The 71,043-nt window shown below is 36.7% G+C and overlaps 6 protein-coding genes, 1 long non-coding RNA gene and 1 pseudogene across 10 annotated transcripts in view; 6 read left to right on the plus strand and 2 right to left on the minus strand.

The window, feature by feature from the left end:
- Positions 1–532: 532 nt before the first annotated feature.
- On the minus strand, positions 533–992 carry LOC121236892. Its single transcript, XR_005934829.1, has 2 exons — positions 957–992; positions 533–865 (listed from the first exon to the last, which is right to left on the minus strand). It is a non-coding gene; the product is annotated as an uncharacterized LOC121236892 (long non-coding RNA).
- Positions 993–2,401: 1,409 nt separating this feature from the next.
- On the minus strand, positions 2,402–6,845 carry LOC121236883 (phosphopantetheine adenylyltransferase). The gene is made up of 6 exons (XM_041133385.1): positions 6,632–6,845; positions 5,462–5,533; positions 3,952–4,011; positions 3,463–3,557; positions 2,871–2,940; positions 2,402–2,746 (listed from the first exon to the last, which is right to left on the minus strand). Exons 1-6 carry the CDS (start codon positions 6,749–6,751, stop codon positions 2,639–2,641), a joined length of 525 nt encoding a protein of 174 aa, XP_040989319.1. The 5' UTR covers positions 6,752–6,845; the 3' UTR covers positions 2,402–2,638.
- Positions 6,846–15,085: 8,240 nt separating this feature from the next.
- Positions 15,086–19,644, plus strand: LOC121236845 (pheophytinase, chloroplastic). 2 transcript variants are annotated; one of them, XM_041133326.1, is made up of 7 exons: positions 15,086–15,381; positions 15,465–15,566; positions 15,679–15,817; positions 16,165–16,335; positions 17,144–17,384; positions 18,628–18,719; positions 19,143–19,644. In XM_041133326.1, the coding sequence occupies exons 1-7, from the start codon at positions 15,282–15,284 to the stop codon at positions 19,414–19,416; spliced, it is 1,119 nt and encodes a 372-aa protein (XP_040989260.1). In that variant the 5' UTR covers positions 15,086–15,281; the 3' UTR covers positions 19,417–19,644. The 2 variants fall into 2 exon arrangements, with proteins under 2 accessions (XP_040989260.1, XP_040989266.1); XM_041133332.1 differs by having other exon boundaries at positions 15,088–15,246.
- A 6,660-nt stretch (positions 19,645–26,304) lies between these two features.
- Positions 26,305–38,150, plus strand: LOC121236865 (eugenol synthase 2-like). Of its 2 annotated transcripts, none has more exons than XM_041133353.1 (5): positions 26,305–26,564; positions 26,634–26,768; positions 27,000–27,237; positions 27,352–27,555; positions 27,837–28,206. In XM_041133353.1, exons 1-5 carry the CDS (start codon positions 26,382–26,384, stop codon positions 28,001–28,003), a joined length of 927 nt encoding a protein of 308 aa, XP_040989287.1. In that variant the 5' UTR covers positions 26,305–26,381; the 3' UTR covers positions 28,004–28,206. The 2 variants fall into 2 exon arrangements, with proteins under 2 accessions (XP_040989287.1, XP_040989295.1); XM_041133361.1 differs by lacking the exon at positions 27,837–28,206 and adding an exon at positions 37,781–38,150 and having other exon boundaries at positions 26,367–26,564.
- Positions 35,918–37,431, plus strand: LOC121252707 (isoflavone reductase homolog A622-like). Its single transcript, XM_041152481.1, has 5 exons — positions 35,918–36,323; positions 36,403–36,536; positions 36,651–36,889; positions 37,046–37,249; positions 37,391–37,431. Exons 1-5 carry the CDS (start codon positions 36,141–36,143, stop codon positions 37,429–37,431), a joined length of 801 nt encoding a protein of 266 aa, XP_041008415.1. The 5' UTR covers positions 35,918–36,140.
- Positions 38,151–38,664: 514 nt separating the features above from the next.
- LOC121236875 lies at positions 38,665–40,539 on the plus strand (annotated as a pseudogene).
- A 13,550-nt stretch (positions 40,540–54,089) lies between these two features.
- On the plus strand, positions 54,090–56,085 carry LOC121236857 (eugenol synthase 2-like). The gene is made up of 5 exons (XM_041133342.1): positions 54,090–54,392; positions 54,472–54,606; positions 54,720–54,957; positions 55,075–55,278; positions 55,679–56,085. Exons 1-5 carry the CDS (start codon positions 54,210–54,212, stop codon positions 55,843–55,845), a joined length of 927 nt encoding a protein of 308 aa, XP_040989276.1. The 5' UTR covers positions 54,090–54,209; the 3' UTR covers positions 55,846–56,085.
- A 13,174-nt stretch (positions 56,086–69,259) lies between these two features.
- LOC121253430 (auxilin-like protein 1) overlaps positions 69,260–71,043 on the plus strand; it is an 8,147-nt gene continuing 6,363 nt past the window's right edge. Inside the window, exons 1-2 of one of the 2 annotated variants that reach the window (XM_041153447.1) lie at positions 69,260–69,286; positions 70,218–70,717. In XM_041153447.1, coding sequence (XP_041009381.1) covers positions 70,320–70,717 — 398 coding nt within the window. In that variant the 5' untranslated portion in view covers positions 69,260–69,286; positions 70,218–70,319. Of the gene's footprint in view, positions 69,287–70,189; positions 70,718–71,043 lie in introns of those variants that run through there. The other variant, XM_041153442.1, reaches the window with a different exon arrangement.

Raw genomic sequence — 71,043 nt, forward strand, 5'->3', positions numbered from 1 at the left:
CTAAGTACCGGTTGTTTGTTTGTGGTCATTAGGGATTACTATACTGCAATTATTTCAAATGGGCAGATAGTGGTGAAGACAGAGAAAAATAACTTGCCAAGATAGAACCCGAATTGTTAGGATGGAGAAGGAGCTTCGAAAAAGAGAGGAACAACTTCTGAAGAGGGAGTTCAAGGTCCATAGCAACCAACTCGCTATTCAACGGCAAGAAGCAGATATCCTAGCAAAACGCACACTACTTCGTGTATTGGATTATTTCTATAATAATTTCATTGTATTTCATACGGTCATAGTGAAGCCCCATTACGGAAGGGAATTTTGTATATCGTACTTTTGTGACCTTTGTTGTGTATAACCTCAACCAACTAGTTGTGAACTTTCTTGTAAGTGACTTTGTCTTTGTGTGCATCAGTACTCTTAGTATTTATAAATGGGAGATTCAACTGCAAAAAGAGACCGATCATGGCAAATGGCATGGCAAAAAGAGACCATCATGTAATTACATTGCAAATTCCTCCACTCATTTTATATGATCAGAATTTTATTCAAGTACCTGATTTAAGTTTAACAAAATATAGTTTAGGCTGTCCAAGCATCGCCTTATTCCAATGCATATAAATAACATACTCCCTACTTCACAAGTAATTAACACTTACAACTCAACATACAACCATGGAATGAAATACACCAGTTCAGTTTCCAAACTAAAACATAAACAATGCATTGTACATCTCTAACTTGAGTGTAAACAAATACACCAACAAAAGATAAAATCATCATTTGAAAGTATTTCCATAAATCTTCAAGCCTGCAAGTGTCCAAAGTGTTGTCCAATCCCATTTTGTACAAATATACATCATTATTTCTGCAGAAAAAACAAAGAAACATATGTGAGGGACTTAATTAATTCTCCATTAAAGTTCCACTAAGAAAAATAAAACATGTCCTGCCAATACCTGTAACTTCATACTTGTGTTGAGCATACTCTTTCCCTTTCCCCATCTAAAGAATAAATTTTGGAAGCGGCGAAGAGAAAAAAACTATTGATATATAAAAGAGAGGAAGAATATATAATTGACTCAACACAAACAGTAGAAAATTAAATTGATCTCGTATGACATCGAGAACAGTAGAAAATTAATTGCCTGGTAGGACATCGTATAATGCATCAACTCATGAGTAACTTGATCTCTGGATATGACTTTCAATAAAATTACATATAAACAAGATATTAGAGAACATACACATTTAAAACATGGACAATTCAGTAAGAGCCATGGAAAACTAAAATTTGTAGAATGCATACAAAAATTTCCTACAATCTCAAATTATTTTTTTTATCCTTACTGCTTTGGTTCAAATTTTCTGCAGTAATGTTTGTTCAATAGCTTTCTTTCATGTTTCCTCTTGGCTTTATTTTACTTTAATGGAATTATTTATGCAATATCAGGTATGCGATGTACCCCGTCTCTGATAATGTCGTTGAAATCATTTTCCAAGTGTTTGAAACAAACAGTGATGGAAGTTTAAGCTACGATGAGTTTGTAAGAGTTTTATACAATAGCAAAGGACTAACCTTGATAGAGATTTAGGAACTTCTGAACAATCACCGATCCAACAAATCCCAACGGTTTCGCCACAAATTGCAGGTCACTCTACTCATGTTTCAGCATTATGGGTCGCACGCGGAGGAGACCGGCTGAAGGGGAGATGAAGGGATTTGGGATACTAAAATGGGATTTAGGGGAGTGGGGACAGACGAAGGGGATGTGAAGCGATGACCTTCTTCTTCTATTCTCTATTTTATTTTCTTCTTTTTTTCTTTTTTTAAAGAGATTTGTTAGGTACAAGCGGTTTGATGCGACCAAACCACCAACACTCACATAATTTTGTTTATTACAAAAATAAATAAAAGAATATTTTACATTTAACATTGGTGCACAATTTGGTATACAAAATCGTTTACAAAAAAAATGTCTTACATTTTTAAATGTTTTACATTTAAATAGCTCTGACGGCAGTAGTCGACCACAACTTCGTCCACCAACTCGTTTGTACCTAGACGAATTGCAGCTCATCAAATTCCAAAGATCGTCTCTCGCTCTCCTCCCTATGTCTGAGTTTACATGATATGATACGACTTTTGGTGAGTAATTTGTTACCTATATAATTCTCAAAGCATTTTTATTTTCCTATGAAGCCACGCCACCATATCTCGAATTAATTTGATCATTTAATATATATATGTACATATTTTTTTTTTGACTTGCAAGCATTTTATTATTGACAAAAGACCAATGGTTTTCTATTATTATTAAACCATTGTTCGTGTTCCAACAACCAACTAATTAATTTATAAGACATCTCAGCCGCCCGCAGGCTACATTGGAAAAATGCTGTCTTTGCTTTTAAAGCGGCGTGTAAAATTTTTTAATGAAATCCCTGTACATTTGGCAAGTCTACAGTATATTCAAGTTTTCTCGAAATGCTGTGATCATATACCAACTGCCAACATTATTACCGGTACTCTAATAAAAAAGAAACACGTTTAGCTGTTGTTTCCTGGACTTCTCCGACCCAGGTTTCCTCTATGTTATTGAACTCAACCAGTCACAAGCAGATTCTTCATGTCCCTAATTTACTCCGCCTGTTGTTTCTTGGCCTTCTCAGACTCAAGCTTCCTTAATGTTGTTGAACTAATTTTCTCTCCACTAGATTCTTCAGAAACCAGATCTACAACTTCAATCTGCAATAGATTTTATGATGCTAAGGCCTCTGTTTTATGACAGTTTTATCGAACAATATAGATTGATGACATATCGTTTTCAGAATTTTCTACAGGAATCAACACTGAAACTGGAAACTCAAACCTTTAGTTGTGATAGGCCTCTGTCAGCTCTCTTTCTATTAACCGAAAGTCCACCTGGTAATGTTTCCTTGCTGCCAGAAAACCAAAAGTAATCAAGAATTATCTGCTACAACTTTAATAGAAGATTAGAAGATTATTGAAACCCAGGTAGATCGATGTAACACTGACTGTTTCTTTTATTCTTCCTTTCCCACAATTGATGAATATCACAAAGGTCTCTAGAACAATGGACCAAAGAAATTTTCCCCACCAGAGATTTTGTAATCGTCCAAAGAGGCAATCATCTAGAACAAGGAAAGTGAGACTTAAGCAGCCCATTTGACAACCATATTCAACCGAAGCAATCAATTTTCTTTTTTAATTATTTTTTCAAAATCTAGATTTAACTTGGATGAAATGACAGAATTCCAAATTTTGTAAAGAAAAATAATCTGTGTCGATTTGGGCAAATATGGTTGTCAGATGAGGTGCTTCCAAACCTTTAGTTGTGATAGCCTTCAGATGGTTTTTCAAATAAAATATTAAGCTAAGGCCTTATTTTAGAACAATAGATGCAATATATATATATATATATATATTCATAAATAACAAACCTGACAACAATAGCCTCCAATTTTTCATCTACAATTGAAGGGCCATATGGGTCAGTGATAGGCTCAACTTGAACTACCAGCTCCGGCTTAATAGACTGCACACATATATGCATGAAAATGAGAATTGAAACTATCATTGTAAAAGAAAATTACATAATTATCCTGTTAGAAACGTTATGGGAAATTTTATGATACTTTGTGTTTGGGGTGGTGGGCCCAATGGCCCATCCAATCACAGGGCTATTTTCAGTTCAATTACTTCCATCAGAATAAAATTCAAGACCCATCTTTCCCTTTTATCCCCTTAATGACTAGCTAATACAGACATCCAGCTTTCAGACACTTGCCAGGTAGCCATCATGCTATGATTTATACAGGAGAACATGGTAACAGTTGAGGGAAACATGAACCTATTCAGTCCACCATCTTAGCTACAATATATATACATTCCTATATAGCCCATACGAACATGCATATTGTATTAAATACCTTTATAAATTTTTTGACATTATGGATCCTTTCCTCGATGGACTGTATTAAATCTGAGAACTGCAAAACAGGGAAGTAAGATAATAAATCATATCATCTCTACTGTTCAGATGAAATGTCAGAGCGGAAAATATGGGCAAAGGTTGTCATCAACAAAGTCTATACTACAAAGTCGTTCCAAACAAGCAAATACTAGCTGCATGCTTCTTGAAAACAATAAATGCAATTTGCCATAAGAGAGGCCAGCTAATCTTCTGGGGTATACTCAGACACGCAACCTAACACCTATTTCTTTTTTTTGATGAATAAGAAAATTTTATTGTGACAAGTAACAAGGCAAAGCCAAGTACACAGGAAGTAACCTAACACCTATTTCTACACTTATATCTAGAAGAAAAGGAAAAAAAAAATGTGATGTAAAATTCAGGTAGACCTTGTGACATGTGCCTAATATCCTATTCTTTCAGAATGGCTATTGCAAGGAAAACAACTTTTGTTCCTGTGGATTGTGAGCTCACACTAATAGAGGCAGCTAATTACCACATATGGTTTTGAATACCAGTTTTGAATAACAAGTAGCTTAGACTTTGTAATACCTTGAACATGAATCGCTAGCAGATATTTTTAACACGAAAAAAATCACAGAATTTTTTTATAAGTAAAAAATCTTTGATTTGATTTGTGGTATAAATTTTCTGTTGGTTAATAAATAAAATAGAAAAAGGGATATTCATCCAATAAATAAATAAATATTATAACAAAAAGAAGTATTAAAAAGGTTAGAAATTGCAAATCTAGTTGACCCTTAAATATTCATTTCCAACAGAAAGCCTAGTCACCATGATAAAATTCAAGGGTGCATGCTGCCTGTTACCCTTTCTTTCTTTTGGGACATCACATGATTCCTAAGTGTCACCAAGACACAAAACATGAGCTACCAAAAAATCATCAATTACCGTGAATGGGCATCTTTATAATCTTCAAAAACTATCAAATACTTTGGAAGCTATATTTCCACATCTCACAATAAAGGTAACGACAGCATGCATGAGATCTACATTATTTGAGAGATGAAAGCATTGCTCATGACATAGTGAGCTCAAATAGATTTACAAACTCTATGCAAATCTCAAAAAGCTGCTTATGGTACAATTGTTAAATGCAAATGAATGGGCACCTTTCAAATCCTTAAGAAATATCAAGTACTTGGAAGCAATATTTCCTCATCTCCCAATAACGGTGAAAGCATTGCTCATGACGGAGTGAACTCAAATAGATTTACAAACTCTATGCAAATTTTACAAAGAATGTAGCTGGTTGAGGTAAAATTGCTAAATGCAACATGAACCAGAACTCAAACTGCCCCAGTAAACCAGTTACCTTGCTAGGTTAGCATAAATAACCATTTAGGCAATCCATAAAATACACACAGACACAAAGAAAAAAGGCAGTTCGTACAAGCATATTAATGCACAACTCCAATAGAAGCATTAAAGCAAAATAAAATTACCTGTTTGTTAGACAACATAGGCCCATCACAAACTCCAACCACTATTCGTTCCCTTGCCAGCTCTGCCGCTGCCTAATTTACAAATTTCATCCTCTTCAACATCATCAAATGCAAAATAACAACATAGTTAAATTACTCTTATCACCTTAACTAACCCCCAATTTAAAATGTCCCCAACCATGGATTTGCTTAATTGAGTCCAATTGAAAGAATGGTAGCAAGGCACTTTGACAGTGTGATTCAACGGAAAAATATAAAAATTTGACCAACAATGCTATTTGTGTCTACTAGTGCCTAAGCAACTGAAACTCATATCCAACCTTTAAAATGTCCAAATTACCCTCACAAAATAGAAAAACTTCGTTCCATCTCCACGGATTAGAAACCAGAAAGTGGTCCAGACATCTCTTCAAGGAATAATTAGGTATTGGTTGTACACTAGTGTGGTGCTAAATGAATACTATACCATACAAGATGGATGTAATTCATAATGCTGATTGCGGAAGCAATTAATGATTAGCAACGTCAGGAACTCAATGCAGATTCACATAGGCAATTCGTCGCAATGCTTCTCGCAGACGTTCAGAATTTGATAATTACCCAGAAACCAATATAAAATTTTAGACTAAAAAAACAAACAAACAAACAACAAATTTCGCAAAAAAAGAAAAAGAAAAATTGAAGTATTTTACTTTAAATAACTATTGATGTTAACTCCCTACCAATAAAAATTTGATAATAATAGCAAAAATAAGAACCGCCTGGTCTGTTTGAGAATAAATGTCCCTGAGGTGTTCGATTAAGTGCCGCCGCGAGAGATTGCACAAGAGAAGGGGGGTTGGGGGGGAAGAAGAATAGCTAGGCCTAGGCGGAGAGAAGCGTACGGTATAGGAAGAGAAGCAGCGGGTTTTTGGGGAATTAGATGGCAGGTTGCACTCGAATATGTAGGATCTTTTCCGACACACTATAGCGGACGGGGGTGGGGTTTGACCCACGAGTGTTGTCACCGGCATGCGACGTGGGCAATGGATTTCTTGTTAATCGAGCAACGTCGGAGGAAGGTACGTTGCTATATAGTTTTTGAAAAGGTACATATAACACAAACAAAATAGCGTAACAGACAAAACATGAATTAATCGACGATGGTAACTATAGAGAGAGATTTGGGACCTTGAGAAAGAGACGGTGGCCTTCATGTAAACGGTCAAAGGTACCGCCCAGAACCAAAGCTGCATATGAATTCGCCGGAGAAAGCTCAGACTTCGCCACCGGCTCCTGTGGAAACGACATTGCTTTAACAGCTCTCTCTTCGGCTCAGGCAGCAGGCCTAAAAAAGCTCGAAGCTGTTGTCGTTTGCGGGTCCGGCCCATGGAAACCTAACTACTTTCGAGGAATATTAATAATTTATTACATATTTTTTGAGCATTTGTTTGGTGCGACGGATATGTTAAGATTCAAAGAATCTGGACATTTTGAATCAATTTTATAATTTTTTAGTTAAAAAAATATATTTTTTTTAAATTTGGGTCATAAAAAATTATACTCATCATCTGTAAATCACACACTATATATAATTTTTTATCTTTTTATTTTTTTTCTCTTACTAAGCATGTGGTGTAGAGATAATAAGTAGAAAAATTCAATTAGTTTAAAATAAATAAAATAAATAATGTGTGGTGTGTGGAACGATGAATAAAAAAATTTGACTTGATTAATACATCTTAAAAGGTTTGAGGTTCTATAAATTTTTTACTCAATGAAATAAATAAGTGAATTTTACCCAAAAAATAAAACTTATTTAGATTAACTACTTTAATATTAGAGGTCTTAGAGCTAAGAGAAATGTTTGGTACACAAAATGATATATTAGTAACGAGAAGAGAATATGAGAGGAAAGGAGAGGAGACTCAAGAGAGAACAGGGCCACCGTTGCGCTAGAGAGAGGGAGAAAGAGAGACAACGACATGAGAAAGAAAACAGACTAAGAGAGGAGAGAGAATGGGGAAAAGAAAGAAAAGTGAGAGGACGGTTAGGTGTACAAACCTAACCATAAAATGATATCAGACGACGCCATTTTATTAAAAAAAGTTGTTTTTTAATATATATTTGTATATATATATATATGGGCTGGGACGGGTATACGGGATAAATTTCGAGTAGGCTTGGCCCAACCCGAGCCCCACCCCGACCAGGTGGATGCCGGACGGGGTGAGGTGGGAGTGGCAGCGCCACCCAGACCTACACAAAAGGATCGTATAAAAAATAAATTTATAAATTAATGTGGTACGTCAAATTGTATAATTTTTTTATTATAAATTAAATATGATGAATTATATCAAATAATTTCAGTTAATGATATATATATATATATATATATATTTTAATTTAGCACTTCTCTAAGGCTAACTTGATATGTTTGTACCTTCCCAACTTTATATTCTAAAATTTGGAGATAAACTTTAAAAAAATCAAAGAACAAAAAGGGTAATGTGAATCATAACTTTTTATTATGTCATCATATACATTCACAATAAAGATCCAATTAATAGGATCTAAGTCTAAAAATGATAGAATTATAGCTGGTAGATATTAAATAGAGGATAGAACAAAACTTAGTAATAAAAGGAGGTCGCAATTTTTAATTTTCGCAACAATTGTATATGACAATCAACAAACTCAAAATTAAGTACTTTAATTAATTTTCCGGTTAGAAAACTAACAAGAAGACTGTCACGTGGCACTTGTCAGCCAATCAAAGACTAATTATACTATGCGATAGGGGTGATACCCGCCCCGTAGGGGGCGGGGCCACCCCTCCCCCGCCTCCTGCCCCCGCATATGCAGGGGTGGGGAATTTCTCCCAGGACCCCGCCCCCGCATGGCGGGGGCGGGGTCCCCCGTCCGTTGGGCGGGGGTGCGGGGGTGGACCCCCACCCATCCGCACCCCATACTGGGCCTTTGGCCCAGTACATTTTTCTGGGCCCCAAATGGCCCAGAATCGATTTTTGGGCCCAGAATTCGTTTTTGGGCCATTTGAGCCCATTATTTAGATTAAAAAGTATATAGATTTAAAAACAGGAAATATATATATATATATATATATATATATATATATAGAATCATAGATTGAGCTATTACGTTATTAACTAATTAAGTAGTAATCATCACTAAGGCAGTAAGGCACTATGCTAAAATATTTTGTTTACAATTATACAAATTAAGAGAACTAATAAACTATTACACTATTACAAACTCCTCTAAAAGAAATAAATATTATAAATTGTACAATTAACTATTGTAGCAACATTACAATTAATTATAAATTAACAAAATCATAATTTTTCAATTTGATCAATTTGATTTTGGGGTGGAGTCGTAGCGGTGAGTTCACTGAGTGGTGAGTTATGTCAATTGCTGTGAGACTGAAAATCAAGATCATAAAAGTCAATAAGTTATAAAACCTGAAATATTAATAAGTTAAAAATAAAACAAATTAGAATTAAAAAGTTATAAAGATGAAACAAAATTTTAAATGCAAAAAACAATTATGGAAGAAATTGTGCAAACCATGACAATGGTGGGTCCAATACAAAGTCATACTGCATCGGAGATAGCCGTAGACGTCGTCTCATGTATCACTATAAGTATTAAATTTGAAATCAAATTAATGAATACCAATTAAATGAAAATAAATAAATTAAAATAAGAAATTAGAAAATGAAATTAAAATAAATACCAGATCCAAACTGATCATCACTATCCTCCTCGACGTCGGCCTTCTCATACTCAAGAACATCTGGAACATGAATTGGAGTTCCCTTGATCCAATTCTGCGTGCAAATCAAAGCCTCCACAGTGGCAGGAGCTAATGAACTCTGAAATAAATCTAATACACGTCCTCACGTGCTAAAGGCCGACTCTGAGGCTACTGTGCTAACAGGGATGGCCAAAAGTGTGCGGGCTATCTCTCCAAGGATGGGATACTTCACGGCATTCACCTTCCACCAACTTAATATATCAAAATCTCGTGAAAATGGTAGAATCTCTGCTCCTAAGTATCTGTCTATCTCTGGCTGAGCCTCTACAGAACTCCGAAGGAAGGGGGTCTGCTCATACCTCTCACCCCACTCCAATCTACGTCTCTTCCCAACCTCGACTTCAGGAAACTGTGAGCCTGAGGCTGAGGGGGTAGGTGTAGGTGCCGCAATATTACCACCCCGCAGGGTGGAAAACTCATCAAATAATCTAGTAAGGGTTTCCCGAACCCTTGCTGCAATAAACTCTGCCCATACTTGCCCGTACGCAAGGCCCAATCCAAATATCATGCCATTCAACTTATACCTCGGGTCAAAGACGACAGCTACATATAACAAAATATTAGCCTTCGTTAAATCTCCCCAATACTTGTCGTACTTTGTCCTCATAATTAATGACATCTCCCGCATCCTAATGTGACCACCCGCGACCATGTCATCTAATTCTTCTTTTACCCTACATATTTGTTGACATACAACATTGGATGTAGGGTACAAAGTTCCAGATAGCCTCATGGTGACATCGTAAAAAAGTCTCAAAAACTCTACAAAATTAGTTACAATTTCCCAATCATCCTCTACGGGTTTCCCCAATCCCCTGTGATCATCAAAATATTTAACATATTGGATGTCTTCGTCACCCAATAATGTAAATACCAGCTTATATTCTTGGGCAGCCTCCAACATCAGAAATGTTGAGTTCCATCGTGTAGGCATATCAGTACAAAGGCCCCTCTTAGATGTTAGGCCCGTAAATCTCGCAGCAACCTTGAATTTGTCCAACCTCGAAGGAGAAGATCTCACCCATCTCACAGCAGTCCTAACCCGAGCAATCGAGTCATGAAGATCTCTCAAACCATCAGTGACAATCAGATTCAGAATATGTGCCGCACATCTCACATGCAGACACTCACCACCCATGAGTGTCTTATTTGCCTCTCTAAGATAGGTCTTTAGATGTCCCAATGCAACATCGTTAGACGAGGCATTATCTACTGTGACTGTAACCACTCGGGTCAACCCTCACTCCTTTATTGCGGCCTCCAAGGTCTTTCCAATTGTCTCACCCTTATGATCGGTGATTTTACAAAATTTTATAATTTTCTTTTGCAATGTCCAATGACAATCAATAAAATGCACAGTCAAAGACATATAATTAAAATTTTGGATCGATGTCCAAGTGTCAGTGGTGAGACAAACAAATTGATCCGCCAATTGATCCCTCAACTTCTCCTTTTCAATGTAATAATGTTTTTTACATCCTTTGCCACCGTGTGGCGAGAAGGAATATTAAACATTGGTTCCAAGTAGCGAGAATACGCTTGGAACCCTTTCCCATCAACAATTTGAAAAGATAGCTCGTCCATTATGACCATACGAGCTAGGTGTATTCTACACTCATTGAGATCATCTTAGTATACCCCTTCAAAGTTGCACCCCCACTAGTCTCATCCGCCATTTTTTTAAGTCCAATTTCTAGCCTAGATTGGCTTTTGTCTTGTAATGATCTTAATATTGGACTTTTTTTGCATTACTCTTCTAAGTGCACATTTAATTGTGAGGTGCCATGTTTCCTATAGTGACATCCATAAATTTTCCCACAATAGTTACACTTGGCTTGGGGGTTACTTGAGTCACCACCCTCTAGTTTGGTGAAATGACTCCAAACTATTGAAGCAGGTTTCTTACTGGGCTTGGGGGCGGGGCAAGGTGCCGTAGGGCTAGGGGTAGGGGTTTGAGTAGGAGGGGTAGGTGTAGGTGTAGGTGTAGGGGTAGGGGTAGGGGTGCCCTCGGCCTGGAAAGGAGAGCTCGCACTAGAATCTGCTGGCATATCCATGAACTCAAGCAAACAACAAATCTGAAATTATAGAAAACATAGCAAATATATAATGAACATAAAAAAAAAAGTAGAATAAAAAATTAGACCATATAATTCATCAAACAATTGTAAAAAATTTAAAGTCATAAATTTTAGGCATTAAAAAGACACATTAATTATTCAAGTTATAAAAAGACTTGTAGTGGTTTTAGTTATTTTTTATTGTACTATTTTAATTATTTCCCTGAACTTAAAACAGACAAATTTGAACCAACATATTAAGAAAAATGATCACATCCGAGCATATTAAATTAAATAAAGAAATTAAATACAATACAATAAAAATGAAACGTCTAGAAATCAACTCAAAACAAGGGATGAGATGTTGATATGAATGGATAATAATGATTATGGTCGCTTTACAAAAGGATGGATGTCCATATCGATAATGGGCATGCACCATAATTATTGTGTTAGTATGAATGTTTCAAATTTGTTGAGGGTTTTGTCTTGTTACCCTAAATGCTTTCTTTTTACTAAAACAACATGTTTATGCAAATTCTCTTTTGTGTTCAAATGAATTTGACATTCATAATATATATATATATATATATATATATATTTATAACTTGAAAGACTATAAGGCATAAGCATAGCAACTATATAAATTATAATGAACATAAAAAAAAAAGTAGAATAAAAAAAAGTACCACTTGACATTCATAATTTCATATATATATATATAAATATATATATTTCATCTTAATTCATTATATTGAATTTCGAAATACCCTAGTGCATTCTTTTTTTTTTTTTGTTCAATTTGGTAGGGAACATCAAATTCTGTTTTTAAACCCCTAAATTAATTTTTTAAACCCCTAGTGCATAGCAATTTTAAAGATTAAACCCCTAAATTAATTTAGGGTATTTCGAAACCCTAAATTAATTTAGGGGTTTCAAAGATTAAAACCCCTAAATTAATTTAGGGTTTCGGATTGGAGCCCTAAATTAATTTAGGGCTCCAATCCGAATTAATTAAACACAATAATATTGAAATTCAGTGATTTACACACATTATATAATGCAAACAAAAAAAAAAACAATTCACAGCACACAATTCACGGGTCACGGGAGTCATTCAAAATTTCAAAGATCAAACCACATGCACAATCTAAACTCCACAGCACACAATTCACAAAATCCCATCCTCCATCTCCTATAAACTCCATCCTTCCTCCAATCTCCATTAAATATGTAAATCACAAAAAAATTAAAGCGTCGAATTTGGGTTTCTTACCTTCGGAGATGAAGAGAGAGGAACCGGGTGCGAGTCTGAGTAGTGCGACGGGATAGCGATGCAGATAGACGGACCGGGCGGCGACTCACGGCTGCGAGAAGTAACTCAGAGAGAGAGAGAGGCGAGAACGAGAGTGAGAAGAACTGAAGAAGAAATCGGGGCAGAGGTGAGAAGGGGGGGCTGGGTTTCAGTTTTAAGTCTGGGAATTTTAAACCCAGGCATGAAACGACGTCGTTTCATGCCTGGGGTTTTTTTTTTTTTAAATATATATGTAAATAACGTATATAATATAATTATATATAATTATAATTATATATATATATATATATCCGGGGCGGGGGTCACCCCAGCCTGCCCCCACCCCCGGATGTTGCCCCAGATGCAAGCGGGTGGCCCCGCCGCCCGTATCTGACGGGCGGGGTGATCCGCCCCGCCTAACGGAGGCGGGGCGCCCCTGCTGCCCACCCCTATTAGTATGCGACAATCAGTTGTGGAAGGCCGTACGTTGCTTGAGGATTTAAAATTTGGGTAGTGATAGACTTACAATTCATTTACTACCTATTTACTACTTATAATGTATCTATTTTTTTATCATTTTATTTTAAGTATTTTTTTAACATATTTAATCATTAAAAAAATTAAAAAATATATAATTTTATCAATAGTCACTTCCCTAATCATTAAGTAAAATAAAAAATTTTTAAAAAAATTAAATATTAAAATTAGGGTGCGGCTACTATGCCGTCCCATTTTGACTGCTGGGCGGTAAAATCTTTTTTATTTTCTCTTTTCATCTTTTTTTAACATATTTAAATACGTTTAAAAAATAAAAAAATACACTAATACATTTAAAATCATTTTCTTAATCACTAAGTAAAAAAAAAAAGAATTTTGACCAGTGATCAAATGGAGATGTCAAGTTGAAAAGACAAAGTAGATTTTCTCTTAAAATTTGCTCTAACAGCTAGGAATAAAAAAAAAATTATGGTTGAATCAAATTCTACAGTGGTGGTGGGATGGTTTCTTACCGGTATTTGTAATTTTTGGTATATGCGGAATTTTTGGGAAGAAGTTAAAGCCTTGTTTCAGTCTATTCATTACAGTATCTGTCATATTTAAAAAGAAACGAATATGATAGCTGATTTTTTAGTCAAGAAGGGAGCTAAAAGTAATATTAGGACGTTTACTGGATCAAAAATTGAACTCAGGAGGCTTCATAGACTTTTGCCCGCTGATAGTTAGGGACTTCATTATTTACATAGATAATTTATTGCTTATTTGTTTGGTTGAAAATGGTAGTTCCTACGCCTTAGTGAGGGTGATTTAATAAAATAAAATAAAAAGCATAAATATAGATAAAAGTCACTGTTGGAAACAACCATTTTGCATACATGATGTGACATCATATAGATCATATATCTCTCAAGTTTAAAAAAAAGAAGTAGAGAATTAGAAGCAGTCATGTAGTGAATGTAAAGTGTGCACTGCTGTAATGACTTTTCTCTAACATTACTTTAAAAAAAAAAAAAAATGCTATGCAACAATCCCCACGTTAGTTTTCTAATAATTGCGAGTTTGTTGAATCCTAGTTATCCATATTGTAAAAGTTGAAACTTGTGATCTTTTCTGAGCAGCAAAATTAAAATTTTATATAGTTTGCCACATATAAAAGTTATAAAAAAAAAATTATTTTTTTGGATATTTTCTGTAATCCTGCAAGCTTAATGCATAGTTATGTACATAAACAACTAAAATAAAATCATGTTGATTTCACTTAAAAATAAAATATCAGTCTAATGAAAATCGTTCTTAAACCAAATCATCCTTGAGAAAACTAACATTGAATGCTTTAAAACATGTTGCAAGGAAAAATATATATATAAAAAAAAAATGGTATCTAACTATCATACCTTCTCATAAACTAATCTTATAGATAACCAACGTTTATAAATAATCTTAAATTATATAAATTTAATCAGAAAATTAAATAGTCGGATGCCACTGCTATAATCGAAGCAAAAAAAACCCAAAAATAAAAATTAATTTACTTAAAGCAAATTCCTTTAAGAAGTAAACCCACTCTAAAATCTTGATTCATATATAGTTAAAGTGTACACTTTAGTAACTAGCTAGGATCAAAGGATTTTTTGCATCCCTTGTTTTTATACAAGTTCAACCTGGCTATAATTGTTTGTAAAGGTAACAACATATATTTATACTGTTAATAAAAGGATCTTAGTACATGGTTAGTGAAAATCTTGACGATTCTTGAGAATTTTCAGTCAGTCTTCACAGATGTGGCTATTTTTTAATAAAATTAAAAAATTTTGCTTATTTAAATTGGACAAAAAGATTAAGATAAAAGGGTTTGTTATCCAAAAATTCCTAAATCAAAATTAAAAACAATTCATATTGGATTTGAGAAAAAAAAAAAACAAAAAAAAAGTAGAAAAAAACATAAACCAATCCCAGATTGGCTTGGACTGCAGTCGGCCACAACGCCCAAAGGCCGAACGTCCGCTAGCCACAAAAATGGCGGGCTGAGAGCGTATCTCCATTCCAAGAATCATTAATCTCTGTACACTTCTCTGCTAAGTTTCAACCATCTTCCATTCATTTCCAGGGTTTACCAGAGGTTTCTCCACTATTATTCTAGTCTTTAAAGCTTCAATGTCTTCTACTTCCCATGCTCTATGCCCTTCCCTCAGAACACGACTGTTCAACCCCTTCCCCAACAGATTAATCGCCCCCGCCCCAATATATCAGCACCGTAAGCCCACTACTCTCTCTGTCTCTTTTACTTCTTCAATTCACTAACTAAAAACTTGTTTGATTACCTTCCTGTATTTCAAGGAAGCAAATGTGAGCTGAACAGGAGGGGCTTCGCTTTCAAAGGAATTGTGGCTTCGGGAGTTTCGGTCATGGGCTCGTCTTTGATAACCGAACCCGTTCAAGGTATTTTTTTTTTTTTTTCCCTTTTGTTTTTTTCATATAGATTTGATTTGAAAATTCTGGGTGCTAGGGTGCTTAATTAGATGGGACATCTTTAAGTCGAATTTCTGTACAGGGGTTGAGAGATTGCCATTCAAGCCAGAAGGGTACAATTTTTGGACGTGGCGGGGTCACAGAATACATTATGTGGTGCAAGGAGAAGGGTCTCCGGTTGTTCTTATTCATGGGTTTGGTGCTTCTGCATTTCACTGGAGGTGTGTTCTCTGTACGCTCACATTTCCACATTTCATTGTTTCAATTGTACTGATGCTTTGAATAGGCATGTCATTGCATACATCTCTTTCGACTCTGCTTTGGAATATACATATACATGTGTCTGTGCGTGCGCCCATGTTTGTAAGGTGGAAGATAGAGAATAATATTGCTGTAAGGTGAGATCATGATGTGATTAAACCACATTTCGTTGTGAAGTTGCAATCTTTTTACGATTGGTTGGGAGTTGGAGTCATAGGTTCTCTCTTCTGTCACTTTTATGGATGATAACAAGTTTCATCGGCCCCAGATGTATGATGAAAATTCTTCCTCTTATCCATGTGTGCAGGTACAACATACCCGAGTTGGCCAAAAAGTACAAGGTTTATGCTATAGACTTGTTAGGGTTTGGGTGGAGTGACAAAGCCATTATTGAGTATGATACCTTGGTATGGAGGGATCAATTAGTGGACTTCTTGAAGGAGATAGTGAAGGAGCCTGCAGTTTTAGTTGGAAACAGGTAACGACCAAGAATAAGTGCGACTTCTTGCCTCTTATTTTCATTTCTATCATTCTATGTGATAGAAACTTCCATACCTTCATCTTGAGGTTTGGGATCACAGTTGTTTTTTTATGACTGGTTCTATGTGAAGAACCAGTCATAAAAAATTGTCTAACCACATATGAAATTTATGACTGGTTCAACGATTTTGCTCCTTTATTGGAAAACTTGTGACTGCCCTACTCTTATTTTCTGTTGGTCTTGTAAGTTAAGCTTGCGCAATTTTGAACAAGGGAAGGGAGGATAAATTATGCATCCAAATCACCTCTAATCTCTATCTTGCAATTACTCAAAAATAGTTTTGATCATTTTACTTAGGTGAAACTACATTTTACATCCCCGAACTACCACTCATTTTTTAATGTGTACAATTAATTACGAGTGTGCACCCTCAACTACCAATAGGTTTAATATGCCCCATAAAGTACGAAAAGTTGCAATGTGCACCCTAAACTACAACTGGGTTTTAATATGCACTTTCTTTAATATAAGTAATTAGTTCAGAGTTTAGAGTGCACATTAAAACCTATTAGTTGTTTGCGGTATACACAACAACTTTTGTAGTTTGAAATTCACTTGGAATCCTATTATTTGCTTATGGTGCACATTAAAGAATAGGTGGTAGGTGGTGGCACCAAATGTAATTTCCTCAACATAGAGAAATGATAATCGGGGCAATAGTTTGTTGGTTAGAATTAGAAATTTTCCTTTTACTAATAGGTGCCATTGAGAATGATAAATTTTTTAAATCATGGTAATTTTTCAGCCTTGGAGGCTTTACTGCTTTGGTTGCAGCAACGGGGTTGCCTGAGCAAGTTGTCGGAGTTGCACTACTGAATTCTGCAGGACAGTTTGGAAATGCTAATAGCAAAACTGATGAGTCTGAAGAAACAGTCTTACAGAAGTTTATTGTAAAGCCACTGAAGGAAATAATCCAGCGTGTGGTTCTTGGATTCTTATTCTGGCAGTCAAAGCAACCAGCTCGCATTGAATCTGTCTTGAAGAGTGTATGTCACCTGCTCCCTAATTTAACTACTGCTTTTCATTTCAAAGCTGTGTATCTCAGCAGCTTCTGTATCATTTGTGTCACTATAAGCAGAATATCTATTGATCCGCTATTAAATTCCGACTTTATTTGCTGATTTCGGGCATGACTAGTTAAACCTATATCATTTTGATTGTGTATGATTTCAAAGCATCATACACAGCTTCTTCACATCTCCTAATTTGTAGTTGAAAATTCAGTCTGTTGTGCTTCCTGAAATTTTGATTTACAACATGGCCTTATGTTCGTAATTATTTTGTGAATTGTTGCCATTATTTGGGGACCTATTAGTCATATTTACACAACAAACCCAAAAGAGTTATGATTGAGGCACCTTTTAATCTATTATAAAGCCAAAATTGGTCAATCACACACAATGTAGAACTTAGCACAAGCCCACACAATGCCTTTACATTCGAAATCCTAGACATGGCGTACCGCAATAATCTCCTTCGCATGAGTTCTTAACATTACCACATTGATTCTGATTAGAATTGTTATGATCCAAGGACATCTTAGTCACATTGCGCAATGGTCACAATTACAGTTCCCTGTAATTGTTTATTTATCCCAAAACAATCCAATTCCATATCCAATTTGGAACTCAACCCAGAATCCAAGCTACTGCAATATGTAGTGGGTGTGGGTATGTGACGCCCATGTCATAAGTCAATCTTGGCTATATGAGTGACTGATTATGATTGGATGGTGAGCAAATGTGATTAGCACGTCTCTGGGTTGTGACAATAGGTAGTGAAACTAATGTGATTACACAATATGACCTGCGATAGTATTGACATAGGTTGTTTGACAAGGACATCAAAGGCTTGACAGGGGATAGAACCTCAAGGATTTGGATTGTGATGAAGTCATCATGTGCCATGTTCCATATCAAGGGTATGCCAAATCATTCTAGACTATGTAAGGGATTGAAGGGTGGTCCAATAATGAATTATCCTTGGGGAAATTATATAGACGTGGCTAGCACGTCTTCAAGTTATGGCATATCCCAAGTTGTATGGTGTGAGAAAGCTGTGTGAATGTACATTGATTCTCATATCTGACGTGTATTAGGTTAATCTGGACTGTATAAGTGATTGCAGGAAGCCTAATATATACGATTAAAATTTAAAAGCATGTGATTTGTGTATTCCTAAGTTGTAGGATTTGTACATTATGCTGAATACATCATTTTTCTGACACAGGTGTATATAAATCCCTCCAATGTGGACGACTATCTTGTGGAATCAATATCAAGGCCAGCAGCTGACCCCAATGCCGGTGAAGTATATTACAGGTACTTGTGTAGATATGTGCTTTTACCTGTTTATATATAAGAACTGTTAAGGTATTTTCCAAGTGGTCCTAGAGAGTTGTAGTAAATAATAAATAGAAGGAAAATTATACTTTGCGCCCCATAAACTAACATCATATATTCATTTTTTGCACCATAAAGTACCAAAACTGATAATTGGTATCCTAGCCTACCAAATTTTGGTAATTTGTATCCCCGGTTAAAATCTCGATGTTAAGATCGAAATTAGAAACTTGCCTGATGAATAAGATGATGTCCATTTTCTCTCTTTACAGTGAAAGTGAATGGTTAGGTATGTTTATAAAGCAATGCCAATGATAGTTACACAAAGGTTTCCTTATTTGTTCTCCCTTGAATTCTTTCTCTGCATTTTATTAATGCTGTCCTATTAATTTTTGTCCACAGGTTAATGACGAGGTTCATGATGAATCAAAGCAAATACACATTGGACAGTGTGCTGAGTGAACTCTCTTGCCCATTGTTGTTGGTGTGGGGTGACTTAGACCCATGGGTTGGTCCTGCCAAGGCTAACCGAATCAAGGAATTTTATACCAAAACATCTCTTGTTAATTTACAAGCCGGGCACTGTCCACATGATGAAGTTCCTGAGCTTGTGAACAGGGCTTTATTGGATTGGTTGTCAAGTCTATCATCTGAAGCCTCCCCCCAGTCACTGTAACCTCTACAAATTTCATATATAGCTCCAATACTGTTCCTTGAGGTTTTACTTGTAATTTGGTTGTCAAGTCTAGCTAGCCATCAGCTGAAGCCTCTCTCTAGTCACTGTAACCTCTACAAAATTTCATGGCTTTATACTTCCAATGTCCCCTGAGATTTTACTTGTAGCTTGGTTGCAAATTCATCAATCAAGCCTTGATGAAATATATATTGCCGTTGCAGTTGATCATGTACTGCGCGCCCTTATCAATTTGTCATCATTCCCTCGTTAAGACAAAATGAAAGGTTTAGGCCTCGTTTGTTTTCGCAGATGAGATGAAATAAAATAAAATAAGATTAAAGTTAAAAGTTAAATAAAATATTCTTAGAATATATTATTTTGATATTATTTTTGTTTTAGTATTTGAAAAAGTAGAATTGTTTATTTTATTTTGTGTAGGAATTTGAAAAAGTTGTAATAATTAGATGAGATGAAATGAGATGAGTTGAGAGGAATTGTAAAAACAAACGGGGCCTTTAGTATCATTATTTTATGGTCCCTTAACTACTGCACCTTGCCGGCCAGTATTTTTAATCAGATACAAACTACTTTTTTGTGTCTTTCCATAGCTTGATGATTGTCACTTGCATGGAAAGTAGTCCAGTACCATGCTAAATAGTTGCCAAAAAGTTTCGGAAGCATTAAGAGGATGAAGAAATTTATTTATAGTAAGCATGCGTACTGACACACCAAGCATACCATTAATATGGAGGTTTTATATAATCAAACAAATATCATGGGAGGTTCTAATTAATATAATCGTTTAGATGAGAAAGGTTCCTGCAGGGTTGAACACTAGGAGCAACGTGACACCAGGAGATCATGATCTAGCTTTTCATGTTATAAGAGGAGGGAAGACACGAGGTTCGAGATGGTATAACTCATTCCCAAAAGGATTAATATTCGATCCTCATCTAAATTGAAGAAATCTAATTTTGTATATCCTCCAAGCAAAAAGCTGGACTTGATCAAGAAGAGGTGGTCTAGATATATCCTTCTTCACATTAGTTAGCATTACACTAGGTACTGCATTGGGCATGATGCACCAGATCCAGTATTAATTCCAAGCAACTAATTTAATTTGTTGGGTATTAATTAATTTCCCTCGGATCATTGCAATCCAAAGGATGATTTTTTACAGAGAAATTCTATTCACCATACTATCATCCTACTTTTATCTCATTAAGTAAGATGTAACACATTTGTCACTATTATATGATCATTTATTACATATTTCTTTATTATCGAATGGTGATGAATGTTCCACATACTATTTAGTATGATCAAAATAGGATGAGAGTATGGTGTATAACATTACTCAAAAAGTTTCCCTAGCTAGTAGCTACCATCTTCTTCTTCTTTTTTTAAATGTACGTGCACATATGCAATGATGCAAGATGATTTACTTGTACATATGCAATGATGCAAGATGATCATTTACAAGTTGTAATGTTTAATGTAATATTCATGTGGCTTAATCATTTAAGCCCGAATATTTAATTAATTAATTTGTGTCTTATTCAACATGAGAAGTTTGTATATATAGCAGTGGGATGATCCAAGAACCTTGAACAAGATCCTCTATCTAAGCCTCCCTGCCAACATTTTTTCATTCCATGAGATTGTATCTCTGTGGGAGAAGAAGATCGGAAAGACCCTCGAGAAGACTTATGTTCTAGAGGATGAACTTCTTAAGAAGATCCAGGGTGAGTAAGAACAGTTTTTAGCTGAAAGATGACGTTTGCTTCTAGATCTAACTCACTGTCATGGGATTCTAATTACCTAGTTTCAATGACAGTGGATCAGCTTGTCTAAAACTTGGGACATTTGTTTGTGGCAATATATACTGTTTACCATGTACAATAAAAAAAACAAAAAAATAGGAGCTCGTGAAATCTCCATGCTCTGTGTCATTTGCTAGTTTTCATTTGTTCCCTTGTTTATCTGTCATATATATAAACCGGCCTAGGACTGGGGATATATCTTTGCATGTAGTGTTGTTAATTCCCATGCTAGTAAAGGTGGCAAATCGGTTATTTATGTTGTGTTTGTAATAATGGAAATAAAAAAAACTCCTTATTCTCAAAAGGTTCTTATATATCATAGCTTGTGATAGTACATGATGCTAATTAATGATCATTTAGCGCTTCAAATGAGATTTTCTTTTGCCCTTGCTTATAGAGGGCCATGGAAATTTTCGTCCAAACCAGACTTGGAACTAGCTGTTAGTCCAACGATTGAATTTTTTTAAATAAAAAATAATATATATAATTGTTTACTTATTGGTAGTTAGAACTTTATTACAAAAGTTGTTAAACTGTAGGTGAGATTTTAATTTGCTTTACTCATGATACAGTTCACTTTCACAACAAAATGTCTAACTGCATGTTTGATATTGTGAAATATATAACTTTGAGCTGTAGGGCTTATAATTTATTGCTTAAGTAATAATTTTTACTATTAAAAAATTATTTACTTTTTGTAACCATATATTTTGTTACATTTGTTTGAAAATAATTTTAAAAAGTACTTTTTGAAATAAAAAGGATGATCATTTGGTTTTTTAAAAATTATGACTATATCTTTAAAATTTTGAAAGTTAGAATTATTTGAAAGTTTTATGGATATTTTCGCCTATTAACAGTCTATTTAAAATTTGAACTATATTCTGAATAATTTGGAAAATCACATTTGAGATAAGCTTTTCCTTACACGTACTTTTTAGCTTATTTGAAATTAAAAAGTACTTTAATATATAACACCAAAATAACTTAATTTTTTATGGAAAATGATTTATATATAATATTTTTTACAACATTTTACACAACTATGTTTTAAATTATGGATAATTTTGTAAAACATTTTCTAAAAATAATATCATTTTATAAAAATATTTTTATTTTATAACATTATTGTGTAATATCTTATATAATGGATTGTGTGTATATTATTACTTATTTTTTATTGAGAAATGCTATACGGCATCCACTGTAGTGGTGCACACAATGCACACACTACGTGGATGCCTCTAATCCAATTATTTTTTTTCTTCTTTTGGCTTCTCTCTCTCATCTCTCTCTCACCAGCGTCTCTCTCTCATCAACTCTCTCTCATCATCTTCGCTCTCTCTCATCTCTGCTCTCTCTCTCTCTCTCTCTCTCGTCTTACTCTCTCTCTCATCTCCACTCTCGGTCTCTCTCTCTCTCTCTCTCGTCTCGCTCTCTCTCGGCTCGCTCTCTCTCATCTCTGCTCTCGCTCTCTCTCTCATCTCTGCTCTTTCTCTCTCGTCTCGCTCTCTCGGCATAAAGAACTGAAAAAATATTAGAAACAAAGACGGAGGCCATGTTTACCCTCGTGGTAGAGTTGTGCATGCCTGCAGATAATCAAGCAGAACATAAATCACTGTTTTGTCACCAAGGTGATGCACTCAAACCAGAAGTCATATTTACACCTGTGAGTAGGGTTGTGTAATCTGCGAATAGCCAAGTTGAACGTAAATCATTCTTCTAATTCACCATTTAAAAATGCTAACTTAATATCAAGTTGAAACACTTGCAACTCTAATTGTGCAGTTAAGGCCTAAACCGGTCTAATTGTTTTCATGCAAACTACTAGTACAAAAGTCTCATGAAAATCCACTTCGAGCTGCTGTGTGAAGAGACAAATCCCATATATCGTGCTTGTGATTATACTTTGCAATATGTTTCCATTATTCTCTCAATTTGTACAAGTCATTCTTATGTTAGCTTACATTCCTTTGTAGTAGCTGTACATTCTTATTTTTTCCTACACAGCTGTACAATGTAATTGCTCATCATCTATAAATTTGTATAAATGGAAATACACAAGCCTTGTATCCTTGCAGGCTTTTTCACATTTACATGCATGGTATCAAGAGCCACACAAAAAAAAAAAAACTTGAATAATGTTATCCTCTTCAACCTCTAAAATCCCCTTCAGTGGATGAAATTTCGTCACTTGAGTTCTTTTCACCTAAAATTCATTTACCCGACATCCTTACCAAGCTTGCCTCATCAAATTACTTACTTTAGAAAGCACAAGTGCTTCCTATTCTCCGAGGTCATGGACTGCTAGGCTATCTCACAAATGAATTGCCCTACCCACCCACCACAATTCTCGATGTAACAATCATTTGATCACAAATCCAGTAGTAACAAAATCATGTTTGCACCTTGACCCATTGATCCTTGGTTGGATCAATAGTTCTCTCTCAGATGCCCCTCTCTCATAGGTCACTAATTGTGAGACATCGCATGATGCATGAAAAGTTCTTGAAACCTAGTATGGTCGACATACAAGAGATCATGTTCAGCAAATGCGTGGAGAGCTTTAAACTCTCACCAAAGGCTCTTCATCCATGGAAGAGCATCTACACAAGGCCAAGTCATTGGCCCTTTCTCTCCATGGTGCCGCAAAGCCTATGGATGATGATGAATTCATCAACTGCATTCTTCATAGTTTGGGGTCAAAGTTTGATCCCATCATGGTAGCTATTAATGCAAGAGGCAATTTTCCTTTGTTGGAAATGTAATCGGTATGCTTAGAGATTTTGAGTTACATATTTCCATTGTTGCTTACAACAATTCTTTTGTTGTTGCTTTGTATACTAGTTGTGCCACTGGATCGAAATCAACTAGAAATAAATACAATCGTGGCAGAGGCTTCATTTCGTACGCAAGAGGTTATCGTGGAAGTCCAAGATTTCAGGATTGCATGTCTATGGGCCGTGCTCACCAACCCACTAACCATGGCAACAATGACAGAAATCCAGTACGTGGTGGTCGAACCTCTCGCATTACCTGCTTCTGGTGTAATGGCCCAAACCATAAAGCTGATGCATGTTGTGCCTCGGATGAAGAGGCAGATCAGTACCAAGCCTTCCTTGTTGTCCAGGCTAGTGACACCGTAGGTGAACCTTGGTTCCCAAATGCCGGTGCAAATCATCACATGGCTCCAACAGCTACTAAAGCTCAAGGTACTAATATGATAATGGTTGGGAATGGGTCTAATCTTCCCATTTCTGAAGCTGCAACCTTTACAATTCCTAATACATCCTTGAAATTGAAAAATACTTTGATTGTGCCATCTCTACATAAAAAGCTTCTTTCAATTTCAAAGTTCACAACTGACCATCACTGTTGTTTCATGTTTTACCATTGGGGTTTTTTAATCAAGGACCTGCAGACGAGACAAGTGTTGTTTAAAGGGCTCGTGCATGATGCTTTATACCATTTGTCTTCCCCTAGATCTACTGCATCTCCAATGGCTCTTCTCACTAATAAAGTGTCTTGCAATACATAGCATGCTCGGTTCAACTACCCCAATATTAGAATTCTTCATACTTTGTTCCCTTGTCTATCTATTTCAAATAAACAAGTGAATTTTTGTGGAAGTTGTGTTTTAGGGAAATCTTCCAAATTGCCCTTTCAAAATTGCAATACCCATGTCCCAATATTTCTTCACACACTTCACACTATGTGTGGGGCCCTACTCCTCTACCTCATATAATGGTTATCGATTTTAACTTGTCATTATTGATGAATTTTCATGATATATCTAGTTCTTTCCTTTGGCATGAAATCTAATGTTATTTCCATTTTTTGAACTTTTCTCAAGATGGTTGAAACTCAATTTAATACTTGTGTCAAAGTCATTCAAAGTGATGGTGGGGAGAATTTGTCAATCATAAATTAAGAATTATTTCTCATCTCATGGTATTGTGTCATTCCTTGTCCTGACACTCCCAAACAAAATGGTCTAGCTGAACAGCGTCATCGCCATATAGTTGAGACCACTCTTGCTCTCATGGCTCATTCTTCTTTTCCGACAAAATTTTGGACTGCTGCTTTTCAAACTACAATTTTTTTCATTTATCAATTCTCCACTTCAGTTCTTAAGGGTAACACTCTATAAAAACTGGTCTTTCACTCTCCTCTACCTTACAACTTCTTACAGATGTTTGGATGCACATGTTACCCACTTCTCACTCTTTTTGGTTGGTCCAAACTTCAGTTTAAATTCACTCCATGTGTCTTCCTCGATTACACATCACAATACAAGGGGTATAGGTGCATGAATTTAGTCACGAGTTGTATTTATATTTCAAGACATGTGCTATTTAATGAGGATCAATTTCCATTTTCTAAGCAGGTGATGCCAGATAGAATTTAGATTAATTATGGTGGCTAGTTTCAGCAAATGATCAACACAGAGAAGACAAGAGATTCACCCAAAAAACACATAGAAAACTCTGAAAATTTATTAATTAATAATAAAATTCAAAATTATTTTATAAAGCCCACAAGCCGGACTTAAATAGCTATAAAATTCAAAATTATGAAGATTTTTCTAAAAATGAAAAAATCTCTAAAAATGGAAAAATCTAAACTATTGTATGAGAAGTAAATACATAAATAAACAATAATCCTACCAAAAATTTGATCAAAATTAAAACCGGAATCACTTCCAGACTTAAAACTAAATATTTATTAACAAAGTAAGAATAAACATAAATATATAATTTGAAAAAAAATAACTTACATCGTAAATATATATGATTTAGATGAAAATAATTGATATTATTTTGAAGTGATTTGGGAGAAAATAATTCAAGTTCAAGCAAGTTATCCATGTTCCTTTGTAACGACTGTCTACAAATAGACATGGGAAACCAAACCAACCAGTGGTTGTTTTTAAGAAAGACTAAAGAAAATTCCAACCAAATTAGGTGTCATTTATCAAACCTTATCGATTGGGCGAGGTAGAAACTGTCCATATATAAGCTGACGGAAGCACCGTTTTATATTTAAGTAACTCTGGTTTGGTTTCTTCACTAACCCAAGATAGTGGCAACGCTCTGATTTGACCATAAACACCGCTCCCATCCATTTCTTTTGAAACTCCGAATGGCTCAAAAAAGCAAGATTTTGATAATCGGAGCCACCGGATACATCGGAAAATTCCTAGTGGAGGCAAGCGTGAAAGATGGGCACTCAACTTTTGCATTAGTCAGAGAAAGCACAGCTTCGAGTCCTGATAAGTCCGAACTCATTGAGAGCTTCAAGAGCTCTGGAGTGACACTCCTCTATGTATGTTTTCTTCATGCGTGTGATTTTCTTACTTTGGTTTGGTATATTAATCATGAGAACTTTTTACAGGGAGACATCTATAATCATGAGAGCTTGGTGAAGGCAATCAAGCAAGTTGATGCAGTGATCTCTGCAGTTGGGTTTCAACAACTGGGTGATCAGGTGAAGATTATTGCTGCCATCAAAGAAGCTGGAAATATCAAGGCAAGCCATCTTGCTAATCATCGCCCTTCTATCAATAGTCTCTACTCGTCCTTCTATCTCTACTCTTTCTCTTTTATCCTCCAAAAGCACAAGGAAAAAAAAAAAAAAAAAAAAAAAAAAGCCATCTTGCTAATCAACCTTTCAATATATTCGTTAAAAGTTCTTTCCCCTTTTTGGATGCAATTTGGAACTAAATGAGTAAAGGAAAGAAAAATTATGGGTGGGTTTCAGAGATTCCTCCCATCGGAGTTTGGAACGGATGTGGATCGTTTCCATGCAGTGGAGCCAGCTGCAAGCCTCTTTGCTCTTAAGGCTAGCATCCGGCGATCAATCGAGACCGCAGGAATTCCATATACCTACATCGTGTCCAATGGCTTTGCTGAGTCTTTCTTGAGAAACCTTGGACAGGCAGGTGCTACAGTTCCTCCAAGAGACAAAGTTATAGTAATTGGCGATGGAAATATCAAAGGTATTGGCATGAAATTAATCCACTTTTTTAACCTTTGATGACTAATCTATATGTAAATGTAAGTGGGATTAGATCAGCTATTTTGGTTATAAAAGATCTTTTTCCTTGTTACAGCAATTTTTGTCAAGGAAGAAGATATTGCTATTTACACCATAAAAGCAGTGGATGATCCGAGAACCTTGAACAAGATCCTCTATATGAGACCCCCTGCTAACATTTTGTCCTTCAATGAGATTGTCGCCCTGTGGGAGAAGAAGATCGGCAAGACCCTGGAGAAGATTTATATTCTAGAAGACCAACTTCTTGAGAAAATCCGGGGTGAGTTAATACCAAAGTTTCAATAGGGATACTTTCATGTTGCTACGTTTTGATTAATAAGGAAAGTGGATTATCTTGTTTATCGCTAGAAACTATTTTTCCAACCAGTAACTGTATGATCGCAAGATTCAAAGTAATATAACACTACAGCCTTTAATTCAAAGTGTTACCTATTAGTTGATGAAACCAAGCCTTTAATCTACTTGGAGTTTCCTCTTGAATTGAGCAGTTCCTTGTATTTCTGGAGAATGCAAAGATAGTTTAATTTCTGGTTTCTGCAGAATCTCCCGCCCCCACAAACATCATTCTATCCATCGGATACTCTGTGCTAGTGAAGGGAGATAGTATAAATTATGAGATTGATGCTTCTTTTGGAGTGGAGGCTTCTGAGATTTATCCAGAGGTGAAATACACTACTGTGGAGGAATACCTCGATCGGCTTGTCTAAACTTGGAAATTTGTTTGTGGCAATATGTTCTGTTTACAGTGTGCAATAAATAAAAGAACTTGTGAAGTCTCCATGGTCTGAGTACTGTGCATGGCGCTTGCTACTTTTCCTTTGTGGGCTTGTTTATATATTTGTCATATAAACCCTTGTGCTGGAACGTTTGTACTGTTGTATCAATCTTAAGATAGTATTTATGTTGTTAATCTCTTGGTGCTTCAAATGAATCTTTTGCTTTCTCTGGTGGAGGGACATGGAGACTTTCCCCTAAACCCAGTTTTTAAACCGATGGTTTGTTCATTGAGGGACTTACTGATTAACCTTGTGCTATGAATGATTTCTTTTTCTATGCTTGCGCTACCATGACAAAGGAGTTTCTTTTTTTTTTTTTTATGCCATGTAACTTGAAAAGTGAAAGGAGTAAATGAGATCCAACAAACAATCAAAGCACCATCCCATGACCTCTTTAGCTGTCAAATACCTACTCCATCTGTCATGGCCAACCAAACCATCCCCTCGCCCCAAAAAAGAAATATTGAATAAATAAATTGGGTGACACCACCTATATTCTTGGAATAAGAATTTCAAGAGATAAAAATTCAAAATATGATATGTAGATCGAGAAAAATATGTAGAAAAAATATTTAAAAAATTTGATATAAAAAATTGTAAATCCTTAAGTACACTTGTTTGCAAATATCATATTTTGAGTAAAATTATGTGCCCAAAACATGATGAAAAAACAAGCAAAATGCTTAAAATTCAAATATTTATCACAAAGAATTCATGCACTTCACTAAAGATATAGTGAAATGAAATCACCCATAATATGTGATTAGTGAGAGTACATATGGTAAATGGTGTGATTAAATAAAATAATGACAAAAGTGTGTGCACATAAACGTTTGTCATGCTTTGACGCTGATCTGCAAGAGTTGCCTATGAGAGTTGAGTTGTGGAAAGCTTATATTGATACCAAGGTAAAATACTTAACTGGATTCATCACCGTTGTGTGTTCGAGTGAGAGTTGTAGATTTAAGGGGTGACAATCACACACCAAATAGTATACCTGTAATGACCCTATCCAATAATTCTAATGTCGGAATATTGATAATTTTTATTGGACCTAAATTATATTTAATGGGTCATATTGGATAAGTCTATGAGCGATAAATTATTGAGATTGATTAAGAGTCTTAATTAGGCTCAATAACTAAGGTAAATCTCATTTATTATTTATTAAACGAGGTAGATTCATTTTAGAATTTAAAGATGGGCCATGAGAAATTTATTTCAATTTAAAATTATCACTGATTGAAGTCCCCTACGCAGTCCCAGTCACAACCAATCCTATATTGAATGAACTACTAGATTATTTTTTTAAATTCAAACTCTCTTCTTAGATGATCACGAGTGAATGTTCAGCAGATTAGTGTCACTATATGTATTAACAAAGTTCAACTCTAACTCGTCGACACCATCTCTCAAATCTCTTTATAAATATTTCCATTCCGTATGTTATTTGGAAAAAATCATAAACCTTGATAAGTGTAACGGTTGAACCCAAGATACCCAATCCAGCACAGTGATCGATTTTGTGCTAAAAATTTTAGAAAGCAACACTACAAGATAAGTAACTTGATCATAAATTAGGATTAGTATTCGTTAGCTAGTTATATATAATATTATTAAAGCCGGTTCTTTTGAAGCTAGTATTTATGTACCATGCATGTCATGATATTTGCAAGCACGTCATTCATCATATTTCATTTTTATATTATAGTTATATATGTATTATGCATCTAAAGTTGTATAAAACACATAAGCTTTCATAAGATCAAGTGTGAGATATGCTCAAAACAGTTAATCAGATGGCTATTCAAATTCATGGTACCAATGTAGTTTCAAGGTAGATGTGCAAGCCATGGACTCAAGTGTGGTTCACCATAGTATGCTAGAATACTATCAGTGGCTCCCCTTATGGCCGCGGAATGTGGAGTCGATGCACAACCTCACACACAGGGTTAGTTGGCTAGTCAGACTAATCAGATAAATCAATCATGCATAGTATAAGCATCAATATGATCAGTCATGATTTTAAGCTCAACATGAAATATTTTATAAAAACCTCATGTTAATTATTTTTTACATTATAATGGGTTTCTTACAGAGTCATCGATTTATTTTAGTTTATTTTTATGTTTTTAAACCATTCCAGGTTAGAATATTTATGAAGGTAAAGTTGCAGGGCGGGACTTAGTCTAGGGTGGCGTGACAGTGGCCTAGGTCATGTATAGAGATTGTATGTTATAATTTTTATGGCACGGAATTTGAGAAATTTTAATATATGCTTCCGTACACTCTCATTTATGATCTCAATATTTTAATACAAAATGATTTTATACCTGGTGCTTCCTTCAGAATAAAAGAAAATATTTTAAGTCAAGTTCAATAGTAGTTTTCCGGTTCTCTAAAATTTTTAAAAATGATTTATTCTTGACACTAGGGGAGCGGGATGTTACAATACCCCTTTCTTTAGATTTTCAATTTCTCCATGGTGATGGTTCACATGAGGGAATTAGTTGAGGAAGTGTCAAGAAACACAACCGAGTCAAACGATTGTGCCCGTCGTCAATGGTTGCACCATTTTTCAACGAGTGCCTTGTGGTCTATAAATAGAGATCATATGTGCAATTCAATCACTTGCAATTTCTCTGTCTATCACCAACTTATGGGACAACTTATGGGATAAATACAGTATAACCATATTGTACAAACTTACTCTATTTTTCGTTCATATTTTCTTTTAACACATACTTTTCTGTCATGGGCTGGCAAATCATGAGCAGTAGTTCAGAGTTCTATGCAACTCTTGTTGTAGTTCAGAGTTCTATCCTCCATTTTAGCTGCTTGACATAACTGTTTCCATAAATCTTTGAAAGACAAGGGAGGGAAGTATTTCTTTTGTAGAAACTTTGAGCATTGTCCCCACACATCCTGAGCTGCAGGGCAACTCCAAATCATATGGAGGATAGTTTCCTCCTCCCTCAAACATATTGGGCAAAAGGGCTCTTCAATAACTCTTTTATGGCACAGGTTTTTTCTTGTGGGTAGACCATTTCTGCAGGCCTTCCATAAGAAATTTTTTATGGCAGGTGTCACATTTAGTTGCCATAAAACCTTCCATTCTTTCTCAACTTTATCTCTACTAGAAGTTTGGGCCTGGAACTGGGTTATCATTTCCTTGTGTAGGTGATATGCTCTTCGAACAGAAAATTGGCCATTTGGTGCACTTCTCCATATTAGTTTATCTGGAAGACTTGAGTAGCTAACGGGAATCTGAGCAATCATCTAGCTTCTTCCTCATCAAACAAAGCCTCCAATTGCTCCTGATTCCAGCCTTTAGTGTCTGGATCAATCAAGCTGCTCACTGTAGCTTGAGAGTCCCTAACTTTATCACTAACCACTTTACCAGAGATGGTCTGGGGGATCCACTTGTCTTCCCATATCTTAATGCTCCTGCCATTTCCAACTCTCGACATTGATCCCTTTTTCATAAGATTTTGAGAGGCCAAGATACTCCTCTAAATGTATGAGGGTCTAAAACCCATTCTAGCTTCCAAGAAAGAGGAGTGGGGGAAATATTTATGTTTTAACACCTTAGAAGCAAGGGAGTTGGGATGCTGAATAAGGCGCCATCCCGTTTTGCCAGCATTCCAAGGTTAAAACTTTCTATTTCTCCGAAGTCCAAACCTCATTCTGACTTTGGTTTCCCCATAGAGGACCATGAGATCTAGTGAATTTTCCCTTCCTTGTCTTGTTGACTCCACCAAAAATTGTGCATTATGGAGTTCATTCTTTTAATAAGGGATCCAGGCAGTTTGAATACTCCCATACAGTAGGTAGGGAGTGCTTGGACCACAACCTTTAGCAAGATCTCTTTACCTGCTTCAGAGAGGGTCTTAACCTTAAAGTTACAAATTCTTTTTCTCATTTTGTCAAGGATGCTTCTAAAGGAACCTGTTTTTTATCTCCCCACCATGTATGGCAATCCAAGGTACTGCTCATATGAGGAGCAAGATCTAACACTAGCAATCTGTAAGATCATAGTTTGAGCCAGATGATGAGTATTTCTGCTAAAATGTATAGAAGTTTTATCTTTCTTTAGCCTCTAGCATGAGGCCTTCTCATACAAGGATAGGATATCAATAAGTTTGCACCATTCCAAAACATTGACCTTGCAAAAAAGCAAGCTATTATCAGCAAAGAATAGGTGGTTGATGTGAAGTCGACCCCTTGCAATTGGAATGCCAGCTAAGTCCCCTCGGGCCTCAGCTTGATTCAGCAACCCAAATGATGAACATATATGGGGACAAAGGGTCCCATTGTCTAATCCCTCTTGATGGATTAAACAATTGTTGAGGAGTGCTTTTGACCAGTATAGAGTAAGACACAGATTTCACACAATTCATGATAAGTCTAATCCATTTTTCTGGGAACTCCATCTTTGTCAAAGCAGCTTGGAGGAATGACCATTCAATTTGATCATAAGTTTTACTCATGTCAAGCTTTAAAGCCATGTGACCTATCTTCCCTTGTAACTTCCTATTCATTGAGTGGAGGGCCTCAAAAGCCACAATTATATTGTCTGAGATTAATCTACCAGGAGCAAAGGCTAATTGAATGGGTGAAATGATCTCAGGCAAGACTTTCTTAACTCTGATGGCAATGGATTTGGAAATAATCTTATAGAGGACATTGCACAAACTTATAGGCCTAAATTCAGTGACCTTCTTAGGCTCTTTTATTTTGGGGATTAAAACTATAAAGGTCTCATTTAATTGTTGTAAGCTACCTCCAGAATTGAGAGCAAAGAGAGCAGCATCACATACCTCCTTTCTAATTGAGCTCCAGTGTTGTTGATAAAAGGCTGGTGGGAATCCATCGGGTCCTGGTGAGCTGAGGGGATTCATTTGGAATATAGCCTCCTCTACTTCTTGTTCAGTAAAATCTTTTGACAAGTGAGAGCTCATGTCACTATTGATCCTGGCTTCCACACTGCCCAAACAATCATCGATTCTTTCAGGGTGGGATGTAGTGAACAACCCTTTGAAAAAAGATTGGAACAGGTCTACAATAGCCTGTTGAGTGCTTGCTTCAGCTCCTTCTTCATCTTTAATGCATTGAATAAGGTTTGTTTTCCTTCTTTGGTTAGCACAAAGATGGAAGAACTTTGAGTTCCTGTCACCCTCCTTTAGTCACTTCTGTTTTGCTCTTTGTTTCCAGGAGACATTCTCCTCTTCTAATAGTTGATTAATTTCCCCTTCTATTCTTTTAATCTCCTTTCCTAGGTTTCCTGTGTTCGAGTTTTGGAGTGATCTTAAGAGCTTGTAGTTAAGTTTCATTTTTGAGTTCCCAAAAGCCACTCTGCTCCATTCGATTAGCCCCTCCTTACAATTAACAAGTGAAGCCATTGTCCTATCCATCTTGCTAGTAATCAGTTGGGGTCTCCTCCATGCCTCCTCAATCACTCTTTGACACTCCTCTCTAGAGGCCCATTTGGCTTCATACCTGAAAGGTCTAGCCCTCTTAGGGATCAAACTACTCTTAGTACTCCAAAACACCAGTAAAGGTTTATGGTCAGAGGAGTGGACAGGCTCTACTTCAACCGAGAAGGACTTCCAGGATTCAAACCAAATGGCATTCCCTAAGGCTCTGTCTAGTCTCTCTTTGGTGAACTGAGCTCCTTCCTTATTGTTACTCCATGTAAACATATCTCCCTTATACCCTAGATCACTCAGGCCACATTCTTCCACAGCTTCACAAAATCCTCCATCTGATGGATAGGTCTGTTAGCAGCTCCCCATTTTTCGTTAGCATGCATAATTTCATTAAAATCCCCAACACATAGCCAAGCCATGGGGGTGTTGGATTAATGCTCTAAGTAGCCTCAATTGTCTTTCCTTCGACCAGTATAAGGGGAGCCATAAAAGCCAGTTATCAACTAGTTCTTGTTACCCATATTTTCCTGGATTTTAAGGAAAATATGATTCTGAGAGAATGTGTCCAGTGAGGCATTAACTTCCGCTCTCCATATAAATGCCACCCCTCCACTGAGTCCTTTGCTCTCCACCCCGAAGCTAAACTCAAATCCCAGCTTATTTCTTACTTTCTCCACTCTTTCTCTCCCACACTTTGTTTCTAACAAGAATATGAGAGATGGGCTCTTAGACGTCACAATCCTGTGAAGTTCACGAACTGTCCGAGGGTTTCTAAGCCCTCGGCAGTTCGGAGCCCTCGGCAGTTCCAACTTATGCACATCATAGATAATGGTGGTGGCTGGAAGCCTTAAGTTTTTCTTCCAACTCATAACTGGAATCATTGGTCTTTTGTTTCTTCTTATTACTTTCATTACCGTCTGTCTTAGAACATGTTTTCAACTTCCTTTTGGCATTACACTAGTTTGACACATCTGAGAAACTTGGTTCATCCATGGAGAAAGCCTTATCACGCGCTCTCCTCTTCCAAGAAGCTCTCATTCTGGCTTCTGCCAGATCCTTGATTTGCTGGTGCAGGAAATTGTCCAGTGAGTTGATGTGACTAGCCAGCGAGATGTCAGGGTAGGGAGAGGCCTCGCCTGCACCTCTATCCTTCTTGGGAAGGTCCAACTGTTTTTTTTTTAGCATTCCTTGAGTCTGGGCCACTTCTATAATGGATGGACCTTCTTCGTTTGGTAACTGCTCTTCTGCCATAACAAGATAGTCAACTGACCCTTTTTCAACCTTCTGATCCGTGACAGTAGGGGGATGGTGCTTTTTTCTTAGTCCCCCACGTTTCATTGAATCTCATCTGACGAGTCTTTCCCTTGGTCTTCATGCCTCTTTCCCTGAGTCCATGCCGAGCTTTCTTCCTGGTTTCCATGGAGTGTGGATTGGAAAGTGTTCCCACCATAGCAGTGAGAGTCAAAACCTCTAGCTCTTGTGGGGTTGGCCCTGAGCCAAGGGCCATATTGGAGGCTTGCATCCTTTTTGAGTTCTCTACTATGGCCTTGGCATTGCTTGACATGAACGATAGACTTGCAGGCAAAACAAAAAGACGGGAGCCTCTTGTACTTGAAGGGATCCACCGTTGCAACCCCTCGACTGTTATAAACCTCCCTCTAATTAATAGCTTAGTAGTATCCACTTCAACCCTCACTCTTAACATGTTCCCCCATCTGCAACCTGTTTCATCGGTTTCAATGTCGAGCACCTTCTCCATCCCAGCAAACAACTTCATTCCAATCTCTCTTGTCATGCAGGCCATCGGCATGTCATGAGCCTAGATCCAGAACAATTCTCTAAAGGAAATTAGTTCCTTTAATGGAACTTGCTCATCTATCTCTTGTAAACCCACGAGGTTCCTATCGAAGGACCATGGCCTCTCCTGAAGGACCTTATTTTTGTCTCTTACATGCAGAAATTCGACAAACATCCTGTTTTCTCCCATCTCCTTGAAATGGAGCCATCCTTCGGGTCTCCAAACCTTGGACATTGTTGTTTTGAAAGCATGACGATTCACCACTCTATCATCTTTGATCATTAGAAGCATGCACCTTTTTCCTTTGTCTACAAGAGGTTCCAGCACCTCGCTCTCCACTCTCACTGAATCATTCTCTTGTTCGGTAAGAGTAAAGCCTTCCCATTGCTTTTGCAGTGCCTCCTTCATGAACCCAATGAAGACCAGTCCACCCTCACGCCTCCCCTTGCTGGAGCAAAGACTCACCTCACCTCCTAGAGAGAGGACCCTGAAGTCAGACGGTTGAGTGCCGAGGAAATCTTCCAAAGAAGGAACTTGAACTTGGACAACAAGATATCCATGTTCATTTGTAATGACATTCCACAACTAGACTTTGGAAACCAAAACAGTCAGTAGTTGTTTTTAAGGAAGACTAAAGAAAATTCAAACCAAATTAGGTGCCATTTATCAAGCCTTACTGATTGGGGGAGGCTGAAACTGTCCATGAGCTTAAGGAAGCCCGGTTTTTTTAGTATTTAAGGAAGTCTGGTTTGGTCTATTCACTAACCCAACATAGTGGCAACACTCTGATTTGATTATAAACACTACAGCCCCCATCAATTTCACTCGAAATTCCCTTGGAATGGCTCAAAAAAGCAAGATTTTGATCATCGGAGCCACTGGATACATCGGGAAATTCCTAGTGGAGGCAAGCGTGAAAGATGGACACTCAACTTTTGCATTGGTCAGAGAAAGCACAGCTTCGAGTCCTGATAAGTCCGAACTCATTGAGAGCTTCAAGAGCTCTGGAGTTACACTCCTTTATGTATGTTTCCTTCATGCGTGGGATTTTCTTATGTTGGTTTGGTATATTGATCATGAAAACTCATGAAAACTTTGCACAGGGAGACATCTATAATCATGAGAGCTTGGTGAAGGCAATCAAGCAAGTTGATGCAGTGATCTCTGCAGTTGGGTTTCAACAACTGGGTGATCAGTTGAAGATTATTGCTGCCATCAAAGAAGCTGGAAATATCAAGGCAAGCCATCTTGCTAATCAACCTTTCAATATATTCGTTAAAAGTTCTTTTCCCTTTTTGGATGCAATTTTGAACTAAATGAGTAAAGGAAAGAAAATTATGGGTGGGTTTCCGAGATTCCTCCCATCGGAGTTTGGAACGGATGTGGATCGTTTCCATGCAGTGGAGCCAGCTGCAAGCCTCTTTGCTCTTAAGGCGAGCATCCGGCGATCAATCGAGGTCGTAGGAATTCCATATACTTACATCGTGTCCAATGGCTTTGCTGAGTACTTCTTGAGAAACCTTGGACAGGCAGGTGCTACAGCTCCTCCAAGGGACAAAGTTTTAGTACTTGGCGATGGAAATATCAAAGGTATTAGCATAAAATTAATCCACTTTTTTTTTTTTTTTTTTTTTTTTTTTTTTTTTTTTTTACCTTTGATGACTTATCTATATGTAATTGTAAGTGGGTTTAGATCAGCCATTTTGGTTAAAAAAAATCCTGTAATTGCCATTTTCCTTGTTACAGCAATTTCTGTCAAGGAAGAAGATATTGCTATCTACACCATAAAAGTAGTGGATGATCCGAGAACCTTGAACAAGATCCTCTATATGAGACCCCCTGCTAACATTTTGTCCTTCAATGAGATTGTCGCCCTGTGGGAGAAGAATATCAGCAAGACCCTGGAGAAGATTCATCTTCTAGAAGACCAACTTCTTGAGAAAATCGGGGGTGAGTTAATACCAAGTTTCAATAGGGATACTTTCTTGTTGCTTCGGTTTTTTTTTTTTTTAGGAAATAGACATTATTTCATTTTATAAGGAAGTTGTCTCTGTGACTCAAGTTACAAGCTAAATTAACTTCTGTTATAAGCTTCCTCATGCACAAATATCTTTGCGACGGCCATTGTCTGAACTTCAAAAAACTCTCAAAAGAGAGTATCAATCTCTGTATAAATTAGAAGTAAAACCAACCCGCATCCACACTCTATCCTCCAATGGAGGAGAAGTAAACACCACACCCATCCTCCAAACCGGAGGAGAGAGGAACCAATATTGCTATAGACACAAGTCTAATAGCCTATTTCATTTTATGATGGCAAGATTCAGAGTAGTATAACTTCATAGCCTTTAATTCGAAGTGCTAGTTACCTATTAGTTGATGAAACCAAGCCTTTAATCTACTTGGAGTTTCCTCTTGAATTGAGCAGTTCCATGTATTTCTGGAGAATGCTAAGATAGTTTAATTTTTGGTTTTCTGCAGAATCTCCTGCCCCCACAAACATTTTTCTATCCATCGGACACTCTGTGTTAGTGAGAGGAAATGGTACAAATTATGAGATTGATGCTTCTTTTGGAGTCGAGGCTTCTGAGACTTATCCAGAGGTGAAATACACAACTGTGGAGGAATACCTCGATCGGCTTGTCTAAACTTGGACATTTGTTTGTTGCAATATGTTCTGTTTACAGTGTACAATAAATGTAAGAACTTGTGAAGTCTCCATGGTCTGTGTACTCTGCATGGCACTTGCTACTTTTCATTTGTGCCCTTGTTTAAATATTTGTCATATAAACCCTTGTGCTGGAACCTTTGTACTGTTGTATCAACCATAAGATAGTATTTATGTTGTTAATCTCTTGGTGCTTCAAATGAATCTTTTGCTTTCTCTGATGGAGGGACATGGAGACTTTCCTCTAAACCCAGTTTTTAAACCGATGGTTTGTTCATTGAGGGAGTTACTGATTAACCTTGTGTTATGAATGATTTCTTTTTCTATGTTTGGGCTACCATGACAAAGGAGTTTCTTTTTCTATGCCATGTAACTTGGAAAGTGAAAGGAGTGAATGAGATCCAACAAACAATCGAAGCACCCTCCCATGACCTCTTTAGCTATCAAATACCTACTCCATCTGTCATGGGCAAACCATCCCCTCGCCCCCAAAAAGAAATATTGAATAAATAAATTGGGCGGGGTGGGTGGTTGTCATGGATAACAACCAATGAGTTGAAGAAGTAGTCCATGTTTTTTATGTGTTTAAAGAACTCTGGTTTTCTTCATTTGAAACTTCAACAATCCCAATGATAGTCACAACTCTCTGCTTTGCATAAACCCACTGCTCACCCATTTTATTTGAAATCGTCACGGAATGGTGGAAAAAAGCAAGATTTTGATAGTTGGAGCGACCGGATGCTTCGGAAAATACATAATGGAGGCAAGCGTGAAAGGTGGACACTCAACTTTTGCATTGGTCAGAGAGAGCACAGCTTCTCGTTCTGAAAAGTCCAAAGTCCTTGAGATCTTCAAGAGCTCGGGAGTGACACTTCTCTACATATGTTTTCAACTTCTTCCGTTGTGTTTTTATTACTTCGGTTTAGTATTTTGGGATCAACGTCACCTCAAGTTCTTGCCTTGTGAAGAACTTGAAGACCTCAAGTGGACCCACTTTTGTTTATTTCTCTCTACTTGAACCAATTCAAATTCAGGCAAAACCTTCGGAGAATCTTTTTTGCAGTATTCATAGATAAACTAGCAGATTGCAAGATACAAGTTCTAAAGGGGTGGGAGTCGCCTACAGTTCTAAAGGAGAAACTGCTTGAAGCGGTTTTAATATAGTCTGATAAACAGACTATAATACTGCGGCTAAAAGCCGCAGTAAAGGGTTGTGTGCTGCATCTTATTGGTTTGGATTGACTGAAAGAGACTTTCACGTTCACTTTAGCTTGATCCTTGGTTAGAGAAAGCGGGAACATAGGAATGTAACAACCAGAGAATGCGTCGATACGCCGGCATAAGACCTTCATTGTCTGTGGTGGCACGTGTGGTTCACGCGCGTGGTGGTTGTAGGTGGCCGGTAGGTAGTAGATCGGGACATCTTGGTGCTACGGACGGAAAACGACAAAAAAAAAAGGGAAAAAAAAACTCTATGGATAGCTCTGGCGTTAGCCAGACAGAAGGAGGGAGGGAGGAGCCGAAGCTCCAACCCCCCTCTAGGCGGTGAAAATGGAAGGAAGCCGACAGTTGGGTAGAGAGAAAAGGACCTCTGGGTAGAGAGAAAAAGAACAAATCAATCTTTCTTCTCCTTTTTGCAGTATTTTGATGTTAAAAGTTTTGGTGATTTTTCACAGGGAGACATCTATCAATATCATGCGAGCTTGGTGAAGGCAATCAAGCAAGTCGATATAGTGATCTCTGCAGTTGGGAAACAACAGCTAGCTGATCAAGTGAAGATAATTGCTGCCATCAAAGAAGCTGGGAATATCAAGGCAAGCAATCTTGCGAAACAAATTCTCAATATTCTCCTTTGGCTTTTTTATTGTAATTCTTGAAATCGAATGAATGATGATAAGAACTTAGAGAATGAAATATGGGCGGGTTTCAGAGATTCCTCCCATCAGAGTTTGGAATGGATGTGGATCGTGTCCTTGCAGTTGAGCCAGCTGCAAGCCTTTACAAGTCCAAGGCTAACATCCGGAGATCAATTGAGGCTGAAGGAGTTCCATATACATACATAGTATCCAATGGCTTTGCTGGGTATTTATTGCCTAACTTTGGACAGAAAGGTGCCACAGTTCCTCCGAGAGACAAAGTAGTAAGAACTGGAGACGGAAATCCCAAAGGTATCAACATAAAATTCATTCATCTTTGCCACCAAAATTACTTTCTTTATTGGTAAATGTATGTAAGTAGGCTAGCTAGATCAGCTACTTCACTTGCTGAAGATCAAGTGATTGATATTTTGAACCATGTTTACAGCAATTTTTGTCAATGAAGAAGATATTGCTACCTACACTATAAAGCAGTGGATGATCCGAGAACCTTGAACAAGATCCTGTACATGAGACCCCCTGCAAATATTTTGTCATTCAATGAGATTGTCTCTCAGTCACGCAGCGTTTGTGAAAGGAGATGCTACAAACTTTGAGATTGACGCATCTTTTGGTGTTGAGGCTTCTGAGCTTTATCCAGAGGTGAAATACACTACTGTGGATGAATACCTTGATCAGTTTGTCTGAAATACAACCCTCAGCGAAGTCTCCATGGTCGGTGTGGCATTTGCTACTTGTCATTTGTGTCATTTTTTATTTGGCATAATTCGAATTTACAAGCAATTTTAATAATACGAAGCTTTATGATAAGCAAACTGAAATCTGATGGAGAAATTCAAACATAGACCAATGCCCTCCAGCTTTTCCCAACATCTAGTTAACCATCACAATAAAGTTGGGACCCTACTTTTATTGCATTTTTAAACGAAGCTTGGTCTGTAATTTCAGTCCACACAGAATAGCGCGCACTGCAATCATATAGTTTTGACTTTAAACAGAGGGCAAGCATTTTTTATGTTTGAGTGTGTGCGTAGTGCATGCATTGAAAGTTGCAGCACCGGTGTGGAATTATATTTTTCATTTTAATAGCAAGCTCTAGTTGAGAAGTGAGGCCAATGCAGCATAACAATGACGACTATACAATTTAATTCCCAACAAATAAAAGAAAAAGACTAGTATTGCACTTAACCACAATTCTAGGCACAATGTTATGCATACAAAGGATAGCTTTATTTTATCAATGTTTTCTTTTTTAATTTGAATTTCAAATTTTAAAATCTTTACAACTTTTAGGAGTTCACATGTGAGCACGTATGATTGTGAAAGTAAAATTATAAGGCCCCAGCTAGTTGGCTCCATTTCATATTTTCTTATCTCATCTCATCTCATCTGAACATCTAAATACTATTCAAACACAAACACTTGTCAATTTCTCTCTCATATTTTTCATTTAATTATTACTAATCATTATAAATTTTTCAAACTTCCATATAAAACATATGAACAATTTAACTTTTTTAAATCTCAAAATAAAAATTATATTAAAAAATTATATTTTTACAATATTTTAACTTTATAAGATTTTTATTCAACTTTTTCTCTCTCATTTCTCAAAAACTAATAAAACTTTTAACTTAAACTATTTCACTATTATTCACAAACTATCCCATTACTATTTACAGATTTTTCCATCTCATCTCATCTCATCTCATCTAATCTAACTATCCAAACGAGGCGTAAGAATAAAGGGTAATGCTACATACAGTCGTGGAGTGCACAAGCGTCACACAATCATTTTTGTAACACTCCAGTCCCAAATGTCCAGAGAGTTAGCACCAGTAATCTAAAATTATCTCCTATAACACAATTATATATATTCCAAAGACTTCATAAAATATAAATTTATCTGTTCAACATAAATATATATCTTCCTCTACAAGGATACCAAAGAAATACCTCAACATAACAACTTAAAATCTCCTTAAAGCCTCATAAATATCCATGTCTCATGATATCCAAAATAACATAAGATAATAAATCTACTAAATAAGACTCTCCAATAATTATTTGTGCCCTTTGACACTTATTCATGTATGATCGTCAAATCTTGCTAATGCTTTCTACTGTTGATTTTCAGCTGAACTATCAAAATTGTCTGAAAAATATTGTGGAGATAAGGGGTGAGTTATTAACAACTCAGTAAGTAGAAAATATATACTAATATGTAAACATGAGTATTTACAAAATTCAGAATGCGAAACAAAAAATTTTTGTTTTCAGAATGCAGAATTAGAACATGTTATCAAAATATCAAACGAAAATTCTGAAATATTCTTATTCAAAAGCATCGTTTGGCATAGCATAACTGAGCATCACATCATAATAGAATTCCATATTTAACCCCCGTGGTAGGGTTGTGTAAACCCCAGCAGCCAACTGAGCAGAAACAGAATGTGAAATCTTCCCCTTATTCATTCTTAGAGTTCGAATGTCCACACAAGAAAGATCACGCAGAAAACCACATTGCTTCCAAAATGGGTGCATAGGAAACAGAAAAGTCGGTACCAACCCAAATAGAGGCCATAATTTTACACTCGTAGTAAGGTTAGAATGAAACAGAAACAAAATGTCATGCTAGAGGTTTTCAGAGGTCACATCATATCATATCAGAGTACAAAACATATTCAGAACACAACATAATCAGATCATAGTCATATAATTATGCACAAATTTTCATATTCGCTCTTTTTTGCACAATCCAGAAACAAAATGCAAAAAATGCTCATGTTTACACCGGTCATGACAGAAAATACTTTCTCTTCTTAAATAGAATTTCATGCAAATGTAGATAAAATGACCGAGATTGTTTTCAAGTTTTTCTTTTCATAACAAAACATGCATATTTTTCATAAAATCAACCTCAGTCCAATTGTTTTATGTAAAGTCTAGCATAAGAATCTCGCTTACCTGAATGTTTTAACTTTTTAGAATTTTTTTACAACAGTGCTAAACGAATATCAATCTTCACCTATCAAATAGACACATAACTTACTTAAATCTCTAATTAAATACTATTATGATATTTAAGCCTAAAATACTAAAATAACCTTTTTTTTTAAAAAAAATATATAAAATTCTCGTAACCTTATAATAACATCACTTTCCACTTTAATCTATATCTAATTAATAATGTCAACTAATACGTTAATCTCTAACTTATTCTTGTTAAAAGAAACTTTTTTTTTTTTTGGACTAACATAAAGTTAGAACCCAACTTAAAATAGCCCATCGTACAATCAAGCCCAACAAAATATAAGTTAATAACACATTAGCTTAGGCTTATAGCTCAAAGGGCATAAATGTAATATCATCTCAAACATGTTACTCCACTTTATGCTTAACAAGCTTTACGAGGGAGAGAACAACCACTTCCTATTTTTCAAACCAAAGTAGGCTTCTTGTGTGTAGTAGGGGTTGCGCAACAGAAGCTTATCGAGAGAGGAGGGAGATGCGGTAGATCTGGGTGTTGAGATGAAGATGTCGTTGAGTTGGGTAGTTGAGTGCTGAGAGAGAGAGAGGTAACGTGAGAGAAAGAGAGATGGAGAGAGTGTGAGAACGCGAGAGAAAGAGATGAAGGCTTATGGTGTAACAGTGAGCAGCCGGGGCAGTGGGTGGCAGCTTCCGTCGCTAGCAGTGGTTGGCTTTATTCTAAGAAGCACAAACAGGGGTCCGTGTGGTTGATGTGTGGAGGAACTGGAGCTATTGGCGTGGACGTAGGTTGCTCTATTTTTTGGTGTGAAAAACACGGCTTGCCATGTTATGCAAACTTGGTGGCTTAGGGTGGTTCCTACAACAACGTGGCTTAGGGCGGTTCCTACAACAGGGTGGCTTTCAGTCTTCTCGTGGCACTACTGTGCAGTGGGTGATCTGGTGCAGCGACACCACAAGACGTGACACAAGGTTGCATCTCGGGCTAGGCTCGTTAGTGGCAGTGGCTGGGGGTGTTGTGCGGCTATTCCATAGTGGTCCCGTGGTTGATGCTGAGATGTGAGAAAAGAAGAAAAACAAAAACAAACGTGCAAACTAAGTGGTGGTGGCTATGAAGAGCTGTGGAGAGGTTGTCTTGCGAGGCAGCTGCTTGTCCCTTGTGAGGCTGTTGTTCCTTGCAATGAAGACTGAGTGAAGGAGACAGCAGTTACGTGGAGGAGGGGTTTTATGGAAACTCAAGGTTGTGGCAACCCTAGCTTGAAAAACTATGAACATGTAGGTTGTGTGTGTGTGTGTGCGCGTGTGTGTGTGTACACGCCTTGTCATGAACCCTAGTGGGGTGGAGATGTGCATGGTGTGGGTTCTAATCTTTGATTCTTAAGGGCTTGGGTTTTTAGGCCCACTTGAGAATAATTAAGCCCACTACTTGGTAGTGTATGGAATTAACAAAAGGACTGGTTGGCCAATTAGAGCAGTTCAAAAATCTCTTTGGCTTGTCCATAATTTTCTCATGGGTCGACTATTTTATCGATACTAATGGGTCTTGATTTAATTTCTACAATAATCCAACTTGTCCCACAAATCTCTAGGCCCATAAAAAGATTTCACTTAATCCAAAAATATTTAATGATTTTAACTTAATAAGCAAGTCCAATAAAAACTCCAAAATAAAATTTAGGCCTGTATTTTATTCCAAAATTACTCGTTAATCTCAAGTGGACTTTTCATACGTATAAAACCAAAAAAAAACTTTACAATGCGAGCTTAGTGCTAGGCTTGGGTGTTACAATTATGAAAAAAAGGAGAATTTACTATTAAAAAAATTAGTTTTTTTTATCTGGGTCCTGTATTTACTTGCTTTTTTCAAAAGAATTGCGTGACACCTGCACATTCCACAATTGTAAATATTATTTCTCAAGAATAAATAACATAAAAAGAATTCAAATAGAAGTAGCGAAGGCACCATGCCAGAGCACACAGTAATAGAGAATTTCGTTCTACCATACCCAACTACTCCAAACTGCAGGGTAACCATAAACTCGAGAATGCAGCCAGGCCCAATAGAGTACTAAGTAGTATTCATTGAAGCCACCCAAACTGTATATCACGCAACCTGATTTCTAGCAAAGAGTCTTGGCAACATGCTATCTAGCTAATTCAACACCAACCAAACTGCATGCTTGTTTAGCCCAAACTACCAATTCTTGTCGGACTTGTTAGAAGATTCACCCCCAATAAAATAAAGAGTAATACTACTATATTTTATAATTTATACTATTCATTTTGTCTCTTTAACTATAATATAATGACAAGTCTTCTCTCTTTTTTACTCTCTTGGGAAAAACTGAGGTGAAGGGTGGGGTCCACACAGATTCTAACTAAATCGAGAGGTGGTTAGGGGAGTGGGGAGGGACATCAGTAAGGAATGCAAAAGAATAACGGCAGCAAAGTAGAGTAGTGAAGGTGGTTTGAGGTGGTTAGTAGAAGATTCAGTGGTGCTGGTGGTAGGGAACGATGAATGAGATAGAGGAGAGGTGGAAGAATCTGAAGCTCACGGAGGAAGAAACTTTAAACATTGAAGTGGGGGAGGAGCTCTCGGAGGAACTGAAATTTAAAGAAGAATGTAGTCTGGTGAGGAAGGTTTGGGTGGAGAGGAAGTTGAACTCGGTGGTAATAGAGGATACTATGGCAAAGATATGGAGAATAAGCCAGAGAGCGAGGCTTAAGTAGGTGGGAATGAACATTTTCGTAATCCAATTTGTGAATCATGCTGACAAAATGAAGGTTCAAGAAGGAAGGTCGTGGCTATTTGATAACAACATGCTTGTTTTATTGCCATACAAAGGATATTTACCTCCACAGAAGCTGGATTTTACGAAGGAAAGGGTGTGGGTTTAGCTATCTGAGTTACCATTGTCGTGCATGAACGAAGAACGGGTGAAAATGATTGGAGCCACAATAAGTGAAGTGATTGAGGTTGAAACACAGATAGATGGCAGTGGGTGGGGGAATTTCTTAAGAGTTCTGGTATTGTTAGATCTATCGAAGCCTCTTGCCAGAGGAAGAACAATATCGATGATGGGGATGAAATTCTGGATCCCACTAAGGTATGAAAAGCTCCCCTACTTCTACTTTACTTGTGGATGTATAGTACATGGGAAGGGTAAATGTGAGAAAAAAGAGATTGATGGTGGGGAACAATTTGGTGTGTGGCTTAGAGTAGTGGGAAGAGGGAAGATGAGGGAGGTATATTCAAAACAGAATGGGGAAAGGAGGAGGAATGTAGGGTGGAAAGATCCCATTATGGTGAGGGAGAGGGGAGAGGGGAGAGGAGATCATTGATGCTGAAGAAGGAAATGTGAGGGAGGGGTGTAGTGGGGAAAATGAAAAGGAAGGGAAATGGGATGTTGATTCTGAGAGATCTGATGAGCCAGTCAATTTTGGGGTGAAAGTTGGGAAAAATAAAAAGGAAGATAATCCTATCGAGGGCATTGATGTTGTGGCTGTGGTGGACAATGTTGAGGAGTGCCTAGTGGAGGGGAACGACATATCGGATACAATGACAGTGAAAGACGTGGGGAAGAGAAGGGGTCTTTGGAAGAGGAGAGCTAGAGAAGTGGGGAGTAAGGTGGAGAAGAGTGAACTGAGTACTCAAGGGAAAAAAGAAAAGGGATCACAGAGGAAGGGAGAGAGGAAATGAAGAAGGGGAAACAAGGGAAAAAACATTGTTATGGGAGTGGAGATGAGTCAACAAATGGGAGGGTGGTGGCTGTTGAACAGCCCCACCTGCTATAATGAAAACACTTAGTTGGAACTGCCAAGGGCTTGGGAACCCTTGGACAGTTCAAGACCTTTACCATATGATGAACGATAAGAAGCCCAACATAGTTTTCTTAATGAAAAGTGTACCCCAAAAAAATGTGAAAGAATGAAAAAAAAGGTTAAAGTGTGATGGTTTTTTTGTGGTGGAACTTGTTGGTAGAAAGGGGGGATTGATAATGTTTTGGGATCATAATGTAATTGCTGAAGTGGCCAACTATTCGCAAAGGCACATATGACAATGGGAAGAAAGATGGATGTTGACAGGTTATTATGGGGAACTAGATGCTAGTAAGAGAGTTGCTTCATGGAATTTTTCTCATCTCTCAAACCTGATGGGAATGTGGGGTGGTGTGTAATTGGTGATTTTAATGAAGTTGTGTCACATGATGAGAAAGTAGGAGGGAGGCAGAGACAAGAGAGCCAAATGGCAACTTTCAGAGCTATTCTGGAAGATGGAGGACTTTATGATTGGGGGTGGAAATGTGATAAGTATACGTGGACTAATAAGCATGTAGATGAAACTTTCACCAAAGAAAGGCTTGATAAGGCAGTTGAGAACTCAAGGTGGAAAAGTTTATTTCAGGAAGGTAGGGTGGAGGTTATGGCAGCTAGATACTCTGACCATAGGCCATTGTTGTTGTGCATGAGTCAGTTCTTTGAAAGGGAGGGAAGAAGGAGAGTTTTCAGATACGAGGCCAGTTGGGCTTTAGAGGAGGAGTGCGCTGAGGTTCTAAAAAGGGTATGGCATAAGGGTGATGTAAGGGTAGGGGGTCTCCAACTTGAAAAGCAACCTTGAAGATAGTAAAAAGGCATTACTCAGATGGTGCAAATAGAATAGAGCAGGGAAGCGAAGGGATTTGGAAGAAAAACTAAACTGTTGAAGAGATTACAGGAAGGTGAAAATAGTAACAATGTGGAAGAAATAAAAATGATTCAAAGGGAGGTAGGGAGTTTTTTAGGAAAGGAAGACTTAATGTGGAGACAAAGGGCAAAGCAGAATTGGTACTAGCTAAGGGATAAAAATACTAAATTCTTTCATAGCTATGCCAACCAAAGAAGAGCCAAAAATAAGATATGTGAGGTAAGGGATGAACAAAGCAGAAGCTGGTCAAAAAAAGAGGATGTGGAAGGAGCTTTTAATGCCTATTTTGGAAAGGCTTTTATCTCTACCAAGCCAGGGTAGGCAAAAATTGATCATTATTTGCTAAAAAAAATGGAGCCTCGTGTCACTATGGAGATGAATGAAGGGCTTTCCAAGCCTTTCAACATAGTGGAGATTGAAGAAGCCATCAACCATATGGCTCCATTAAAGTCCCCTAGACCAGATGGATTTGGTGCATGTTTCTACCAAAAGCATTGGAATATTAAAGTGGAAAGTCCTGCTAGGGTTAGTGAATATAGGCCCCTTAGCTTGTGTAATGTGGCCTGCAAGATCATGTGTAAAGTATTAGCCAATAGAATGAAAAAAAATTTAGATGTCATCATTTCTCCCAACCAGAGTGTTTTCATTCATGGGAGATTGATAACTAATAACATTATGGCTGCTTATGAGTTGTTACACTCGATGAAGGCAGGAAGAAGGGGAAGAGTAGCTTGTGTGGCTATTAAACTCTATATGTCAAAAGCTTATGACAAGATAGAATTATTTTTTCTTGAGTCTGCCATGAAAAAGTTGGGCTTCTGTTCTCAATGGGTTGAGATGATTTGAGGTGTCTTAGCTTAGTAACCAACTCAGTTCTTATCAATGATCAGCCTGGCCCTGTATTTTTTCCTTCAAGAGGATTAAGATAAGGAGACTCACTGTCTCCCTATCTTTTTATTCTCTGTACTGAAAGTTTATCTACTCTTCTCAATTTCCTGACATGCAAGGGGATACAAGGGGGTGAATGTGGCCAAGGGAGGTTATAGAGTGAATTATTTGCTATTTGCATATGATTGTGTGCTACTTGGGAGGGCCAAAGTGGAGGAATAGAAGAAGATTCAATCAATGTTACAGGTTTATGACGCTGCTTCTGGGCAAGTCCTGAATCAAGAAAAATCTACTATTTTCTATAGCTCAAATACCAGCACGATTGACAAGAATAAGATAAGGGATGCGGTGGGGCAATGATGGTTGGATCTTATGAAAAGTATTTGGGGTTGCCACCTATGGTGGGAGGATCCAAGTATCAAACATTCAAAAGGTTAAAGGAAAGAGTATCGAGGGAAGGAGGTGCTAATTAAAGCAGTGTTACAAGCTGTTCCAACCTATGCAATGAGTGTCTTTTTGCTCCCAAAAAAACTTTGCAAGGACCTGAACAGTATACTAGCTAAGTTTTGGTGGGGTAATCAGAATACCAACAAAAGGGTTCACTGGTGTAGCTGGGAGAAACTGGGGCAACAGATGCAGAAAGGAGGTCTTGGTTTCAGGAATGTGGAGTGTTTTAATCTAGCTTTGCTTGCAAAGCAGGGGTGGAGGTTAGAGCATAATCATGACAGCTTAGTAGCTCGAATCTTTAAACATAAGTATTTTAGAAATTCTTCTGTTTTTACATGCTAAGCTGGGTGGTAGACCCTCTTTGATTTGGAAAAGTGTGTGGAAGGCATCAGAATTGTTAAAAGAAGGGATGAGATGGAAGGTGGGGGATGGAAAAAATATAAAAAATATGGGGGGACAAATGGCTTACAACCCCATCTTCCTTTTGTGCACAGCCTCCTGTTTCAAGACTGAATGAGAATACAAGGGTGGAGGAACTAATTGTGCAAGATAGCAGGGAATGGAATGAGACATTAATAAGGGAGATATTTGGGTTGGAGGAAGTAGAACAAATTCTGGGTTTGCCTCTGAGTAAACTGAACTCTGGTGATAGAATGGTGTGGGGACCTTCTAAGAAGGGTCTATTTTCGGTGAGAAGTCCATATTACCTGGAGATGGAGAGAAAGAAGAGATTAAGAGGGGAAACTTCGAAGGAGTATGATGATGATCAAATGTGGGTCAGGATTTGGGAGTTGCATATACCAGAGAAAACAAAACTGTTTTTATGAAAAGCTGGAAACAATTTCCTTGCCATAAGGAGCAATTTGATGTCTAAGAAACTAGTGGACAGTGACTTATGCCCTATTTGTAAACATGAGGTGGAATCTACCATGCGTGTGCTTTGGTAGTGTTCTGCTGCCAATGATGTGTGGATAGAGTCTTTGTTCAGAATTCAAAAATGGAGCATTGCAGAAGACAACTTGCTAACTTTGATTGAAAAAATGATGTAGAAGCTGGCCAAGAAGGAAATGGAGGAGGTGGCTATGATTATGAGGGGATTATGGCTAAGAAGAAATCAGTTTGTTTTTTCAAAAAAATTTCAAAAACCATGGGCAGGTGGTCAGGACAGCAAGAGATCAAATAAGGGATTTTCAGGCAGCTCAGAATATGGATTTAAACAAGGCATCAAGCAAATCTGTAGATAAGCAATGAATGTGGAAGACTCCAAGTGAGGGCTATGTAAAGGCTAATTGGGATGTAGCTATTAACCTGAAACAAAGAAAGATGGGGATAGGAGTAGTTATAAGGAATGAATGGGGAGAAGTTCTAACAGCCTGTTGTGATCAGAAGATGTGCATCAACCAGCTATAGCAGAATGTATGGCCCTCTAGAAAGCTATGAAACTGGGCAGAGATCTTCGTTTCAATAGAGTGGTCTTCGAAGGTGATGCATATACTATTGTGAAGGTTGTAAAGGAGGAGAGTGAGGACTACCTTTCTTATGGAAGCATAGTTTAAGATGCAAAACAGATGTTGCAATAGTACAGAAACTGGAAGGTGCAATTTGTCAATAGAAACTCGAATTAAGTGGCTCACATTTTAGCAAAGATGGCTATTAGTTTAGAGTCTGAGAAAGTTTGGATGGAAGATATACCAAGTTGTATTTCAGAAAGTATAGAAAAGGATAAGGAATGTATGAACAATGTTGATTACAGATAAATACAAATTGATTTTGATTAAAAAAACCTATAATATAGTGCCGCATAACTTATTAAAAAAACTTAAAAGTTATATATTCAAAACAAAATAGAGCTCGAAAACATGAAAAGATGAAGACTGAAATTCTAGATTTCATCCACTTTTTTATATGTGTTTTTAATTTTTTTAATAAACCATGTGACAATACATTGTGCTGCCACATTAAGGAAGCAAAGTGAGTAATATAAATTATGAAGCATAGTAGCATTACTAGAAAATAAAATTAGATGAAAACTTAAAAATATCATATACCTTATTTATGAATGTCAAAAAGAGTTAATAGCCTTATTGACTAGTTGCCGTGACATTTTTTCTTGATAATTAACATCAGATGCAGGTTTAAGTTATGCAAGTTTCATATACATCTTTTAAAAAAATGAGTTACATTATAAAAGAAAGTAAAATTTTTCATAACAGATCCTACTCTTTTCAAAGAGTCTATGCAAAACTTACACATTTGAATTCTATATAAATCATTTTTTCTTAAATTTTTCTTAAAAAATCATTAAAGATGACATGGACAGTTGTAGGCCGGGGGACTAAGTATCCGTACCCAGCCTCTGCTTGGGGCGAGCCGGATTGCCTGCCCACATCAGGCGAGTGGGTGCCCATGCACAAAGGTGGGGGCGGGTGTTAGGCTAGGCCTTGGCCCTGCCCAATTTTCATCCATCCGCCAGGCCCATATAAATATAAATATATATATATATATTAAAAAACAAAACAACTCTAACTATAAATATGTAATCTTTCTCTCTCCTCTCATTTCTCTCCTATCTCCCTTCTTCTCCTCTTCTTTTCTCCCCCTTCCCCTCTTCTTCTTTGGGATCTACTTTGCCCATGTTTTGTGATTCTACCTCATTTCGCTCGACGTGGCTTGGAGCTGCATTTTCTATGCTATTTTGTCTCAGAGTGTCATTGTCCTGCTGAGGTTCTCCATCTCCAGGGCCATTCTCTTCAACTTTTCCTCCATCTCAACGAATCTTCCTTCCATCCTACTATCTGCTTGATTACTTGCCGTTGTTGTTTCTTGATCACGGATTATTGCTGACGTGTTTTGTACACCTCAATACATCTTCCTTCTTCTTTGCATGGGACCTGTCAAGAAAGAGGTTAGGAAGCAATTGGCCCCCTACTTGGTCGATCAAAGCCTCTAATGCTTAAGTTAGTTCGTTTTTAGAGAAATTCAAGACTATCCTCGTCTCTTACCTGGGGTCCTATCTTATATCCTCCTCCTAAGATTGAATCATCGCTTCTTCCCTCGCCTGGGGTCTCTCCTATACATGGCGCCATGCTACCACATTAAATTCGACAGCTCCCACTAGTGCCCTCGATCAGCCCCTCCCCCCCCCCCCCCTGGGGACATTTGATGAGCTATCCTGACAAGGACAAGTCTTTTCGTTGAGTTCTCCTACCTTTGATTCCTCGTATCAGGTCGTTTAATGGGGCTGGACTCTTTGTAGTCGTGCCAATCAGGGACACGTCTGTCGTGGTCTATGTCGAACTGATCCTGAATCTGGTCATTTAATGCAGCGTGGCTCCCTACAGGCTTTCCAAGTAGGGACACGTCTGTTGGTGTGTCGTCCCACATTCTTATAATGATCTGGATCTCTGACACGCCTACCTTGTTGGAGCTAAAAGAGTCGTGTTAGGCCTTCCTTGCCTTTCCATTTCTGAGCTAGGCTCGAGGTCCTGGTGGACTCTTTTAGGATGTTTTATTCCCATCCGATGCCTTTCGACCTTTATTTATATGAGTTGCTTGACTGATTGTTGGTACTTATCTTTGGCGTGATCTCTTTTGTTTGAACTCTGGATTGGCACGCGATGACTATTAACCTTTGACCCATCTCCAACAGGCTTCAGTCCTATAACTATAACCCATGGGCTCCTGCATGTGTGGGCTCGTCCCTGCCTTTGTGAGGGCACAATCCAGACCATTCATAAAAATAAACCACCCAAATAATTAAAATATGATAGAATATTACAACTCAGTTAAAGGAAGATTGGCATATCCCCACCAGGTTGAATGTGAAATTTTTATACTTACGATTAGAATTTAGAAATATAGGATGCTTGGATCAACATAACAGTATGACTTTGATCACTTTTTTTTACGAGTTATCTCTTCATACAATTGTAGAGTAATTATATATATAATTGTAAAGTATGTAAGTATTACACAATCATTTTAAAAAAGAGTAAGATTTATTATTAAAAAATTAATTTTTTATTTTTATATGAGTCTTTTATTTATTTATTTTTTTAAAAAAATTAAATGTTAATATATTTTACGATTAAAAATATCATTTATTATATCATGTGAGAGTGATTTTGATTTTTGACTTACCGATGAGTTTTGCTCGAGCGAAATGATTGTTTCCTTCCCGTATGGTAAGCTTTCAACCTTTAATAATGCTCGAAATAATTTTAGGGCGGACAAGTATTCCGTACTGTATTTTAAAAAAAGTGAAATATACTGTTAAAAGCTAATTAATTTTATGTGGATGTAAAATTTAACTATTTTTATTTTTTTAAAAAATAAGACAAAACTTACCCAATATCATTTCTTGCGTTCAAATCGACACACAAAAGCCGAAGCTTTACTATAATTTCAATGGCATTATAGTTGCTTCCTTATCTCTTTCTCAATTCCGTAACCCAATAAAAAGGCTTATAACTAATAAATATATTTGGACTGAAAATATAGTTAAACGGCGATACAAACTTAAGGAGAGGTAAAACTGGAGAACAACTTCACTAAGGTGTGTTTGGCGAGGTATTTTCACTATTATTTTTTATTTTATTATTATTTTTTATCTACTTTTCTATTATTCATTACTTTTTACTTACTTTTTAATATTTTATTATTACTTTTTCATTACTTTTTTACTATTATTCACAAATATTTTTAACACTTCTTAAATATTCTCACTACCCAAACGTAACCGTCTGTCGGTAGTCAAGAGTTCTGATTTCGTCAATCCATGATAGAAAATATAATATAAGGTTGGCTCTACAGCTACTGTTGGACTGCTGATTACCCTTAGTTATATTAATAATTTTTTTATATGTATTTTTTTAATATTTTTTAAAATATTTTTTAAAAATAAAAAGAATATAATATTATTAAAAAATACTTATTTAATTATTAAGTAAAAAAATTAAAAATAAAATAAAATAATTTCAACAGGAGCTACTGGCAGTAGTTCCTAACAGGAAGAGTAGCTTTTTTTCATAATATGATAAAAAATGTAATAGAAAAGAGATGGATAAGTAAGGAGAGATACACCTTGAAGGTCACATCTTTGACTATTTTTAACTGTGAATCTGTGATTGAATATAAAATATTGATCCATATTTATATATAAAAAAATTATATAGAAAAAAAAAATTAAGATAAGAATCGAATCGAATCGAATCGAATCGAGTTCGAATGGATAAACATTATCTCCAACATATTTAAGGAACTCCTGTGTTGGTTTTCATGACTAACGCAAGATAAGTGGCAAGACTCTGATTTGATCATAAACACTCTCCTCGCCCATTTCATTTGAAATTCCTCGGAATGGCTCAGAAAAGCAAGATTTTGATAATCGGAGCCACCGGATACATCGGAAAATTCCTAGTGGAGGCAAGCGTGAAAGATGGACGCTCAACTTTTGCATTGGTCAGAGAAAGCACAGCTTCGAGTCCTGACAAGTCCGAACTCATTGAGAGCTTCAAGAGCTCTGGAGTTACAGTTCTCTATGTATGTTTTCTTCATGCGTGTGATTTTCTTACGTTGGTTTGATATATTGATCTTGAAAACTCATGAAAACTTTTCACAGGGAGACATCTATAATCATGAGAGCTTGGTGAAGGCAATCAAGCAAGTTGATGCAGTGATCTCTGCAGTTGGGTTTCAACAACTGGGTGATCAGGTGAAGATTATTGCTGCCATCAAAGAAGCTGGAAATATCAAGGCAAGCCATCTTGCTAATCAACCTTTCAATATATTCGTTCAAGTTCTGTTTCCTTTTTGGATTGTAATTTTGAACAAAATGAGTAAAGTAAAGAAAAATTGGGTGGGTAACAGAGATTCCTCCCATCAGAATTTGGAATGGATGTGGATCGTTTCAATGCAGTGGAGCCAGCTGCAAGCCTTTTTGCTCTTAAGGCTAGCATCCGGAGATCAATCGAGGAAGCAGGAATTCCATATACCTACATCGTGTCCAATTGCTTTGCTGAGTACTTCTTGAGAAACTTTGGACAGTCAGGTGCCACAGTTCCTCCAAGAGACAAAGTAGTAGTACTTGGCGATGGAAATATCAAAGGTATTAGCATAAAATTAATCCATTTATTTACCTTTAATGACTTGTCTATATGTAATTGGGTTTAGACCAGCTACTTTGGTTATAAAAATCCTGTAATTGCCATTTTCTTTGTTACAGTAATTTTTAACAAGGAAGGAGATATTGCCACTTATACGATAAAAGCAGTTGATGATCCAAAAACGTTGAACAAGATCCTTTATATGAGACCCCCTGCTAACATTTTGTCCTTCAATGAGATTCTCTCCCTGTGGGAGAAGAAGATCAGCAAGACCCTGGAGAAGATTTATATTCTAGAAGACCAACTTCTTGAGAATATCCGGGGTGAGTTGATACCAAATTTCAACAAGGATACTTTCTTGTTGCTTTGTTTCGATTAAGTGATAGGTCGATTATCTTCTTTATCTTTAGAAACTATCTTTCCAACTAGTAACTGTATGATCGCAAGATTATCACAAGATTCAAAGTAAGTATAACACTATAGCCTTTAATTCAAAGTGGTAGTTACCTATTAGTTGATGAAACCAAGCTATCTTTTTATCTTCGTCAACGTCTGCAGCATATATGTTTTCTATATGATATTTATTGGCATGTAATTGTATCTGCTTTAAAGGTAATCCTCTTGGAGTTTCCTCTTGAATTAGCAGTTCCATGTATTTCTGGAGAATGCTAAGATAGTTCAATGAAGGTTGGGCTGTTCTGATAGTTTTTTGCTTTTCTGCAGAATCTCCAGCCCCCTCAAACATCATTTTATCCATCTTATACTCTGTGTTTGTGAAGGGAGATTGTACAAATTATGAGATTGAGGCTTCTTTCGGAGTGGAGGCTTCTGAGATTTATCCAGAGGTGAAATACACAACTGTGGAGGAATACCTCGATCAGCTTGTCTAAAATTTGCAATATGTTCTGTTTGCTGTGTACAATAAATATAGGAACTTATGAAGTCTCCATGGTCTGTCTACTGTGGCACTTGCTACCTTTCATTTGTGCCCTTGTTTATATTTGTCATAAAAACCCTTGTACTGGAACCTTTGTACTGTTGTTTCAATCTTAAAATAGTATTTGTGTTGTGGTACAATAATGGAAATGATATATTAAAAAAAAAAAAAAAAAAAAAAACCTTATTCTGAAGTTCTTGTTAATCTCTTGGTGCTTCAAATGAATCTTTTGCTTTTTCTGATGGAGGGACATGGAGATTTTCCTCTAAAGCTGATTTTTAAACCAATGGTTTGTTGATTGAGGGACTTACACTGATGAACCTTGTGTTATGAATGAAAACGAATAGTAAAATTAGTGTATTGTGAGTTCTACCAAGTTTCTGAATTCGGAATAAAAGATGATTTAAGCACAGAGAAAAGATATTTGCAACCGTGAATTGTGCAACTATCACGTAATCGCTTTAAAAAAAGTGAATAAAACATAGGATCTACATGAAAAAATTAATTTTTTAATAGTGTACCACACTCTTTTTTAAAGCGATTACGCGGCGTTTACGCATTTTACGGTTATATGTAGAATTACTCTTAAACACAACCTATTTTGTTTTAATAATGTGCAACTTTTAGATATTCTTGGGCATTATCTTTAGTAGTCCAAAATTGTTTCGTATGAGAGAAAATAACTTGTGAGATATTGAGCCTCAAAGCAAAACAGTTTTCTCTCTTATATACAGACTATTGCGCTGTTGATCCTTGATCATTCTTGTTTTTGGAGGGTCAAAAAAGTTCATTGGCGTCTTGTGAGTTCATCAGTGATACTAGTGGAGTTTCAGTAGATCTAATAAGGTTTGTTTATGGGGGAAGCTGTAGAAGAATACCAGAGTTCTGAAACTACTGGGAGTGGAGATCAAATAGGTCGCTTGCAGGGATTACAATATGGTTTTTGAGTCTGCACCTGTTTTCTAAGGTCTTAAACAAATTGGAATATCTCTCTTTCATGGTGGATATAGACTAGTTGAGCAACTGGAATGATTTTTTTTTTTTTTGAAGAAGAAGAATTCTTCAAAAGCTTTTCCTTCGTGATCAAAATCTTTCAGATCATTTTTTTTACAACTTTCTTAGATTTTGATCTTGATATATTAATCTATTGTTTATTTACTGTTTATTATTCTGCTATATTTTGTTCAAACACCTTTTCACCCTGTTAGGTGTATTCGGGATCAGTGCCATCTAAAAATATCTATGTTTAATCCTCTTTTGTGAAGGGCAAATATGGCTAACCATTCTGGGGATGCAAGTGGGTAAAGTTCGGGATTCCCACCAGTGGCAGCAATAGATCTTCAATGTCTCAAAGATCGATTGCTGCTCGGTCTTGGCATGACTTGGGAATTGGTAAAGTTTGGTTAAGTATACTTTTTCTTTTTTATGGATGTTAATGAATCACTGAATTTAACATAATTGTAGTAAAGCCTTTTTTGGACGGTAAAATTATGCTGGATTATTAAATCTATGCTGGACGAGGTGCTCCATCGGTTTTCAACTGTGTAGGATTGTTTTCTTAGATCTTCATTGTTGCTAACTTTCAAGAGAAACTTTATTTTTTAGAAACTCTAGTATCTTTTTCTTATTTGGGGTCTATGAGCAATCTGGCTTAACATATGTATCGCATATCTAGCTGCTTTCACTCAAAGCCATCGAACATTCACATCAATGTCTACATTAAGGAGAACTGGTTGAGAGTTTGTGTTTGTACATCTGCTATGTTGTTAAGAAAGTGAGCCAAATAGAAGAGGATTCTTTCACCAGTAGGGACCCTGCTTTTTAACAAGAGATTCTTAACAGAATGCAATGATGACTTTGCTTGAATTAATCACTTAATGATTTCCCTAAATACAGTTTGTTATACTAATCAAGTCTAGCGCAATGTATGTTCTTCTCAGATTTTAAGAAACTTATGTTCCATCTACAGCAATATTTCTTCTCTCAAATCCAAATGTGAATTTCTGTGGCAGGTTGTTGACATTGGAAAAGGCAGCAAGGTTAAGTTCGAGTTTGACAAGAAAAGTGCCTTTAAGAGTATGAATTTTCTTCCACTTTTAACTTTTCCTTTAGCTTTCTAATACTTATCCAATATGTTCCCACTTAGGTGCATTGTTTGCTTTTGTCATGTTTGATTTAGGTTACACTCGAAGTACTTGTATGCCCGAACACCTTTAACTAAATCTTCATGGCCATGAAATTTTCACCTAACCTAAAACTTTACTTGGATTCTTGTCCATGATATACTTCATGTGTCAATTAAAGATACCTCTCTGGCTAGGTTATCAAATCCTATAATTCTTGTCCATCCTCAGCCCCGATCTACCACCGGTGAAGCCCCACCATCAATATTTCCATTTTAGGTATTTTAGTCTTCAACCGCCCTCTACGCCGCCACCCACAGCCAACCACTACCATCACTAGCTTCACCGACATTCTTAAGACCTACCCTATCAATTTCGGGTCTTGGTTTGTCTCCGTTCAAAAGTGAGTTTTTGAGACCCACGGCCATAATACATTTTGCACTGTTATGTAGCTGTGTTGTCACTTCTTGCACCTTCATGATCCTTCGAAAATTATTATATAGTGCTGTAAGTATTTTTTCAAAGAACTATCGTGATTTAAATATATTTTTACACTAACTCATTTTACTGTGAACTGGTTGGTTATGCCGGACTGAGTCCAAGGAGTACGAGGGTTGGATGGATTGGAGGATGGAGTTGTTTGTGTGCTTGGTTTGTGTTGGGAGTTGTTGGTTGTTGGTTAATGCGTCGTTTCATGTACATGGCATATTTGCACGCATGATAATGTTTGTAAATAAAACTGAGTTTTCGTATAATTGCATTCATGTTCATGTGTTTGTTGAAATCTGGATTTTCATGTATTTATTGAAAACTGGATTTTCATGTGTTAAAGGATTTTTTGGTGTGTGTGTATCACGACCCCAAGCCGAGATGGGGCATTATCTCGGTGGAGCTCATTTGGTCACTTGAGAGCGGAATATACTGAGTGACGTCCCATGGGTTGTCGCTGGGCGACAACGGGATCAGACGAGATGGTAACGCTCTCGTGCCAACTCTGTGCCCACTCTGCTGGCGGGGGCTAGAGGATGCTTGGCCACGTACACGCTAGGCACGGAACTGGGCATCGCTCGTTACGAAGTCACACGCACGGTCGTTACCCGTGATGTGGCAAAGGGAGTCAGGGTGTGCGGATGGTCCTTAGGGGAGATCATGGTGCATACGGTAAAATGGATTAATGGGCTATTTTCTAGAAAAATAGCATGTGTTGGATAAAATGGTTTCATATGGGTCATTTTCTAGGAAAGTGACGGATTATTATTTTTGGGCCAAATGGAATTTTGGCATGTGTTGGAAAATATCCATTTTCGGAAAAAATGATATTTTGGGTATGTCGCATATTTCTTCATATGCATGCATGTTCGTTGCATTAATATGTTTTTATCTCGTGGTTATTTGGTTTATACTTACCTATGGTACCGTTTTATAGTAACGCAGATTTTGATGCAGAGGAAGATAAGGATGAGCCTGAAGATTCGGCTCCGCCTGAAGAGTGATTGGGATCACTCGTTTTTATATATGTGGACTTGTATTATATTTTATTTGGGATGACTGTATAAGTCTTTTTAATCATTTTACTTATGTTAGTGAATTAAAAATTCTGGTACTTAGTTGACTTACTTAATCTATCCGTTGTGTTGACTATTGTACACTGTTGCATGTACACACACTTGGCACTTTTGTTGGAATGCGTGACCGTGTTGTCATCATCCTGGCGTCTCGATTCCCGTGTTTCCTTACATGGAGGTCGGGAGCGCCACACCGAAACTCTTTTTTTTTTTTTTTTACTTAGTGATTAATGAAGTATTTTTTAATGATGTTGTGAATTTTTTATCTTTTTAAAAATATTTATAATGATTAAAAAAATACATAAAAAAAAAAGAGAAAAGAAATAAAAAGATGAAATGTACTTTTCAAAACATCAATTCGGAACAAATTTTCGGTGGGTATACTATTACTCAAAAGATAATGGGTAACATTTCTGACAGGGCTCTGCTCATGCGACTCTAGTTGATCAGAAAGACAAACTTCAGCGAGAAAACATGCTGCCATGGAACATGTATCTTGATGATCAAGTCATCCATGAAGCTCGCACAGATGACAGATCTATAGTTGTAGAGTTCAATTCCTTTGCACATGTTTACTGGAATAAATACAATGGAATCTGGTATCCTTGAGCATGCTATGATTTTTACGAGACATTTTACAAGTAGTTCCGGCCTATACAATACACACTATATATTTTTTTTAAATTTATTATTTTTAAATTTATTTAATTTTTTTACTCATCATCTATATATCACATATTTAATAAAAAAAATGTATAATATATAGTGTGAAAAGAGATGATAAATATAATTTTTCTTTTATAATATCACCCTCGATTTTTTATGTGGGCTTGTTTAAGAAGGTCAGATTCAAGTCCAATGAACAGGCCCCGATTGAAGAAACCGATTTAGGCCCGACCTGAACCGATATATCCGACCTGGTCATCACGGGTCGGGAGAACAGTACAAGTGAAATCGGTATAGATGGAGAGTTATTATTGGTTCGCCCAAAACACCAACCGAGCCTGCAATTTCTCTCCTATGGCTATTATTGATGATCTTATCAATGATTCCAACATTCTGATTAAGTTAATGATGACTCATTTTCTCAATAGTGTCCATTTATGTCTGTCGGCCAAAAAATGGATGCCAAATTAATTTAATAAATGCTCACAAATAAATCCCAACCTGTTACATTATTCTGCGTACCTCAGAAATGAATATGTGCAACCTTAGGTTTGTATTGCTATAATTGCTATTAATATTGTGTTTATTATCATTAATATTGTTATTGTTGTTGATCTGCAAATAATTCTAAAGAAAATGATGTAGAATAAAGGTAAGCTGGCCTAAAAGAGGCTGAAAGGCAATGGGACTGAACTGCTGATGAGAATGGCCTGAAGAGTTCAATACAAAGAGATTTAGTAAGTGTATAGCCAAGATCTGCTCATCCGAATGAAAAAGAAAAAGAAAAATGACTGGTGATTGTTCCTGGTTACTACTTATTAGAGGTGCATGAACTTATGTTTTAAATTGGTGGATAAATGATAGTAATCATGAAGATTCACAACATCATTTCAAAAATTGAACAACTGAATAGATAGTCTTTTTGATTTTTTTTATATTCTTCTTTGCAAAAAAGAATTGGAGAGGACCACCAGAGATAGCTTCCCTACCAAGATGTGACCATAATAGCATCCAACCCGCTGGACAGCCAAACATAAGGGGTCTAGAAAACGAAACTGCATGCAAGTCGAATTTGAGCCATAACTTGACCCCATGCCCACGAGGGCATCAATGGTCCATGAGTCGATGGGTCACTAATAATCTTCATCGCTTTCCGTTGCGAATTCGACCCGAGGACTTAGTGCCCACTATCAAATTCATAGTCTTTGTGATTTCTATTATACTCAATCAGAATATATTTTCCAACATAATATTCTAAATTGTAAACAATATTTGCATTATTAGGTGGATGCATTAGCTGAATCAGGATTTCGTTTCATATGGGCCAAGAACATAATTAATGAAAGTGCTAATAATTCGACAAAATACAATTATTGTTTGAAACATATATATATATATATATATATATATATATATATTTCAGAATGAGTAATACTTTTTTTTCATCTTAAATTTTATCATCTTCAATTACAGTGTCATATTTTAAATGATTGTCATTTAACTAACTACTTGAAATGGGCCATATCAACATGCCAGGGTGATTGGAGATGATAAGATATAGGAGAAAAGTCGCATTTCTCTTTTAGAAGAGTAGCATTTGACTAATCATCATTCCTTAAAATCTCAAGCAATTATAATGATGTATTTCATAGAATTTAAAATATTTATATAAATCTAATTATTAATATATTAATTTGAAAAAAAAAAAAAAAAACCTATAAAAATTGGATCAACATCTTTCGGGTATTCCACGAGGTGGATCATCATTTCCAAATTCAAGGTTAGGAACTGAGACAAATCAGCACTACTACTTTAAAATTCAAATACTTATCAACTCATGAATATTCTTCACATTTCACACATTTGAAGTTTAAAGTGACGAAATTGTCGATTCGGAAAAATTTTACCATCAAATTTGGGAATTATTCTTGAGATTGTGAAATCCACCTCATGAAAATACCCTAGGACGTACGCTGGAGAATTATCATTACAAAAAATAAAAAATAAAAGTATGCTTCTCTGGCAAGGCTAGACGAGGGAGGGGATCATTTTTCATAAGATTTGAGTTCTTCTACTTTAAGGAGCTGTTCAGATAGTTAGATGAGATAATTTTAGATAAAAGTTAAAAATTAAATAAAATATTATTAAAATATTATTTTTTAATATTATTATTGTTCTTAGACTTAAAAAAATTAAATTGTTTATTATATTTTATGTGAAAATTTAAGAAAATTATAATAATAAAATAAGATAAAATGAGTTGAGAGTATTTTTCAATCCAAATGACTCCTAAGTCGGTGTGTAAAATATACTTTCTATGCTATCGACATGATAATATTTGATTTGTAATAGATTTAAATTTTAAATTTATCTTGTAAATCAAATCTTACCATCGAGATGTAGGGTGTGCTTTACGCACTGAGTTACAAATTGAATTTTCCTAATTCTATTACTTTAAAGGCGAATAATACAAACATTGTGAAGTGTAAACGTGTGCATGTACTATATCTCGTATAAGCACTTTTAATTTTGAGGATGTCCTTTAAGGTATAGCATAGGTATGATGTGAGTAGCTTTTCTTGACACTCACTCAATATGTACATCTTGGATTTGTATAATTCAGTGTACCTCTGTATTCAACTATATATGTCTCGTCCACTAAGCATGCCAACTAACATTCATAATACGATCCATAATTTATATTATGCACAACACCAGTCCTATGCTCTACGTACCGTACTATCATATTTCATACCCTCGACAAAATGATCGAAGTTGATTTGAATTTAAAAATAAGATGAAATGATTTTAAATAAAAGATAAAAGTTGAAAAAATATTATTTTTTAATATTATTATTATTTTAAAATTTAAAAAAATTGAATTATTTATTATATTTTACGTGAAAATTTGAGAAAATTATAATGATAAAGTAAAATAAAATACTTTCTGAATCTAAATGAGACTTTAATACGTTTTATATTCTAAATAAAATATTGAATTATTTATTATATTTTACGTAAAAATATATAAAAATTGTAATAATGTTGACCATCTACATTCAACATTTTGTTGCATGATATTGATAGTGTTATATCTCTGTATTTAGAAAAAAAATATATGCTTTGTACCCTCGAACCGGGATCATACGTTTTATACTCTAAATTATTAAAACTTAAAAAAATGCATTATTTTTTGAAGATAAAGATAAAAAATAAAATAAAAAAATGACACTTCGCGTCTTCTCTTAGGATTTGACTGTCGCGAGTCGCGAGGCCTATTTTTAATTCTATCTCACTTGTCATAATTGAAGATGCATAGGTGGTACTATAAGTCAGTATTTTAAATAATTTTGGTGTAAAATGCAAAATCTGTAATGATTTAAAGATGCAAAAGTGTATTTATCCTTTGGTATTTTGTATCTTACACAAACAGATGGATCATTATATGTGAGGATGATGACTTTTCATGCTTTGCAATATTGCAAGACTGTGACCCATGCAATGTGGCCAACACAAGGGCCCCATGGGAGTCCCCTGTTTTAGGGTATTGACAATTTGCATGAGGCAGCTTGATCTACTTGCTAGATTACAAAAGCACTCATCCAAAAAGCAATGCTGGCATGCACAACTTTGTGACTGGCTTCTTATAAAAGCAGTACGTACCCCAAGGGAGGATGTAAAAGAATTGTATTAGTTTGAAAAAACCATCCATCTACTATCACTTTTTTAGATCCAGTATGGATAGCGAAAATATTTCATCTTATTTCATCTTATTATTATAAATTTTTTAAATTTTTATACAAAATATTATAAATAATTCAATTTTTTTAAATCTCAAAACAGTAATAATATTAAAAAAATATATTCTAATAATATTTTATTCAACTTTCATCTAAAATCATTTCATCTCATCTCACTATCAAAACTGCACCTTAATGTTCAATTTCAAACCACTAAGGCCTTGTTTGTTTTTTCAAGTATTCTTATTTCATTTCATCTCATCTAATTATTACAATTTTCTCAAATTCTCATACAAAATAAAATAAACAATCCAAAATTTTTAAATCTCAAAATAAAAATAATATTAAAAAAATATATTTTAATAATATTTTATTCAACTTTTAACTTAACTCATCTCATCTTATCTGCGAAAACAAACGAGATAAAAAATTGTTACATTAAATGATACAGTTTTAAGTGTAATTTAAAATTTTAGTTTCAAATTAATATGTCAAGTGACAACTCTTTGAGTGATTATATCGTACATAAGGGATAGTTTAACTGGCTAAGATTAATTTTTCAAAAAAAAAAAAACTGAAAGGTATTACTTTTTAAAGTGGGGGATAAAAACTCAAAATTCCTTTGAATCTTTGGACCTGAAAAGGAATTGGTTTTCGTCTGAAAGGAAGAAAAACAGTACTATTTTATATGGATAAAGTTAGCAAAACAAGATACTGCCAGTTCTTTTACCTAAGAATAATTCACATCGTATACCTAGAATCTGTTTTTTTCTTTTATTCTTTCTTTTTATTGTTTGGTCCTTTTGAGAGAGAGATCATAGCAACAGGTAGACTCTTTTTCCTGGAATTTTATTTATTTATTTTTCTACTATTACGTAAGTGTGTGTTTGTGATTGTGAAGATAAATATAACTTATAGCTTATTGTCTTTTGACTTATAATTTAAGTAATTAGTTTTATTATTAAAAATTTATTTACTATTTAATAATTATATGTTTAAAATATTTTCAAATCGTTATATTTGTTTAGAAATAAATTTAAAAAAATACTTTCTAAGATAGAAATGACAATTATTTAAATTTTTAAAAATTATGACCATATTTATAAAAGTTTAAAAATTGTAATTATCTAAAAATTATATAAATATTTTTATTTATTAACGATTTTTTTAAAATTCAAATTATGTTTTATATTATTTGAAAAAGTACATTTGAAAAAAAGTTTTAACTTATTTAATTTTTCATCGTAGGCATGCAAGCATGTTTTCAATTCACGATGGGCGTCCAACAACTCAAATTTTAAGTATTCTCAATGACATATATTTATTTCACTCGAGTTTTCGACAATCTTTCACTATAAAGCTACAATTTTTCTGTGCTGATATATATATATATATATATGTAACGTCATTTCATTATATATGCCGAATACATCAACTGTATTCGGCATATTTTCTCTACTAATATTTAGGGAAAGAGCTGTTCTGATTTTAACCACTTTTTTTTTTTGCTTCCTCAATTTCTTGTTGGAAGTTCGACTTTATCTGCGGTGATGATCTTAAAAAAGACAAGTACGAGACAAATGACACAACCTTGTGGTGGTCAGGTTCAACTTGAAGACAAAATGACACAAACCAATTTGAATAATATGCATGGAATGGGATGCCCTAAACCTGGACCATGCATGAGGTCCATGGAAATCTGTCACCATGTTATAAAATCTTATGTCTCTTTCAAAACCTTCCCAATGTGGGCACCCTCTGCATGCCGAATGTCATCCACGTTATAAATTTGTTCCATCTACCCACTTTTTTTTTATGGCTTGGCTTCCATTTTATTCTTCAATGCCTTCACCTAATTTTTGTTTCTGGTTGCAAGTGGTACCCATTCTTCATCTTTGCTCCTCCTTCTTCTTCTTCTTTTTTTTTTTTTTCTTTTTTTTTTAATTATTATCTCAGAATGATATATTAATAATAAAAAAGAGAGATGGAACTTGTGAGGGGAATAATCCCCCAGGGCCAAGGATAAGGCCTGGGCTCGACTCAACCTAGCCTAGAAAACCCAAGAAGAGAAGCAGTAGGGTAAAGAACACTAACGAGAGGATAGAAGGCAAGATATTATGACACCATTATTGGCCGATAGTGAGGGACATCCTCTGACCCCAAATCCTGGCACACAGACTGACCAGGGAGATGGACGTGCTTGACCGAGGTCACGCCACATTAATGGAATAAAGGAAACCATGCTAGGAAGGGGAGCCCTGCCACATTTAATGCGTCTCGGGGTTCGGCACGCCACGATGTGCCTCCCTGGGATGTCAGAGATTGCCGTAATCAAGTCTGACTGGTCTTAGGCGTGACAAGTAAGTGACAGGGACACCCGACTCTGGACGGAACGACACGACCATTGCCCCACCATGAGGGCAACCCACCAGGTATAAATACCTCACTCCCATGGCCATGGAGGGGATTCACAATCTTTAATACTTCTACTCTTATTCTTCTTAAGCAATTATTTTCTCTCTTCATCTCCTACCCTGAAACTAACTTGAGCGTTGGAGGTACCATGGCCCTCGAGCTCCCCATTCTCCATCTTAGTAGGAACCAGATCCAAGCCCAACATCATGGAGTTGCCCAAGCTGCGAAACACGACATCAACAGTAACTCTTTCTATGGGATTCTATTTCCTATAGTAGTGTGTCTTTCATATGCCGGCAACACTGCGCTCCCAAGCCTCACGACATGAAGAAGAACAACCTAAAGCAATGGAATGAAGAACCAACGAATAAGCTGAAATGATAAGAAAACTCATGGAGGAAGTGATAACTCTCCACCAAGAAAATGTCTCCTTGCAGAGGACCAGCGGGGAGCTGGAGGGAAATGAGCAAAGCCACTACTTTGAGTCTCGTCACCCCCTGAGGTAGTAGGAGCTGAAGAAGAGAGATGCAAAATGCTCCACGAGCTACGGGAGCTCAGGGACAAGTATGCGAAAATGGTCAAGCGGGTAGGCACGACGTCTAAGGTGGACCAGTTGCTCACTAGCACAGAGCTGCCATACAGTGCTGAAGTCATGGCAATCCATTTTCCTCTGTGATTCAAAGTCTCACAGATTGAAACGTTTGATGGATCAAAGGACCCTTGGAGCATCTAGAGACGTTCAAGGCCCACATTACTCCACACGAATTCCCAAGAGAGGTTGCATGCAGGGCGTTCCCTCTCACTCTGAAGAGAACAACGAGAGCATGGTTCAGGTCCCTGCCGTCCAGGACCATCAACAACTTCGCCAAGTTGGCCCGACTTTTCCTAACGCAGTTCATGGCAAGTCGGAAAAAGAGGTGACCTGCAACCTACCTCCTAACTATGAAACAAAGAGACGATGAAAGCCTGAAGGCATACCTCTCTCGGTTCAACAGGGAGCGCATGACGACAGATGACAAGGATGAAAAAATCACCCTGACGACACTATTGGGAGGGATCTGGCCTCACAATCCCTTTATGAGGAGATCACACAAAAGACCTGAACTGCTGTCTTGGTCCACATCAAGGGAGGAGACCAACGACCTGTCTACTACACAAGCTGTGCTTTTCGAGGAGCCGAGGCTAGGTACTCCTGAACGGAGATGTTGGCGTTCGCATTAGTTATCGCCGCAAGACGATTAAGACCATATTTCTAAGCTCACCCAATGAAGGTACTTACAGATGTCCCCCTCAGGAAAATATTGCAGAAGCCCGACGTATCCAGTCAGATGACAAATTGGACGAACGAGTTGAGCGAATTCGACATCGAGTACCTCCCCTGCACAGTGATCAAAGGACAAGTGCTGACAAACTCTGTGGTCGAATTCTCAGACTTCCCTAAGAGATAATTGTTGCACCCCAAGGCAAACCCTGGAAGGTTTACATCGACGGCTCGTCCTGCCGGGTTGGGGGGGGTGTAGGGGTGCACATAGTTACAAAGTTCGAAAAAGAACATAACTATATGATCAAGCTCGATTTCAAAACTACCAATAATGAGGCCGAGTATGAGACACTACTAGCAGGAATGATGATGGCCAGATTGTTGGGAGCTACCGAGGTCGAAGTAAGGGCTGACTTGCAGGTGATGGTTGGTCAGGTAACAAGCAATTTGCCACTAAAGGAGAAGAACTAAAAAAGTACCTCCTGCTGGTAGGAGAAGCGCGCAACCTCTTCAAGTATATCCATATCTAGCAAATCCTGAAGGGAGAAAACCACAAGGTAGACCAATTGGCAAAGGCCGCCTCAGGCCAGGAAGAGGCCCCCCTTCGGGATCACACCATACCTCTAATGGTTGACATGTCGGCCGTCGGGATCAACATGTCCATGGTCCAATCGTCGCAGCCAGAATATGCCAAGGACATCATAAAGTTCCTCGACAGGGGCCTGGTCTCAAATGACTGGGGGGAAGCATGGAAGATCAAGAACAGAGCAACACGTTTCACGTTGGTGGAATGAGTCCTGTACAAGAGAGGTTTTTTCGAACTCCCCATTCTCCATCTTAACAAGAACTAGATCTAAGCCCAACAACGTAGAGTTGCCCAAGCCGCAAAACATGACATCAACAAAACTAAATGGATGGCCCAGTTAATTCCATCTTGTCTTAGCTGATTAGGTACAATAAACATAGTCGATAACTTTAACAATTCAAAATCTTATGGATTGCTTTGATTTAGCTAATTTAAAAGGGTACAGTAGCAAAGGGGTATGCTTTTTTTAATTATTGTGGGAAATTTGCGGAAGAACTCTATTTTATTTGTTAAAGATAGAGGAGAATGCCAACTTTAAGCTTCAAAGAAAGCAAGAAGGTAGATAAATAAGTTGGATGAATCAGATAGATCGAGCCTTGAGCAAGACTCTAGACTCATGATATATATACTCAATGTAATGAGTCTATTGACATGTGGGGCTCACACGCTTATAGAATAAAGTGAGGATGATTAGATATCGAAGATTAAAGATGGGATAATCCATTTTAGGTGTGTGTAACAACAGTAAGCACAATGATGTGACAACTAGCTGAAACTCGCATGCAAGGTGACAACCAATGAGTTCGACGATGGGGCACATGTGACTTGGAGACGGCCAAAACAAGATGAATCAGACTTCATCAAAGTAAAGAGTGGTGAGTGCAAGCAAATGCTTGACAAATGTTGCTTCTAAGCAAGCATTGGGGTGGTGAGTGAGACTAGGAGAGGTAGAGAATCTGATGGACAGGTTAATTATGCAGACACTTTTCACACACAGAGAGAGAGAGAGAGAGAGAGAGAGAGAGAGAGAGAGAGAGACTTTGTTATCCAACTAACTTCTAATCTTGATTAGATGCATCAAATATGAGGTTGGAATGAATGGAGGGAGACCACTGAACCAAACGTCCTTCTTGCACCCACCCGCATGGGCCGCATCAATCGACCACCAAGCATGCATCCTCAACCCTCGACTCAACCACCATTCTCAACGCTGCTTTTTTAACTCGTACTCTAAGTTGTTGTATTATTTCCTTTACACTCCACCCCGAAATGCTTCCAAGATTCCAAATGCAACCCTCTCCACTTTTTCATGCACTTTCACCTGCTACACTTGTACCTGTCCTGATTTCAACTTTTGCAGAAATTGAAGTTCCTTCACCAAGTTTTGCCAATTTATGTCATTAAAGAATAACATTTCTCTTCTAATTTATAACCTTTCTCCTCATATCATATTAACTAGTGTTTTGTGGGTCTTCTCGTCTTAATTTAAAAGAACTTGTTACCAAAATTTATTTATTTTTTTGAGATAACCTATATTATAATTTATTTTCTTTAAGAAGGAAAAAATAGTTGTCTTTTTTATCATTAAATCTACAACATGTTAAAAGGAAAATGTTAAATGTATTTTAGAAAAATTTATAAAAAAATTTATGTATTTTAGAAAAATTTATAAAAAATTTATTTTTTTATATGTCATTTATTGATATGTTGAAAAAAAATTAAAAATTTGAATGTTAAAAAGAAAAATAATAAAATAAATTTTGTAAAAAAAGAATTATAAATAAAAATATAAGCAATAATTCGATTTTTTTAAAAAAACAGCTAGAAGACCAAACAAAATTATTTTTAATACAAGAACCCAAGTCCTTAATGGTCATTTTAGACGTCCTTTTCCATTTTCGTTCCCTGTCGTTCTCTCTTTCGTCGTCCGGCTGGTGTCTCTGCACTCTCTGTAGCGCAGAGAGAGAAAGGAAACCGAAAGAGAGTCTGAGAAAGACGTTTTATTAATAATAAGAACATAATAATACGGCATAAGAATAAGGGAAAGGAAAAAGCTTGAAGCTCCATTCTCATGGAGAATGCGAGAGCTTCTCGGCAACCCAACAGGTTCCCCGCCGCCCCTACACATGCCAACAAGACCGTCAATTATGGAGGGTTCGAAGCCAAGGCCTTGTTCGACGACGTTTATGGTGGGCCACCCAAGTTCGGGGTCTCGACACTGTCGCCGCGAGCCGAGGACTACAGCGAGATTTTCGAGAGCTTCCACTCGTCACGGGCCTCGTCCATTCCGGTGCTGGATCTTCCGGCGGTCGACGAGTCCGAGGTCTTCTTCGATGTCCGGAGTTCCAGCTTGGACTACGCCGAAGTCTTCAGGGATTTTGACGGCCTAGATTGCGCGGTCTCGTACGAGGACTTGCTGTTTGACCAGTACAAGGGTGGGGACCGAGATTCCTCTGATGACGAAGCTTGGTATGTATGATCATGCTGTCAAGTTCTCAGCTTTTTGTACTATTGTTTAGTAAAGTTTGAATCGGAGTGCGTGAAATATTGTTAAAAAAAATGTGATGCTCTTGTCTTATTTTTGTTGGTTATATTACGGATATAACGGTCATAAGATTCTTGTAGCTTCTGCTCTGTCTTTAGGTTTGTGGGTTTTAATAGATAGTGTGAGACCAGTTGTGTAGATTGTTGGATAGTGTTGATCTGGTTGTTTTGCTCAAACTTCTAATTTGAGAGAAATTTTGGATCTCTATTTGTAGAATGTAGGAACGCTAATGTGAGTGACTCTGGGTAAC

The sequence above is a fragment of the Juglans microcarpa x Juglans regia genome, chromosome 1D, assembly GCF_004785595.1.
Source record: "Juglans microcarpa x Juglans regia isolate MS1-56 chromosome 1D, Jm3101_v1.0, whole genome shotgun sequence".
Lineage (NCBI taxonomy): Eukaryota > Viridiplantae > Streptophyta > Magnoliopsida > Fagales > Juglandaceae > Juglans > Juglans microcarpa x Juglans regia.

Coding starts and splice junctions, on each gene's coding strand:
- LOC121236857 (XM_041133342.1), top strand. CDS start 54,210: ATGGCTCAGAAAAGCAAGATTTTGATAATCGGAGCCACCGGATACATC. Junction 54,607..54,719: donor AAGAAGCTGGAAATATCAAG/GCAAGCCATCTT, acceptor GGTGGGTAACAG/AGATTCCTCCCATCAGAATT. Junction 55,279..55,678: donor ACTTCTTGAGAATATCCGGG/GTGAGTTGATAC, acceptor GCTTTTCTGCAG/AATCTCCAGCCCCCTCAAAC.
- LOC121236883 (XM_041133385.1), bottom strand. CDS start 6,751: ATGTCGTTTCCACAGGAGCCGGTGGCGAAGTCTGAGCTTTCTCCGGCG. Junction 5,534..6,631: donor GCCACCGTCTCTTTCTCAAG/GTCCCAAATCTC, acceptor TTTGTAAATTAG/GCAGCGGCAGAGCTGGCAAG. Junction 2,941..3,462: donor TTGGAGGCTATTGTTGTCAG/GTTTGTTATTTA, acceptor GTTTTCTGGCAG/CAAGGAAACATTACCAGGTG.
- LOC121236865 (XM_041133353.1), top strand. CDS start 26,382: ATGGCTCAAAAAAGCAAGATTTTGATAATCGGAGCCACCGGATACATC. Junction 26,769..26,999: donor AAGAAGCTGGAAATATCAAG/GCAAGCCATCTT, acceptor GGTGGGTTTCAG/AGATTCCTCCCATCGGAGTT. Junction 27,556..27,836: donor ACTTCTTGAGAAAATCCGGG/GTGAGTTAATAC, acceptor TGGTTTCTGCAG/AATCTCCCGCCCCCACAAAC.
- LOC121236845 (XM_041133326.1), top strand. CDS start 15,282: ATGTCTTCTACTTCCCATGCTCTATGCCCTTCCCTCAGAACACGACTG. Junction 15,567..15,678: donor GATAACCGAACCCGTTCAAG/GTATTTTTTTTT, acceptor ATTTCTGTACAG/GGGTTGAGAGATTGCCATTC. Junction 16,336..17,143: donor GCAGTTTTAGTTGGAAACAG/GTAACGACCAAG, acceptor GTAATTTTTCAG/CCTTGGAGGCTTTACTGCTT.
- LOC121252707 (XM_041152481.1), top strand. CDS start 36,141: ATGGCTCAAAAAAGCAAGATTTTGATCATCGGAGCCACTGGATACATC. Junction 36,324..36,402: donor CTGGAGTTACACTCCTTTAT/GTATGTTTCCTT, acceptor AACTTTGCACAG/GGAGACATCTATAATCATGA. Junction 36,537..36,650: donor AAAGAAGCTGGAAATATCAA/GGCAAGCCATCT, acceptor GGGTGGGTTTCC/GAGATTCCTCCCATCGGAGT.